This window comes from Eptesicus fuscus, chromosome 20 (genome assembly GCF_027574615.1).
Source record: "Eptesicus fuscus isolate TK198812 chromosome 20, DD_ASM_mEF_20220401, whole genome shotgun sequence".
NCBI lineage: Eukaryota > Metazoa > Chordata > Mammalia > Chiroptera > Vespertilionidae > Eptesicus > Eptesicus fuscus.
The window spans coordinates 36130488-36197276 of NC_072492.1; the positions used below are offsets into that span (position 1 = coordinate 36130488).

Below are 66789 nucleotides of genomic sequence, written 5' to 3' on the forward strand. Positions count from 1 at the left end.
TAAAAAACACTATATATGCAGGACTCCATCAGTTCTTCACTAGTCTTAGGAAAACTTTCCAGAATACTGCTTCACACTGTTCTGCAGCAACAAATACTATGTGTTCTGTGCCAGGTCCTGTGATCCTGTAATGGATCCTGTAATCCAACCTTCGGACCCTTCCAAAGGCTCATCAATTTTATTTTTTTATTGATTTGAGAGAGAAAGAGCGGGTGAAGGAGAGAGAAACATCGATTTGTTGTTCAACTTATTCACGCATTCATTGGTTGCTTCTTGTATGTGCCCTGACTGGAGATGGAACCCGAAACCTTAACATATCTGGATGACATTCTAATCAACTGAGCTATGGGGCCAGGGTTAGCTTATCAATTTTGATCAGAGATCCTGACTCATGATGAATTTGTTTAATCCTCTGACCATAAATTACATAACAGTCTAGCATAGGCAGTAAGTCCCGCTATTGAGATACCAATACGATTGTCAACATGGAGAATTTTTTTTCTGATAAACTGCAAGTTCTGACTCTTTCTTTTCTTTCTTTCTTCCTTTCTTTCTTTCTTTCTTTCTTTCTTTCTTTCTTTCTTTCTTTCTTTTTCTTTTTCTTTCTTTCTCTCTCTCTCTTTCTTCCCCCCTCCCTCCCTCCCTTCCTTCCTCCCTTCCTTCCTTCCTTCCTTCCTTCCTTCCTTCCTTCCTTCCTTCTCTCTCTCTCTCTCTCTCTCTCTCTCTCTCTCTCTTTCTTTCTCTCTTTTTTAATATATTTTTTTTATTGATTTTAGAGAGGAAGGGAGAGGGAGGGAAAGATAGAAACATCAATGATGAGAGAGAACCATTGATCGACTGCCTCCTGCACGCTCAACACTGGGGATCGAGCCCACAACCTGGACAATTACTCTGACTGGGAATCCAACCATGACCTCCTCAATCATATAGGTCGATGCTAACTGCTGAGCCACTGTGCTTTCTTCAATGCAACCAATACTGCACGGGTTTTTTTTATTTCAGACCAACTGTGGTTGACCCTTGTTTGACAGCTTCCATTGCATATTCAATTTGACGAATCCTGCCCTGAGGGCTCCAAACAGTGACATCACTGTCATGCTGGTTGCGAAACATGGAAACAGGGTTTGGATGGGCCTGGCTGTGGGCTCCTGCAAAACTGTGGATCAAGGAGCCTGTGCATGTCTTTTGATGGGAGACTCTGATATAAGAAAAATTATGATCTTTAGGCACTTTACCTATCAGGTTTTCCTCCAATAAGAATGACTCTGGGGGGTGGGGGGGATGGGCTGGGTAGAAAAGGTGAACAGATTAAGCAAAAAAACAAAACAAAACAAAAAAAAACACAACAAAACTCACAGACACAGACAACAGCATAGTGATCACCAGAGGAAAGGGTGTTGGGAGGGAGTAGAAAAGGGTATGGGGGGGATAAATGATGCTAAAAGGAGACTTGACTTGGGGTGGTGAACACACAATATAATATACAGTTGATGGATTATAGAATTGTACACTTGAAAGCTATATAATTTTATTAACCAATGTCACCTCAATAAACTCAATTAAAAATAAATATTAATTAATTAATATTTTTTAAAAAGAATGACTCTGTCAGTGGAATGAGGACAGCATTCCTGGAAAAGCTTGATTGTTGTCTGAGTGCTCTCTTGAAGTTCTTTAATTTTAGCACCTCTGATACCAACAAGTCCTCCTGCCGGAGTCTGATGAATCAACAGTCTCAATTCGAATTTAAAGTCGCTTCCGTTATAGTGTTGGTAACTTAAGCATTCCACAGCCTCAGATTCGAGCGGGAGCTGGCTGGTGGCAGTGGGTGAGGGCAACTGCAGGCCCTCTTCCAAGGTAGGGATGCTTTTTTTTTTTTTTTTAGAATGTCTCCAATTGTTTCAGTATCAGCACTGAAACTCAATATACGCTCGGGACCACTGCTGTCTGGGATCAAAACACTGGCACTGTAGTCTGTACACAGAGCCTTAATAATCTTGCCTCCTTTTTCAATCACTACCCCAGCATTCTTGCTCTCAAGCAGAATTCACAGCTAAAACACCTCATCAGTGTTTTTAGAGCGTCTAAAAGCTTGTTCCGCTTCCGTATCTTCTGCGGGGCGTTTACTAAACTCACCATTGGTTCGAGTGCTGGGGAAGGTTTCCTCTGACTATTCAGTTTCCATTTCCTGTACTATGTGGACACACCAATTGTGCAAGGCTGCTGTCCCTATGCTGCCGTGCCGCCTCAACTGGTCACAACTAGACAGAGACTTGAACCAGACCAGTTGAAAATCGCTGATCTTGGATGTGGAGAGAGCCGAGTGCCTGAAGAATGGCGCCTTTGTGATGAACACATCCAACAGCAACTTGGGCTTCCTCCTCACGGGTGGCAGGATACCCGTGACCTTCCTGTGATATTACGCCCTTTATATATATTAAATAAATAAATAAATAAATAATCACTGATCTAATGCATTAAGGTCTTGGGGGAAAGGACGTGAAAAGCTGTTGTCTGTAGGTGACGCAGGCATGGTCAGAAGAGTTGTACTGAGCGGAGAAGGCTTTCTGTGCCATGAGGAGTCTCGCCCTTCTGGCCACTCTTCCTCATCTCTTCCTCTTTGACTCTGATTTGCAAGTTGGCTACCAGGTGGGCTTCTACCAGGTGGACTTCTATCAGGAGATGAGGTAAAGTGCCAGGCTTCAGCATCAAGAAGACTATGTATCACCCTAACCGGTTTGACTCGGTGGATAGAGCATTGGCCTGCTGACTGAAAGGTCCCAGGTTCGATTCCAGTCAAGGGCATGTACCTTGGTTGCGGGCACATCCCCAGTAGGAGGTGTGCAGGAGGCAGCTGATCGATGTTTCTCTCTCATTGATGTTTCAAACTCTCTATCCCTCTCCCTTCCTCTCTGTAAAAAAAAATAATCAATGAAATATATTTTTTTAAAAAACAAAGAAGACCTATGTATCAATATTAGTTGCATGACTTGGACAAGTAGCTTAACTTTTCGGAGCCTCCGTTTCCTCACCTGTAAAGTGGGTTGCTGTTTAACAGAGTTGTGAGTTTTACATGACACATTTTGTATGAAACATTGAGCATACTGCCCAGCATCCTCAGAGCATCCCCACGTTACACAACATCAAGCTTCCTGGAGTGCTGGGAGGGCATAGAAATGTACCTGGGGATGGTTTCATAGGAGAGTTCAGGAATGACGAAGGGTCACAGCAATCCTGCATCTGACATTTGGTCCTGACTGAAACCATGCGTCAGCCTCCGTGCTGAGGGATCAGCAGTGTTCTCAGCACTGCTGGGCGTGTGCTATGGTCACTTGGCCATGGTCCTCTTCAGTCACATTGAATGTTGTTCTTGTAAATCTGGCCTGGGTTCTTTTCGGAAAAACAGCCTGCACAATGTGATGTCATGGTCCAGCCTGGGTCAGGGAAGGAGGGGGAGCATGTTGTGCGCAGGATCTTATTTCTGGAGGGCTCAATCTGACCTCAGAAGAAACTCTATTCTCCCTTCCTTTCAAGACCCAGTATGGAATCGGTACTCTGATTTTGAATGAGAGGGAAGTAATAAAATCAGGGTTAAGACATGAAACTTAGCATCCAGCAGTTCTGGGTTCGATCAATGGCAGCTACTATGAAGTCCTCAGCAGTTGATGAAGAATAGAACGTGACCATTTTCTATGCTTTTTACAAACCCGAGAACCACAGTTTTCTCTGATAACCATTTTCCCCTCTGAGAGGTGGTTATGCTCCTCATACCGAGTGTGCCATCATTCTGGAGATGAGGAGGCTGGGGAAGAGATGGAGTAATTGTGTCCCTATTCCTTTGTTCTCCCCTCCTTAGCTAGCTGGCTCCCTGGCTGCAGCCCTCCACGTTCTTCTTGCTGCCTCCCTGCCCTCAAAGATGTTTGTCTCTGCTCTCCAGCTCGGGAAGATCGGCACCACCCAGCCAAAACTTCTGGCTTCCTGGGTCCTGTCTCTCCCCCACATTTTCTGCTCTTTTCTTTTTCTTGTGCAGACAGCCGGAGAAGAGGCCAGCATGTGTGAATGTCTCTGCACCAGAGACACTAATTCCAAGATGCTCCGCATCATTTCATTGTGCAGGGGACCCCGGTGTGCTTTTTGCTTCCCCTTACGTTGTTGTTGTTGTTGTTGTTGTTGTTGTTGTTGTTGTTGTGTGTGTGTGTAGGGGGAAGGCTGAGGATTCGAATGGCACTTCTTCTAAGGACGGAGTCATCTCTCCCCCTGCTCCAGGCAGGATGGCCCTTAGCCTGTAAGAAGAAGGGAAACACATATGACAGTAGGATTCTTACCCAGGTCAGAAATCTCAGGTCAAAGTTCGCTTGGACGAGAACCACATTCCTCTCTTCCCAACCATTAGGGATGTATGTGGGGTAGGGACAGAGGAATAAGGGAGTGTATAGGGAACTTAAAGACCAGACTCCATTGGATATAAGAAGAAAAGGGGGGAAAAAAAGACTAAAAACAATACTATGCAACAGTTAAGAGAAAAGTGGCACATATACATATGGCATCATGGAAAGATATCCAAGACATGTTATTAAATTAAAAAAAAAAAAAAAGCCTTGGCCAGGTTTACTCAGTGGTTACAGCGGCCCTCAGACCAAAGGGTTGTGGCTTCAATTCCTGGTCAAGAGCATCCACTTCGGTTTCGGGCTCGATCCCTGGTTAGGTGCATGTGGGAGGCAATCAATGAATGTGTCTCTCTTACATCGATGTTTCTCTCTGTGTGTCTTCCCTCCTCCCTTCCACTCTCTCTAAAAATCAACTAAAATATCCTCAGGTGAGGATTAACAAAAAAAGAAAAAGAAAAAAAAAATACTGAACAACACAAATATTAAATCTTATTTATGCTTTTAAAAAAATATATTTTATTGACTTTTTACAGGGAGGAAGGGAGAGGGAGAGAGAGTCAGAAACATCGATGAGAGAGAAACATCAATCAGCCACCTCCTGCACACCTCTTACTGGGGATGTGCCCGCAACCAAGGCACATGCCCTTGACCTGAATCGAACCTGGGACCTTTCAGTCCGCAGGCTGACGCTCTGTCCACTGAGCCAAACCGGTTTGGGCTGTTTTGTTTTTTTTTAAGTGTAAAATATATGGGGAGGTGAGTGAGAAAGGAATGGGGTTATAAAGTTTTCTGTGTTTAAACATTTTGTAACAGAGACTGAGCTGCAGACAGAATAGGAAACTCTGGCTTCAGTGTGGTCTTGTTTTTCCAGTATCACCTGAACAACAGGGAGGCTGGGTCTATGTCCTAAAGAAGTTTGACCTTACGGGACAACATACTATCTGCGCAGCCCATCCTGCTGGGTTCTCCCAGGCAACAGATACTCGCCACACTGAATCATGTCAAGAAACATTTCAAGCCCTAACCGGTTTGGCTCGGTGGATGGAGCATCGGCCTGCGGACTCAAGGGTCCCAGGATCGATTCCGGCCAAGGGCATGTACCTTGGTTGCGGGCACATCTCCAGTGGGGAGTGTGCAGGAGGCAGCTGATCGATGTTTCTCTCTCATCGATGTATCTAACTCTCTATCCCTCTCCCTTCCTCTATTAAAAAAATCAATAAAATATATTAAAGAAAAGAAAAAGAAACATTTCAAGGTGCTGATGACCCAGAAACCCAGTCCTGTCCTTTGAGGGTCCATTGAATTTGATGTCTCTCCTGTCTCCTGCTACCCCTCTGAAACTTTCCAAAACCAAGCTCTCCAGTCTGTGAGCCTTGAAGCCTTCTTAACCACCAGGCTCTTTGGAATCTGGTGTCACCATTGCCTTTGGTAATGCTTGTGCCAGGCGATCATGGCAGCACCCCCCTAAAGGGACCAAGCTTGAATCTTCTTTTCATATTTTGACTCACTGCCAGGTTATTTAAATGATTTGAAAGAAAAAACTATATTTTGCAACAAGTGTACACTTATGTATTACTTGCAATTAAAAGTCTATTTTTATAGCAAAAATGATACATTTTGAAGCAGAAATGGGCTTAGAAAAGAAAGGTGAGGGATTCCAGGGATGGAAAATGGGACTTCCCGTGAAAGAACCTGTCCCTGATGAAGCTCTGCTCTGTCCCTTTGCTGCAGAACATGGGACTGTCTCCTATGGCAACTTGGAAGATGAAGGTGAGGTCTCCAGTCTCCGTTCAGCCCCAAAGGGCCCTCCTAGCTGGGCCCCAAGTTACCGGGATGCTCCCAGGGGTCAATGAAAACATCCAAACATCTAACTGGTAAGAAAAAGTGGGAAGAGGAAAATCAGGAGGAGAAAAATATTCCCAGACTCTGCAGCGGGAGGGTTTGGACTTCCACATTCGGGAATGACTGCTACACGTTCTCCTCTGGAGGTCTCCAATCCTGACGCAAGCTTAACCCCAACTCGAGGCTGAAAATCACACTTTCTGCCAAGTCACCTGTGTATTCCCTTTGGATTCTCAGGTCATTTTGTATTTGAAAATGTTGAGCTCCAAAGACATGAAATGGCCTTCCCAAGGTTACACAGCGAGACAGAGGCCCTCAGAATCCTAACCAATGTTAGTTTGTTTTTATCCATTATACCATGCTGCCCTATTTAAAACCCAACATTTACTTTTGACAAGTTTAATCTTGACTCCAACTCCAGTTCTAACCACAGTGGACTCAGGTGCTTCTGACCCCGGCCCAGTGGAAATGGCTGGTTTTGCTTTCTGCCCCTCCTTGCTCCCTAATTCCATCGTATCACTCAGAATTTCCCTCTTGACCCTTTCTTTCTTTCTTTCTTCCTTTCTTCCTTCTTTTCTTCCTTCTTTCTTTCTTCTTTTCCTTTCTTTCTTTCTTTCTTTCTTTCTTTCTTTCTTTCTTTCTTTCTTTCTTTCTTCTTTCTTTCTTTCTTTCTTTCTTTCAAGGGCAATCACAGGTGGGAGGGAAGGAATGGATTTTGTCCCTGGCCTGAAGTGGCTCTGAGGTGCCTGGCTTTTTTTCTGCACCTTGCAGAGGATGACCCTCCACAGGAGGGCTTTGGGGTTTATGCCTAGTAGGCCACCTCCCCTCTCCCTCTGAATGTCTTTCTAAAGCAAGCTCTTGACCCCTAGCCCTGGAGGAGAGCCACAGGTTATCAGTGGCCATGACTCAAGAGCCTATGACCCTGAGATGAAGATTTTGAAGACAGATCATGGAAGATAATCTGTGTTAGGCAGGGATGAGTAAATTTGGACAATAGCAGCAGCTGAGTCCAAGGGTCAGCGTCTGGGAGTAATTTAGGAAAGTTCAGTGCTGACAGCTGTGTCTGGAGTCGAACATCACAGCCGAGTCAGCTCCTGGGCTCCTCCACTGCTTCAGGCAAATGAAGCTCTGGCTCGGACGCAGAGACAGCTGTGATGAGGCAGAAAGCAGGGCCCCTGGGGGCCCGGATCACCGTGCTACTTGCCAGCAGTGTGACCTTAGGCAAGTCCTTGGGAAAGGAAACTAGAATCTACTTGAGTGCACGCAATGCCCTTTCCCAGATGTTACGCTCACTACAGCGTAGTGAAGAGGGTGACTTTACCGGGGAGGACATAGGAATCTGTGAAGGTAACTGAAATCATTCCAGGGGAGTGGAGCGACAGAAAGGGGACTCGGGGCTTCTGAACGCCAAGTCCCCTCCAGGTACCCATCTCACGAATGCAGTCACACATCGCAGGTTCTAAACCCCTCCCCTCTCACAACCTGGGTCCTGAAGGGTTGTGGCCCGCTTCTGTCTGGCAGCACAGTCCTCTTACTCTCGCCCCTCTCCCCGGTCCTGTTTGTGGGTCTGGGCCCCAGGAGGTCCCTCGAAGGGAGGGTACTGCGACGCTGGTTTTCCCCTCTATCTCTATTCCCAGCCTTCTACCGACTCCGGAGGGCCGGCTGTCTTCTCCCCGGTGTTGGCAGGCGGGCTGACATCAATGGGGATTCCAAGGAAACTGGAAACAAGAGTCCAGCCCCAGGCGCGCCCTCCCCGGCGGCCCAGGACGGCCCTACGCCGCCAGCCTTAGCCGAGTTCCCGGGCCCCTCCCTCTTCTCCGAGTCCCCGAGGGCAGCTCGCTCCGCACCCCGCCTCGACCCCTGCCCACCTCCCCTCGAAAGAGATGGGACAACCGGAGTCCCGGAGCGGATGCTGGGAGACCCTGGCCAGTCCCGGGCGCCCCGCGGCCGAGAGCAGGAACCGGACCCCGGTCCCGGGGTGACGACGAGGGGAGCTGTCCAGCCCCGCAGGGTGCGCTGGAAGGAAGGGTGGGCCGTCGCCGGCGGGGCGGGGGGAGCGGCAGGCGCCAGGGCCGGGGGAGGCAGCGACTCCCCCTCCAGCCCGCCGGCCCTGGCGTCGCCCCCGCCCCCCACGTGGCCGCCGCTGTCCCTGCCCCTGCGAGGAAGCGGCGCGGCTTCCTGCGACTGGGGCCGGGGATATAGGCGCCCCCGCCCGGGCCCGGCGCAGCGCCGCCGCCCCTCCCCGCCTGCTCGCCGCGCGATGGCCTCGCTCCGGGCAGGGAGTGCCGCCGGCGGCCCGCGGACCCCGGCGACCCGCGCGGGGCGACCCGCAGCCTTCAGCCTCCTCCTCCTGCTGGGGGGTGAGCGCCGCGCCGGGGCGGGGGTGCCAGCGCGGGAGGCCCGGGAGGGGAGGGGGGCTGGACGGCCGCGGCCAGAACGGGCCCGAGGCTGTGGGTGCGGACCGCGCTGCACTTCGGCTGGTCCCTCGCCCCACCTCGGTGAGGGCGCCGTGCAAGCGGCTTCCCGAACCTTGGGGGACGCTGGGGCGGGGGCCCGGCGGAGAGATCGTGGAAGGTCTGGGGCGGCGAGAAGGGAAGGCGTTTGGGATCTGAACGCTGGCGGGAGGGGCTGGTCCTAGGCGCTCTCTTCTGGGCACGGAGGCACCCCGTGGGTGCATCATGCCTCCTTCTCTTCTGAGATGAGCTCCGGCTTCCCCCGGGTCTTTGCCTCCAGCTCACACCCGCCCCCCACGCTCCACTGCCCAGACCCAACGATTCCACCTCCCCCAACCCCCATTTCTGCCCGCAGCCACCCTGAAGCCCCAGGAGTCGGCGGCTCAGCTTCTCACCACCGCAGGCAGCTTGGAGGCAGGTGAGTGGCCAGCGGCGGTGGGAGGCGTCCTGGGGCAAGAGGAGAGGCAAGTCAGTGGGGAGGGCTCCTGGCCCACAAGGCAGGCCCCCACGCTGGCCACCTCACAGGGGGGTGAGCAGACCCCAGGAAAAGGGTATGCGGAAACTCTTGCCAGCCTGGGAAGGGCTGTGCACGTGGAAGGCACGAACATTCTCCCTCAGCCAGAAGCGTCTTGTCTCAAGACAGGGACAGTGACTCATGAATGGAAGCACCTGGACCAGAGGGCTTGGAGGGGAGGGCGGGGTGTGGTCAATGTGCAGTCTTAGTGCCCACAGAGAGAATGGTGATGTACTACGATGAGAGCATTTTATTTTGCTGGGAAGACTATCGGCTTATTATGGACCATATCAAAGAAGACTGGTGCGACTGGGCCATCATTAGCAGGTAGGGGCCGGGCCAGAGGGTGGTTTGGGCCAGGGGTGGGGCCTGCTCCTTGTGGGTGGGCCTTGAGAAAATGCGGGGCACTCCTCTGGGTGGGCCCAATCCCTCCCTCACTCTGGTCCTCTCCTGCCCCCAGGCCTTATAGCGACCTGCAGGAGTGCTTGGAAAGGGAAGCAGAACACTTTGACCTGGGCTTCCCCAACCCCTGGGCGGAACAGATCATCTTTAAGACGCACCAGACCCACTTTGCCAACTGCACCCTTCAGACCGCCTTCTCAGACCCCCCAGAGGATGTGCTCCTGGCCATGATCATAGCCCCCATCTGCCTCATCCCGTTCCTGGTCACCCTGGTGGTGTGGAAGAGTAAAGACAGCGAAGCCCGGTCCTAAGGTGGCAGGAGTTTCTCAGCAGCCACCCCTCCCTTCCCTGCCACCGCCAGGTCTCCCTCCCTGTCTCCCTGCCCCCTCCCCTCACTGCACACGGAGCCCGAGATGGGTGGAACGGAGCTGGGTGGGGTCATGGCACAAGTTCTGTAATTTTCAAAATAAAAGGATTCTTTTGTACACCGTCCTCCTCCCTATCCCAGTGGGGCCCGTGTCCTTCCCAGAACCTGTCACATCCACAGGCCCCCAGCTCTGGGCAACAGGATCTGATAGTCCCACTGTTTTGTTTACTTACCTGCCCCCACAGTCCTCGGCCGGCACCCCCCCCCCCCTCCCCACCACCACCTGAAGGCTACACCCCTACATCCCTCCCTCCCAAGGTGGCGGCCTTTCCTGCCCCTATCCAAACCCAGCTCCAGGAAACGTGCAGGAAAAGACTCCCTTCCGGTCTGGCCAGCCGCTGGGGAGGTGTGGGGGGAGGGGCGAGAGAGGCCTCCGGGCTGTGACTCCTACAAGAAGGAAGGGGGGCCACCCAGGAGTTCTGAATTTTCCGCTTTCATGTTTCAGTTCACTTCTAGAGACTTCGAATAGGAACTCTGATCTGACTAACTGGAGTCCACCCCTAAGGACCTCGGTCAGGATTGAGGGTAAAGGCAGTGGGGGAATCCCTCTGCTACGTTCACCACAGGACTCCCCCCGTCCAGGTCCCTGGCCCTCATCCTACATTGTCCTGGACCCCGGGGGTGTGGCCTACAGCCTGGCTGCACACTGCCCCCTGGTGTCCACTAAGCCAAAAAGCAGAAGATGGATGTGTGGTGGAAGAAGCTCAAAACAGGAGATTGGACCCTGAGGTCAGAGACCTGTCATCTCCATAGCAAAGACTAGTTCTATCGGCTTCTGAATCATACTTGGGCTCCCTTAAGACACTTTCCCATTGTCGACATAAGAAATGTCCAAACCTGTGGAGAATTTTTAAGAGTTTCTTTGAGGGGTGGTGGGGCTGGGTGGAGGTGGGCAAGAGGGGAGAAATGGGGGACATCTGTAATAGTGTGAACAATAAAAATAAAGTTTAGCCCTGGCTGGTTTGGCTCAGTGGATAGAGCGTCAGTCTGCAGACTGAAGGGTCCCGGGTTCTATTCCAGTCAAGGGCACATGGTTGCGGGCTCAATCCCCGGTGGGGGGCGTGCGGGAGGCAGCCGATGGATGATTCTCTCACATCATTGATGTTTCTTTCTCTCCCTCTCTCTTCCTCTCTGAAATCAATAGAAATGTGTTTGAAAGAAAAAAGATAAAATAAAAAAATATATCTAAAAATAAAAATAAAGTTTAATCAAGTTTATTTGAGCCAAAACTGACGGCATATACTAGCAGCAAGCTCTCAAATGCTCTGAAGAATAACAGTTTTACAGTTTCTTTCATGCATTTTATTTTATTTTTTATATATATTTTTATTGATTTTTTACAGAGAGGAAGAGAGAGGGATAAAGAGTCAGAAACATCAATGAGAGAGAAACATCGATCAGCTGCCTCCTGCACACCCCCTACTGGGGATGTGCCCGAAACCAAGGTACATGCCCTTGACCGGAATCGAACCCGGGACCCTTGAGTCCGCAGGCCGACGCTCTATCCACTGAGCCTAACCAGTTTCGGCTCTTTCATGCATTTTAAATTAAGGAGGGGATATAAGGAAGATTATGTGAAGGTGGGAGAAAGCAAGGTGAGGGTGATTACATCTTAGAAGGAGGGGTTTGGAAGGAGGCATTTTCAAAGGTGTGCTAACCTGGATGCACAAAGACAATGGGCCTGGCTTGCTTAGGCTAGAAATTTATATGCCTAGGGTGTGACTACCCACCATGACCTGCTCAGTTAGGAATTTATGATTTATTACAGCATCCCTTTTTTTTTTTTAAATATATTTTATTGATTTTTTACAGAGAGGAAGAGAGAGGGATAGAGAGCCAGAAACATCGATCAGCTGCCTCTTGCACACCCCCTACTGGGGATGTGCCCGCAACCAAGGTACATGCCTTGACCAGAATCGAACCTGGGACCCTTGAGTCCGCAGGCCGACGCTCTATCCACTGAGCCAAACCGGTTTCGGCTACAGCATCCCTTTTTTATCCACACCACTTTCTGGGGGCATATTTAGTCTCTGACTCACCATTTTGGCATATGGACACTCTTGGAGGTTCCCTGGACAGTGAGGCTCAGTTCTCACCAGGGAACCTTCACCTCCAATTTTCCTTGGAACAAACGTGCCAGGTCATCAAAAATACCTAGAGAACAACTTTGTGCTCCATAAAGACACCTGTTTATTCCTTGTGGCACCTAAAGCCTCTTCAGGAACTTCCTTCACTCCTTGTTGAAATATCTGCCTCCCTGAGAATATACATCTCCAGTTCCTAGACATGCCTGTCTATTCCATAGATACATACTTGTATGCTTTCTGGAATGTATCTATTCATTCTCTGAGACACAGTTCTCCTCTCAGGTCGTATTTGTCTCTCTAGAGACACACCTGTTCCCTTGGACATTTTGAGTTTTCACTGATATAAATCTTTGCTGTTTCCATGAATGTATCTTTTCCAAGGATATATCTATGCTTTTCTTGGCCCATATTTGCCTTCATGCATTTTGCTAACATGCATCAAAGGCATGCTGGTGTAAGACACTGTATGGTATATTGTGTTGAAAAAGAAAGTTAGCTGCCCTAACCGATTTGGCTCAGTGAATACAACGTCGGCCTGTGGACTGAAGGGTCCTAGGTTCAATTCCAGTCAAGGGCATGTACCTCAGTTTCGGGCACATTCCCAGTAGGGGGTGTGCAGGAGGCAGATGATCAATGTTTCTCTCTCACTGATGTTTCTAACTCTCTATCCCTCTTCCTTCCTCTCTGTAAAAAAATCAATAAAATATATTTTTTTTAAAAAAGGAAAAAGGAAGTTAGCTAAGACTTGGTTTCTGCCCTCAATGGCTTTTATCTAGTAGGGGAGTTGACATGCTCAAATAAACAAAAACAATGGAGTATGTGATGAGAGTCATGCAAAGAATACAAGCCAAATGTTTGTATGAGTGCAAAGGAAGGAAGGGTCACATCTAACAGAGGTGTGATCACAGGAGTTAAGATCACAGGAGGGTGATTGTAGAGTTGCTACATGAATTAATGGTAGGTGGAGTGCATTCCCCTAGAGGAGAGAGTAGAAAGGGAGATGAATTAGGAAACTATTGTAATAATTCAGGCTTGAGAAAAATAGGACATGGACCAAAAGTGTGGTGAATGGGGAAATGGAAAATAATTAAAAAGTAGGAGAGATGATTAAAAACAGGGGAGGGAATCAACAGGATTTGGATATGAAGTAGGTGACAGACAGAGACTAGAGCTGACTCAGGCTTTGAACCTGAGTTATTTGGACAATGATGGAAGTAAGAATAGAAAACAGCCATTAACAGGAGGAGGTAGCCTGAGGAAAAGGATATGCAATATGAGGTAACAATGGAACAAGCTGTAATATCCCACAGTGAGTTAGAAATGGGAGTGGTGATGGTGGTGGTAGAAAGAGGGTGGAGCTGGAAACACAGGTTTAGGAGAATTCTGCACAGAAATGTCATATACAGCAATGAGAGGTATGAGAGTTTTAAGAGAAGGTGTATTGAAAAGAAGACTGAAGTTAGCTTCTTAGGAAACACCCATAATTAAAGAATAGGGGGAAAAGGAGACAAAGGGAAAGATCAGAGAGACAGTAGCAGACCAAGGATAAAGCATCGCCCTGGAAGCAAAGGAGATGGTGTACTTTGAAAAAACATTATTAATTGCAAAGTTAATTCGTTTATTCAACAAATATTTGTTGGGTACTTCTGTGAACCAGGAATTGTGCACAATGAAGAATGGATTTGGGTGGGGGAGATGTTAGAGATCAGACAAGAAATTGAGAGAGTGGCAAAGTCAAGGACACTACATTTTTTTAAAATTTATTTTTATTGATTTTAGAAAGGAAGGGAGAGAGAGAGAGAGATAGAGAGAGAGAAATATCAATGATAAGAGAGAATCATTGACTGGCTGCCTCCCACACACCCCTTAATAGGGATTGAGCCTGAAACTTGGACATATGCCCTGACTGGGAATTAAACTGTGAGGGCACTTGGGCTGTTTCCAGATATTGGCTCTTGTAAATAACACTGTAATGAACATAAGGGTGCATATATTCTTTCAGATTAGGACACAATATATTTTTAAATAGGGATGACTTCAGCATATTTGTAGACTAGTAGAGAGGAGGCAGGGGAAAGGACACGAGGAAGGATGATGCATAGAGAAGTCCTGGAGGAAGTTGGAAAGGAGAGCAAGAAGATATGCCAAAGGATTGGCCTTGTAAAGAAGAGCAGCATTTCTTCCTTTGAGTCCAAAAGGGAGGAGTAAAAGGGAAGACTTTTTAAAAAATATATTTTTAATGATTTCAGAAAGGAAGACAGGGAGAGAAAGAGAGAGAGAGAGAAACACATCAATGATGAGAGAGAATCATTGATTAGCTGCCTCCTGCATGCCCCCTACTGGGGATTGAGCCCAAAACCCAGGGCCAGGGAAGACTTTTTGAGAGACGAATCAAGTGTGCTGACAGATGGAGAGGGAAAGGTTAATAAGTTCACATTCATGGCTGCAATCTCATAAAATAGAAAGGAAGGACATTCTGCAGAGAGGAGGGAAATGGGGACAGGTGAGATGGCTTGATGAGTGTGGACAACGTTGCAGAGTTACTTGGAGCGAAGTGACAGGGAGTCATTAAAAGACAAAGGGTTGGGAGCATTTGAGAGCTTGTTCCCCACCATATGTTGTCAGTTTGGTTCAAATAAGCTCTTATTTTAAAAAAAGACAACCCTGACCAGCGTGGCTCAGTTGGTTAGACCAGCGTGGCTCAGTTGGTTACACCAAAAGGTGGTGGGTTAGGTTCCTGGTCAGGGCACACACCCAGGTTGCAGGTTCAATCCCTGGTTAGGGTGTATACTGATCGATATTTCTCTCTCAAATCGGTGTTTCTCATTCTCTCTCTCTCCCTCTCTCTCTCCCTCTCTCTCTCTCTCTCTCTCTCTCTCTCTCTCACTCTCTCTCCCCCTCCCTCTCTCTAAAATTTAAAAAAATACAAAGGGCCACTGGGCTGCACTGAGAGTCCAGTTGTGAGGTTGTCACGGAATCTGGGTCTCAGTCAGCATATTCTGGTGATTTTTTTTTCTAATAATACTCCCCTGGCAAGGAGTGACACAAAAGGGGGGGTGTGGGTGGGCAGGGACCAACAATCTGGTTTGGAAACTGACCAGCAGGTAGGTAGACAAGGGGACAGAATTGAGTAGTCTAGTCTAGGTAAGGAGTCACGACCAAAAGGGGTCTGGGACTTGAGACTATGAAGGTGAGAACGGGAGAGAGAAAGAATGGTAGAGTCAAAGGATATAGGAATCGAAGAGATTGGGAAATGTGAGACGTTTAATTTAAATGGCATTTGACACAAATGTTGTTATTGAAAAAAGCCCAGCATAGTGGGCACAATCCTAGGCTGGGGTCTGGAGACCTGGGGTTCTACTTGCAGTTCTGTGAACAAACTATGCTGCTGTGAGGAAGTCACTGCCTGCCCTTCTCTGGGGTTGAGTCAGACTTCTCAGGGACCTTTTGCTCTAACCGGTAAGGATTTTTAGGATAATGGCAAGGGACTGGCAGAAGAGGAAGAACCCTTCCTAGACTGTTCCTCTCTCCCAAGAAGGGGCCGGAACCTTTCTGCTGTGCTTTCTGCCAGGACGTGCGGAAGCGGAGACCGGAAGTCCTTTGCCGGGAGGTTCCGGGTTTCCTGGGCTACTACGATGGCGATGAGTTTCGAGTGGCCGTGGCAGTATCGCTTCCCGCCCTTCTTTACGTGAGGCTCAGACCCCGAGAAGCCCCGCTGTGCCTCCCTTCCCTCCCCTGACCCCGGGCTGAGCCCCGATCCTTCACATGGGGAGGGGGAGAAAGGACTCGGTCGCCACCACGCTCAGCCTCTCATTTCCTCCCCCAAACGCGCCTCCGGCAAGTGCTGCCTCGCTCCCTCTCCCTCCCTGTAATTCTGCACCCCACCCCCCTCACCCGGCAGGTTACAGCCGAACGTGGACACTCGGCAGAAGCAGCTGGCCGCTTGGTGCTCGCTGGTCCTGTCCTTCTGCCGCCTGCACAAACAGGCCAGCATGACGGTGATGGAAGCCCAGGAGAGCCCGCTCTTCAACAACGTGAAGCTACAGCGTATCCTCCCTCAGACTCGTCCACAGCCCCCGCACCTGCACTTCCACACTTTCCCACATGCCCAGACTTCGCTCGCACACCCTTCACCCACAGTAGTCAGGTTCCTATCCAAACTGGCCTTGGGAAAGCGCAAGTATATGGAGCTGGCATCCATTTTAAGCCCAAATCCAAATGCAGCAGCAAACCCTCTTGTCCCAGGCGGCGATGGGTACCCAGCTGTCACTCAGGTCTTAGAACCTCTGCCCTGGAGCCACGTCCCAGGCTTTTCAACCTGAGCCCCTATGACTCTGAATTTCCTGTCCTGGTCATTATGAGGCTCAAATTCAGGTACTACCTTTAGTAATTTTCTCTGCCTACCTTTATTCTCCCAGGAAGTAAGTGTCATTTGTTTTTGCTGCCTGATTCATGCCTAAACTATCTGTGCAGGAAGGAGAGCGGACAGAGGAAGAGGAAATAGTACATTTCATTTTGTAAAGCTCTTCCTTTAAATGGGAATCGTTTGTCTTTATCTTCTTCCCCCCCAGTGTCTAAGAGATGCCCATTTATATCCCATTGGGGAACTGCACATATAAGTATGTGGGAGGGAGAGGTAGGGGCCAGGTGGTTCTCAGCATGTGACTGGCTCTGCGAATTTTTATCTCACCCAGTTTATTCCATTAATGCCAATCCCTTAACCTTAAACCAGGGAAGCTCCCCGTGGAATCAATCCAGATTGTATTAGAGGAGCTGAGGAAGAAAGGTGGGTTCAATTCCCCAAATTTCTTATTTTTCCTCCTAATTGGCTTTTCCTGAGGACAGATAAACACAAGACTTTTAATAGCTTTTTTCTCTCCCCTTGCTTGCAGCCCAGAGTTCTCGGTACAGTAGACAGCCTGATTCTCTAGGTCCCTTCCCCCATTGGTATATAAATGAAAATCTCTTCCTCTGTGTCTTAAGACCTAAAGAGACATAGAAGGAGAACGAGTGACTTGCAGACAGCAATAGTAAAACAAATTTTGAATTTCTCTTTCTGAAAGCTGAGTCTCTTCTACTCTGTTCTACCTTGGTTTTGCCTCTGTCCCTTCTTAGAGCTGATGCTTTCATAAGTATCTGTTTTGCAGGGAACCTGGAGTGGTTGGATAAGAACAAGTCTAGCTTCCTGATCATGTGGCGGAGGCCAGAAGAATGGGGGAAACTCATCTATCAGTGGGTGAGACTATTCTGCTGCAATGACAAATACATGGCAAAGGAGATTTGTGTCTGTGCTCAGCAGATACCTGGTGTTCCCAGACTGGGCAAAGTGGAAGGGGGCAGAAAGAGGAAGTCTAGGTCTTCCAGGCAAGATTCTTTCAGGGACTCAATTTCCATGGCTGCACAGAGGTTCCCTTTCTTTGCCTGTTGGATAGCAGAGGCTACATGAGGCCATGTTTGGAGAATGCAGTACTGGGAACCACGAGTACTATTGTTGGCTGGAGCCTCTGGCCACAGAAGATAAATGGGGAAAGGAAGGGGGAAAAAAAACGCATGGGGCCCCTCCCCCACTGCACCCTTATGGGCTGTCCACAATATGAATTCGATGTTCTGAACCAATGTGGGTGTGGGGACAGACTCTGTCTCCAAAATTCCTAGCCACCACCAGCTCTAAACATTCCCAAGAGAGAAAGGAGGGTAAGAAGCATCAACAACCCAAATATAACAAATACATACCACCCATTCCTGAACAGGAAAACAACCAGAATGAGAGGTCAATCCTCAGACACGTGAAGACCTGTGGTTTAGTGGTTCCAAATGTGTGTGTACACATATAAATATAGCACCTGTATGGTTTGTGGGTTTTAGCCACTTCTCTGCAGAGGTGACAACCCTGGTTTGAGACTGGGTACCATTCCTGGGTCAGAGAGGTGGAGTTCACCTTCTCCCAAGAGATTCCTGGTCCTTATTCAATCCCCATTTTCTGTATCCATAGGTTTCCAGGAGTGGTCAGAACAACTCCGTGTTCACCCTGTATGAACTGACCAATGGGGAAGACACAGAGGATGAGGGTAATGCCTTTCTCTTCCCCTAGTTTTGCCATCTGAATCCTCTCTCCAGTCCTTGTTTAATTGACATTCAGACTCCCCTCTTCTCTGCTTCTGAATTCCAAATACTGCTTAACCCATACCCATTATTTTCATAAACCACCTGAATTCACATACAAAAAAATTCAAATTTTGTTTGTGAGGGGTATGTGTATTTTTCTAGGAATAGAGTCCATATCAGATTTTTCAAGAGCATCTGTGACCCATGAAAAGTTACGAATTAAGGGTGTAGACACCAAATGAGGAACCAGGGCAGGAGATTAAGCTTGAAATCTCATTCCTTGCTGACTCAGGCTTTCTTTCACCCTTTATTCTTCTAGAGGACTCAAGCTTTGTGGGCATTAGCTGAAGGGATTGGGCCAACACCCTCAGCCCTTTTAAATACTTTGTTTTCCAGCCAGGCAATGTTGCATAGTGTTTGATTTTTACATAGCTCTTTCATTTCTGCCTTCATATTCTGATCCCCAGGATCACCCAAAGCTCCCATCTTAGCTGGGGGCAAGGGGATGCTTCTTTCTGCCAGGTCCTGACTGCCCCAACAGAGTTTATAGCTCTTGGCTCTTCCCCCCTGCTCTGCAGGCCTCTGCTTGCTACTCCCACCATCACCTATGACTTCAGTGCTGCAGCCTTGCCCAGCCCACCGCTCAGGCTGGGCAAAGCTGGAGGCTTCCTCAGAAAGCAAGTTTTCTGACTTAAGAGCTGGGCCCCCGCAGGGGATGATGTGTGCAGGCCTGTTAGGGCTTGCCTCCTGCCTCTCACATCTCCCTGCAGTATAATGCCATATCTCCAGACACTCAGCTGGCCCTTGGCTCCCAGTCGTGTTCTTTTTATCTAGGAAATGGTATATATCTGTGCTGGACCTTCATCGTCTCCTGGCCAGATGTATGGCTATACTTCTTTGTGTCAGGACAGGTCCTCATGATGGGTACAGATGCGCAAGCAACTAGGGTCAGTCAGTGACAGGGTCTTGACCTCCCGAGGCTTGATTGGCAAGGCCCCTCTGGCTTGCAAGCAAATGGTGTCACTCTTGCGCATCAGACATATTTGGGGTGTACGTGGGGGTTGAATCTGATAGAAGAATCAAGAGTGGGAAAATTAGCAAAAATACTCATTTTATGCTAACTAAAGCTTTCTTCCACCCCTTACTTTTTTTTTTTAATTAAAAAAATACTGATTTTAGAGAGAGAAACATTGATTTGTTGCTCCACTTAGTTATGCATTCATTAATTGCTTCTTGTATGTACCCTGACTGGAGATCGAAACCCCAACCTTGGCATATCAAGATGACGCTCTAACAGAGATACTGGAGATACCGGGCTCGGGCATTCCACCCCTTACTCTTAAGGTGTACCCAGGAAGGATGGGTGGCAGCTGCAGCAGTATGGATGGCATATGCATATCCTGGTCTTGTAAAGTCTCATCTTCCAGCTAGACTACTCTCCTCAGAGGCCTTGAGCCCCAAGGAGCGGAGTGTCCCTGACTGCCCCTATCTCCCTGTTCCAAGGAGCTGAGTGTCCCTGACTGCCCCTATCTCCCCGTCCAGAGTTCCACGGGCTGGATGAGGCAACCTTACTGCGGGCTCTGCAGGCCCTTCAGCAGGAGCACAAAGCAGAGATCATCACTATCAGCGATGGCCGAGGCGTCAAGTTCTTCTAGCAAGACCTGTCTCCCTTTACGCCTTACCTCCTACCCTTCCAGGGCTTTCAAAAGGAGACAGACCCAGTGTTCCCACAGACTGGATCTGTGCCTCCACCAGACTCAAAGGGCTTCAGTCCACTTACCCCATGTGTCTGTCCCTGGGATAGGGTGAGGCTGAGGCAGAGAAGAGATGTGCTTCTCCTTGCCCACCTTCCATTCTGTCCTAGATTGTCCCTGAGCCGGGGTCTGTAAACCCAGCACTGTACATGTGTTCACATATGTAACTACACACACACACACTCATGCCTATACAAGCTGTCTTTCCCCACTCCCATCCCTGTAGCTGCTGTTGCCTCCCCTCTCAGGCTGGTGCTGGATCCTTCCTAGGGGTTAGTGGAAGCCCTGGCTGCAGGCAGCCTTCCAGGCAATATGAAGATAGGAGGCCCAAGAAGCCATCTGGTAGTGAGAGGCGGGGCCGGACAGTGATTTCTGATATTAAAAAGCTCAACCACACTGCCTGCTTCTGATGTTACTACTGAATGGGCATGGGGAGGGCTGTGAAGTGTTAACCCCTGAGCAAATCCCAGCTTAGAAGAGGGGAGAGAAGGCCTCGGGCCTTTGTAAATGAAAAGATCCTCCAGGGCTGGCGGGCTCCAGTGAGCCTGTGGCTTTACATCTGCGCGGAGGGCTGTGTGGGGGAGTGCCGATGGAACAGCTCAGGGACAGACTGCTTTCTGTGTCTGAACCGGGGTAACTTAATGGCTTCCTTTCCTCACCTCCCCCATGGAAGTCCTGAAGCCCCTCCCTCTGCCCATCTGGTGGGGTGAGGTAGTGGAGGCCAAGGAGACCTGAGGGGGAGTGAACCGGACATGGACTTTGGTTTATTGGAAACTTTGGCAAACAGAAGGGGGAGGAAGGAGAGCCCGCATAGCAAAAACAGCCACTCTAATCGGGGCCAAGCTGCGGTCAAGGTAGGGAGGTGGAAGGGATGGGTGACCCGGTCCTTGGTGTGGAGGTGGGGCTTGTCCTGGGGTGCACACACCCATCCCTGTGCAGCCCGGAGGGATGGTGGCGTCGGAGAAAACCAGACCTTTCCATTGACCTCTGTATTGTCAGCCTAGTGCTACTCTGGACGACTAGGAGGGGTGGCGCTACCTTATCTGGGGCGTGCAGGCCTGTGGTAGCCACCCCCCCTTTCTAGGGCCTGGGAGTTGAGGTCACGTTTCCTCTCCCTATCCAGCGTCATGCCCCCCCTCCCCGCCCCAAACAGGTTTGCGCACTCTGAGTGCGGGAGGACACCCCACGGCCTCGCACCCAGCTCTCAGGAATGAGCCTGAAGGCGGGTGCGCGGGGCGGGGAGGGGTCGGGTGGAGGGGAGAGAGGGATATCGGCCGGGGGGCGGGGCGAAGGCTGGGGTGAAGGGCTGTGCACCAGAATCCACACCGCTGGCGGCTCGGAGGGGGCGGCCCTGGGGGGTAGGGGCGGGGCCGGGGGTGGGGCTCCGGTGCGGGCGAGCCGGGGGCTAGGGCCCCAGTAGCTCAGCGCGAGCGCTGCGCACCCAGCCAGTCCGCCTGAACGGCCGCCTGCTCTCCAGCCGCCCGGCTGACCGCCCTGCGGCGCCCAGCCCTTCTTCATGCTGGCACCCCCGGCCCCAGAGACCGCGGTCCCCATGTCCCAGGCGGAGGCCGACCTGGCCCTGCGGCCCCCGCCCCCTCTCGCTGCCACGGGGCCGCCCCGCCTCGGGCCCCTTCCTCGCCGGGCGCGTCGCTTCTCCGGGAAAGCTGAGCCCCGGCCGCGTTCTTCCCGTCTCAGCCGCCGAAGCTCAGTCGACTTGGGGCTGCTGAGCTCTTGGTCCCAGGCAACCTCGCCCGTTCCGGAGCCTCCCAGTTCTCCGGACTCTGCTGGTCCCGACCCCGCAAGGAACCCACCGCCTCGCTCCGAAGAGCCCCCCGAGGGCACGTGGACTGGGGGAGCCCCGGTGAAGGCTGCAGACTCTGTGCGTCCGGAGCTCACGTGCTCCACTGGGAGCCCGGGGTCCCGGGAACCGCCAAGGGTCCCCGAAGCTGGGGCCCAGGAGCGGCGGCGGGAGCAAGAGGAAAAGGAGGACACAGAGACCCAGGCTGTGGCAACGTCCCCGGACGGCCGATACCTCAAGTTTGACATTGAGATTGGACGTGGCTCGTTCAAGACGGTGTATCGAGGGCTAGACACCGACACCACGGTGGAGGTGGCCTGGTGTGAGCTGCAGGTGCGGCCAGGTGGCACCTCGGGATGGGACCCTTTGGAGGTTTGGGGTTGGGAGACCCAGGGGACAGCAACAAGGGAGGGAGGTATTTTTCCAGTCAAGTGACCAGACACCCCTACTCTCACTTGCTCTGATGATCCATGGATCTGGCTGATTCTGGGCTGCAGAGAGAGAAACTGAGGCAGGTGGTGTAAGTGGCTCCCCTGCGGGTTTGGACATTTTCACTTTAAAGTCCCCATCCTCAGCCCTGAGAGGTGGGAAGTAGGATGGCAAGTTGGGGCGAGAGCCAGTTGAGGTCTGAGAAGGCGGCTGGCCTCACTACTTTCCTCAAGTGGTCCCTCCCTTCCCCTCAGTCCTGGGACCCTCAGCGTGACCCTGGTCCTCCTGTTCCCTCTCCCTGCATCTTTATAGGCAGTTGGGATGATGGATGCCAGAAGGTGGGGCAGGGTCCTCTCCACTTCCAGAAGGTTTCAGCTGTTGTGGCAGGATGGGGCCCTCCCAGGCCCCTTCTGGACCTCCGAGTTGGGGTAGGGAGAGACAAGGAGCTCCAGCTCTGGCCCAAATGCAGTCTGGTTCCTCATCCCATAGCCTGCCTGGGCTCTCCTTGCCAGACCCAAAGGCGCTGAGCCCGTGGGCTTTAAGTTTGGGCCAGCAGCTTTGGATTCAGACTGGGGAACAGAGCCTGGGGGAAGGGTCCTCCGGGAGCTCTGGCACTGGGTATGCCCCTTGCTCCTGCCAGTGCCGCGCCCCAGGCTCTAGGCCAGGCTAGTAGAGGCGGCCAAACTGGGGTGGGGTGGGGGTGAAGGAGGGAGATGAGACGGGGGCGGGACTGCCATGGGGTAGGGAGCCGTCTCCTGGAACCTGGTCCTTGATCCTTACTTTTTTTTAACTGTACTCCTTCTGCAGCCCTCCAACCTCCTGTCTGGTTCTAGCAGTTCGCAGTTTCTGAAGCTAACCCTCTTGCTGGCCCCAATTCCCTGCCCGCCCGTCTGCCTGCCTGCTGCCCGCCTGCTGCCAGCCCCTGGGCACCCCCTCCCGCCCCTTGGCCCGCCCGGGCAGCCACAAAGGCGCTATTGAGCTCAGGGTTCCTGGACGGGGCTGCATAAAGTCGCTTGTGTCCAGCAGGGGGTCCAGGGGGCGGCCCCAGGCCCAGGATGGGCGTGTCCTCGGAGCAGCTTGAGGGGGTGGACCTGGAATTTGGGGTCTGCAAGCGGTTAGGCCAGCAATTCCACTTCCCACGGATCCCACCGACCCAGCCCCATTCCACAGCTTCAACCCTTCCCCTTCCTCCCCAGCCCCGCCCCCGTGTCCCACCCCACCCCTTCTCCGTAGGGGTCCCGGGCCAGATTTGACCTTGACCCCCACCCCCTACCCCACAGACTCGGAAACTGTCTCGAGCCGAGCGGCAGCGATTCTCCGAGGAGGTGGAGATGCTCAAGGGGCTACAGCACCCCAACATCGTCCGCTTCTATGACTCATGGAAGTCAGTGCTGAGGGGCCAGGTTTGCATCGTGCTGGTCACGGAACTCATGACGTCCGGCACGCTAAAGACGTGAGCTCTGTGGCCTGGTGGTAGTGCTTGGTGGGAGGGCTGGTGGTGGGTGGTCCCACTGCTTCTGGAACTTCTCCCAGGCTCCTCAAACTCTACATCCAGGTCCAGCACCAGGCTCACTATCTCTCACCCACCCCTCCTTTGTTTCTGCCGTGGGGAATGGCAAGGTCCACTCAGCACTATAGCCAAAACGTGGGTGCCTCCACAGATGCCTCCTCTCAGACCACCCAGTGCATCCCCTCCCCCCATCAGTCTGTCTTCAAGGTTTCCCTCCTATCTCCCATCTACACTCCCACCTCACTGCCACTTACCTCACTGGTCTGGAGACCTGCAGTCCCCTCAAAGGGCCTTCCCCCTCTCTGCCCCTCTTCTCTCCACTCTGCCCCTCTCTTCACCAAGCTATCCTATCTTCCTGCAGTCTGGGGTTATCTCTCCATTGCAAATCTGACCTTATCACTCCCATTCTTAAAAACCCTTCAAGGCCTCCCACAGCTCTCAGGATATAAAACCCACAATTCATAACCTGCTCACAGTCCTTAGGATCCAGCCCCATCTTCAACCTAAACTCCAGACAAACCAAATCCCCAGCACCTCCTCCCGCCCTGCTCTGTGGCTTGCTGTCTCCGTGCCTTTGAGCACAGTGTCCCCTCTGCCTGGAAAGTCTCCATCCCTCCCCCTTTTCACCCTTGAACTCCTACTCATCCTTCAGATGCAACACAGTTATTTCCTTCTGTGGAGCCCGCCCCCGTGCAGCAGCAGTTAGTCATCCCTTCCGGTGCTTCCACAGCACCTTGGCCTCAGCCCTATAACCTCATGTCTACTTCCCACACCTCCTGGCTCAGTTTCTCCCTGGATCCCTGTGCAGACAGACCTAGGCTAGGAGAATGCTGGCAGAAGATGCAGACAGTGGTGCGGGTAGGGCTGGGGAGCTTCCCAGGGAGGGCTCCCTCCCCCACCACAACCCTGGCTGCACGCCCTCCGCCTCCGCAGATACCTGAGGCGGTTCCGTGAGATGAAGCCCCGAGTCCTTCAGCGCTGGAGCCGCCAAATCCTGCGGGGCCTTCATTTCCTACACTCCCGGGTACCCCCTATCCTGCACCGAGATCTCAAGTGTGACAACGTCTTTATCACTGGCCCTACGGGCTCCGTCAAGATCGGGGACCTGGGCCTGGCCACACTCAAGCGTGCCTCTTTTGCCAAGAGTGTCATTGGTGAGTCCCTCCGGGAGTCCTTGTCATTCCTACCTCCCCCACGCCAGAGGAGAGCCTGGGGTCTCCCTTTCCCCCAGCTGGGTCCTTCAAGCTCCTCAGAGTAAGAAAACCATGGGGAAAATGGGGAAACCTGTGGCATCCCCTCTTCAGCTGCCTGGGGGTGAGGGGGGTGGGGGGGTGGGGAAGAGAAGGGTTGCAACTTGTGCTCCAGAACTGGAGAGCTGCCTAGCCTGTGTACTTGGAGCGACAAAGCCAGAAAGGAGGCCCTGCAGCCCGATGCCTGCTGTGAACCCTACAGGGACCCCGGAGTTCATGGCCCCGGAGATGTACGAGGAAAAGTACGATGAGGCCGTGGACGTGTACGCGTTTGGCATGTGCATGCTGGAGATGGCTACCTCTGAGTACCCCTACTCGGAGTGCCAGAATGCCGCGCAAATCTACCGCAAGGTCACCTCGGTGAGAGAAGGGGTGTGGGGAATTCCAGGGCCCCTCCCATTTTCCTGTCTCTACCAGCCCCTGGTCAGTGCCCTTTCCCTTCATGAAAACAGGCTGGACACAAAGATGCCCTGGTTCACACTGAAGGATAGTGGATGCACACACGCCCCCCCTTCAGAATAAGCTGTTTAGAATAACGATGTGTGCGTAGCACTCCCCAGAGTTTACAAACGATTCCATTTCCAATCTCTCATCGGCTCCTTCCAGCTGCAGGGCAGATATTCCGCCCGCTCTTTTACAAATGAGGAAACTGGCGGAGGCCGACTTGTTTAAGGTCACATTGTCGATACAGGGGGGACTGGGATTCGAAACCAAATCTCCCTGCAGCAGTCGCTGTGCTTTTGCGACTGCACGGGGCGTGTGTGGGTGGAGTGTGTGGAGGGGGGCACGTGTCAAACCGAGAACTGGGGCGCAGAGAGCCTGAGGCTAAGGTAACCCCTTCTTCAGGGCACAAAGCCCAACAGCTTCTACAAGGTGAAGATGCCCGAGGTGAAGGAGATCATCGAAGGCTGCATCCGCACAGATAAGAATGAGAGGTGGGGTGGGGTGCGGGGGCAGGAGGCTGCGGAGAGGGGAGGTGGGGTGGGGGTGGGGGAGGGGGTTGGAGGGCTCGCTTCATTGCTGCTGCGCCTCTCAGGTTCACCATCCAGGACCTTCTGGCTCACGCCTTCTTTCGCGAGGAGCGTGGTGTGCACGTGGAGCTGGCAGAGGAGGACGACGGTGAGAAGCCCGACCTCAAGCTCTGGCTGCGCATGGAGGATGCGCGGCGCGGAGGGCGCCCGCGGGACAACCAGGCCATCGAGTTCCTGTTCCAGCTGGGTCGGGATGCTGCTGAGGAGGTGGCGCAGGAGATGGTGAGTGGAGGACAGACTGCCCTGCAGTGCGGATGCGAGGGAAGCCCGGGGTGGTGGGAAAGGGGCCCAACCTACTCTTCTAGGCATCTCCTGCCAGTGTCTTCCTGCTCCGTTCTTCTTCACACACACACACACACACACACACACACACACACACACACACACACACACGTCCTGTGTTCAATAGGTGAAGATTTTATTTTCCAGATCAGACCCGAGTCCTCCAACCTCCCTACTTTACGTCAACTTTCCTGCTGATTCAGAGTTTCTGGAATGCCTTTCTGTCTAATTTATCGTCTTATTTATTTTTTCGTATCTCTCCCCCCCCACCCCCCCATATTTCCCCTCATCTTTTGTTTTTAGGTTTATTTATTTCTCTTTCTTCCTCCAGGCTCAGAACTGTCCATTTCAGGAAGCCTCTCCCTCTAGAGTCAAAATTAAGTGCTGCTTTTCACTTCCGCAGGTCCTCAGTTCCAGGACCCACCACCATGGGACTTGTTTTCCACCAGGATGCATTTCTAGCTTTTTCCTCTACTAGACTGTACGCTCCTTGAGGGCAGGGACTGGGTTGTATTGATTTTTCTGTCCCTGACAGTGCTTGACACGTGGCAGGCGCTCATTAATAGCCCACGTGTGTACACAGCTTGGAGCACTTTCACATGCCCTCGATCATTGTTACAACCCTGACATGGAATGATTTTATCCTGATTTGTTGATGAGGAAATGAAAGCTCAGAGAGGTTGAATAACTTGTCCGAGGTGCCAGAGTGGCAAAGCTGGATCTAAACTCGGGTTGTTCAGCCTTTAAGTCAGACCCTGCCCAACCTCCTTTATGTGCCCGGCAAAGCTTGTTGAAATGAATAAAGAGATGATGCACAGAAACTGGGAGACCAGGAGAGAGGTGTACATGGGAGGTAGAAGATGTGGGGGAAGAAGAATGGGGGGCTGGTTTAGGAAGGCCTTAGGGGGACAGGAAGAGAATATAAGATTCTCAATAGAAAAATAGAAGTTGAAAGGATGGGGCTCATCCATGTGGGTCTGTCTGGGTCAAGAATCCGAGAAAGTGTTTGAAATGTGGCCTAAGAACAGGTCTTCACAGCCCTGTCCTGAGATCAAATCCTGACCCATTACTTAGAGGAGTTCTTGACCTTGACACTACTGACATCTTTGTTTGGGGGACTGTCTCGTGCATTGTAGGATGTTGAGAAGAATCCCTGGCTTCTACTTACTAGATGCCAGTAGCACCTACCCCCCTACCCACCAGTTACGGCAACTATAAAGTCTCCAAATATTTTTAAATATATTTTTATTGATTTCAGAGAGGAAGGGAGTGGGAGAGATAGAAACATCAATAATGAGAGAGAATCATTGATCAGCTGCCTCCTGCATGCCCCTGACTGGACATGTGCCCTGAATGGGAATCGAACCGTGAACGATTTTAGGTTGATGCTCAGCCACTGAGCCAGCCGGCCTCGCAAGTCTCCAAATAGTGCCAAATGTACACCCCCCAAAAAAGGAAAGGAACTGACTTACTGTATAACCATGAACTGGTCACTTGTTTCTAAAAATGGGGTTGATAAGACCTACCTCAGGAGGTTATTGGGAGGATTTAACCTTGATAATACAAGGAGCTGCCGGTTAATAGATATAGTCGGTAATCAATAAATGTTGGTTCCCTTACTCCCATATCCTGGAGGCCACAAGAAAGTGTTCTGATGGATCTTTGAGGGGGGGTCCCAAACTGTGTTCCTCACCCTTCCTATTCCAGGTGGCCCTGGGCTTAGTCTGCGAAGCTGATTACCAGCCAGTGGCCCGTGCAGTACGTGAACGGGTGGCTGCTATCCAACGAAAGCGTGAGAAGCTGCGCAAAGCTAGGGAGCTGGAGGCCCTCCCCCCTGAGCCAGAACCCCCGCCAGCAACAGTCCCCATGACTCCTGGTCTCCCCAGTTCCTTCCCCCCTGAGCCTGAGGAGCCAGAGGCAGACCAACACCAGCCGTTCCTCTTCCGCCATGCCAGCTACTCCTCTACCACCTGTAAGTCACCTCTGATCTTAGGACCTAGGTCCCAGAACCCTTGGCCTCTGCCTCCCACCCAGAAGTTCAACCCAGCAGCACTGTCACTTACCCTGCCTTCCACACCTAGACCTGGAAGCTCCTTCTGGACAACTCCAGGCCCCTCCTTATCAGGCAAGCCCCCTCCTCTGCCACCACTCTCCTTTATTTCCCCTTTTTTGATCCCCTCCCCCACCAGCGGATTGCGAGACTGATGGCTACCTCAGCTCCTCCGGCTTCCTGGATGCCTCAGACCCTGCCCTTCAGCCCCCTAGTGGGGTGCCATCCAGCCCCGCTGAGTCCCATCTCTGCCTGCCCTCGGTGAGAGGGGGTCACTTGGGGGGCTCCCAGCCATTCCAAGCCTATGACCTATTTCCCTCTGTGTGAAATCCAACCCTATAACTTTGCCCCCTGGCCCTGGAAATACACCACTCTTGTCCTCATCTTCCTTAATTCCATCTCCCTAGTACCTCAGCATCCTTGAAACCATCTCCCTGGATCCCAATAATGATCTTTCTCTGATCTCAACAACCCATATCCTATTTCAGACTTTTGCCCTATCTATTCCCCGTTCTGGCCCTGGCAGTGACTTTTCCCCTGGAGACAGGTATGTTTTGGTATGAGTTGGGGTGCTAGGGTGAGACATATGGAGCTCTGGGGTCCCAGTGTCCACTCTGACACACCTTCTGTCTTCTTTCCTTTTTGTAGCTATGCCTCAGATGCAGCATCAGGCCTTAGCGACATGGGTGAAGGGATGGGACGGATGAGGAGACCGCTAGGGAGAAATCTCCGGCGAAGACCCCGATCCCGTCTTCGGGTCACTAGTGTAAGGAAGGCATAGGAGATGGGGAACAACCTTCAGGGCCAGGAGGGAACTTTCAGGAAGATGGGGGAGGTTAGCCAGAAAAGGGGAGTAGCAGTGTGTGACTGGTACCCAAGTGGCAGCCAGTTTCTAATACCAGATTTGGGGAGCAGGGTCTGCTTCTCTTCAGTTCCAATCCAGCCACAACACTTGGTTGGAGTAGGGTGGGGATCCCTGATAAGGACAGAGGGCTTGACCTCCTCCCTTCTGCTGAATTTAAATCTGAAGGTCTCAGACCAGAATGACAGAGTGGTTGAGTGCCAGCTACAGACACACAACAGCAAGATGGTGACCTTCCGATTTGATCTGGATGGGGACAGCCCAGAAGAGATTGCAGCTGCCATGGTGAGGGGGAGCAAGATGAGGATTGAGTCTTTGGGTTTGGGACAACAGTCTCCCTCCTGATGTTCCCTGGTGCTGAACTCCCCCTCCCTCCATCTAACAGCAAAAGTGTTTTTAAAGCACTTGATGGCACTCAGCATAGTGTCACTGAAGACATCTTGTTTTGGGAGAGATTTGTTTATCTAGTGAGGTTTGGATTCTCAGCTGGAGCAATTTGAGACTAACATAGAGTATATACAAGAGCTACAGTGAAGTACATGCCAGACATGTGATACTGTGACTGTAAGTAAAGGATGGACTGTGGGCAGGAAAGGGAAGAAATAGGACTTATGCAATCTCTGACAGATGCATAAGAATAGCAGTGAAGCCCTAGCTGGTTTGGCTCAGTGGATAGAGTGTCGGCCTGCGGACTAAAGGGTCCTGGGTTCGATTCCGGTCAAGGGCCCATGCCCGGGTTGTGGGCTCAATCCCCATTAGGGGGTGTGCAAGAGGCAGACAATCAATGATTCTCTCTCATCATTGATGTTTCTCTCTCTCTCTCTCTCTCTCTCTCTCTCTCTCTCTCTCTCCCTGCCTTCCTTTCTGAAATCAATAAAAATATATTTAAAAAAAAAAAAAGAATAGCAGTGAAGGGTGGAAAAGGCATGTCTAGTTGGGGTACAGCATGAGCAAAGGCATAGAAATAGATAGTGTCTTAGAATATGGCATTGGGAGGGCTTCATGAGGAGACGCTAGAATTAAGGGTTCCAGTAGCCCTTCTGGAAGTGAGGTTGGGCATGTAGAGTGGGCCTGGATTATAGGTGGTTCTGAGAGTTAGATAGAGCGTAACATGGTGAGAATAGGTTTTAAGAAGACCAATCTGCCATGGGATATGGGAGCAGGTTGGGGGTAGGGGATCCAGTTGGCAGGTGGGTACAAGGAGCCAGGTGTGGACTGGAAAGAATAGATCATCTGGGAGGGAGGAGGGGTTTCAGGAAAATAAATTACTCTGTAATATAGTAATTTATTGACATAGTACAATACACATAGTAGATGCTCAATAAATATTTGCTGAGTTGATATGGGAGAGGGGATATCAAGGGTGACTTGTAGCTTGGAGGAACTATTGGAAGTAGACCATCAAAGGAGAGGGAAAGTTGGAAATGAAAGTGGGCTTTTTTTAGGGGTCATGATGAATTGAAGAACGGACAGGCAACATAAGATTCTCCATAGAAGCAGGATATGGGTCAGGCAGGGCTAGAGAGAGAGGTGGATTTAGGAGTCATCAGTGTAGAACTGAGAGTGAAGGGAGATGGGCCTGCAAAACCAGAGGCATAGAAGATCTGAGAGTGTGTCTCCATGGATACCCCCAGTTCTAGAATGGGAGAGAGGATAGGTCATCAAAAGACACAGAGGTGGAACCTGAGAAGTAGGAGGAGCCCAGAAAGATGTTAGTAAAAACTGAGCGAGGAGTTTCATGGAGGTGGCATAGGGTGAAGTCTAAGGCAAGATCACACTGGCATTTGTCAGGAGAAGGTCTTTGTGGGAAATCAGTTTCGGTGGAGTAGGGGTGGTGGCTGTCAGCCTCTGGGGTGAAAGAGGAAAGGGAATGGGAGAAATGTCAGGGTTCCGGCACTCCCTCCTAAAAAGCTTATCCTCTATCATGTCATTCACTCTGTGTCCAGGACAAAGACAAAATATCACTTGGCATGCAAGCTTATCACCTCCCATCAAGCTACTTGACCCTTCCAGGCTCTTTCCTCCAGTCACCCTGGTTTCTAAATAGTCCTCTGAAGAGGCTGGATGCTTTTCTGCTTTTGCCTCCATCTGCTCAGGGGGTCTCTCATCTCTTGCCTGAGAAACTTCTCTACTGAGCTTTCAAGCCCACGCAGATCCACACTGCCACCGAGACCCCATCCCCTGAACCCAGCATCCATTGCTCTCTCTTCTCTCCTTACCAGGCCACCCTCTACTTCTCTGCAGCAGAATTCTCTTGAGATTAAATCTGATATTCTGGAACATGTCTTTAAAATTCACAGCAGTTTCAGCTGTGCTTACGTCTCCACTATTTTGTGAATGTGCCATGCCTCTTCTTGCCTCAGAGCTATTACTCATGCTGTTCTCTCTGCCTACACTGCCCCTCTCTTCATGATGAGCACCGTGGAACAGAGAAAAGGGTGGGATTCCACATAAGACCTGAGTTCAAGTTTCACTGTAATTTACTAAAATCTGGGGCAAGTTTCATAACCTTTCTGAACCTCAGTTGCTCATCAATAAAATGTAGGTGATAGCACCTATTTTGCAAAAATGTTCTATGAAATATGATATAATACATATGAGAAGGGAAATGATATAATGTACGAGAAGTATCTACACATGGTAGGTCTTCAAAAAAGGGATTTTTAAAATTCATCCTTCGAGGTTCAGCTCTGTGACACCATCCCAACTCCCCCAGCTCGACTCGGGGTAGAATGACCTGCTCTCTCTCATTGGAATAGCATTTTTAAAAATTGTGGTTAAAAAACACATAAAATGCGAGGCAATAGTGGAAAGAACTCAGATTTTGGGTTTGGACAGATCTGGTGCAAATCCAGTAAATTTGGGCAGACTGAACTTAATCTCTTTGAGCATTGGTTATCTTAACTCTAATGGGGGTGTTAATAAAGATCCCAGAAAGCTGTTGTTGGTGTTAAATGTGGTAAGATATATAAAGTCTCTGGTATGTACATGCATCCTGTGAATGTTAGCTACTTTCCTCTAAGCTATAGAGAAAAGTAGCTAACAGAACACAGTGCTTGACACACAGTAGATATTTATTAAATACTTGTTTTAGGTTGGTGGTTGGCAGAAGCGGTAGGGTGAAAGGCTGGCTTTTACAGATCGGAGCGGGGGGGGGGGGGGGAGAGAGATGAGTGGGATAACTGAACCCTCCCTCCCCTTCCTGCTGATCTTTGCCAGGTATATAATGAGTTCATTCTGCCTTCGGAGCGAGCTGGATTCTTGAGCAGGATTCGGGAGATTATCCATCGAGTGGAGACCCTGTTGAAGAGAGATACTGGCCCCGTGGAGGCTGCTGAAGAGCCCCTGGGCCCTCAGGTCAGACTCCTTGGGCACCTCCAGGGGGAAACTGATTCCCTGCTCAAGGCTTCATTATTCTCTGCCTCACTAGTGGCCTTGGATCTAACTCTTCTTCATCTCTGAAAACCTAAAACAGTGGCTCTTAGCCTCTGATGAAAGCCTTGTTCTAGAAAAATATGTTCAATACACACTTTTCTTTTAACTTATTATTTTGAAATAATTTCAGACTTACAGAAAGAAGTTGCAAGAATTGTACAAAGAACTAGATACTCTTAGCCTAGATTTGCTAATTGTTTTTGTTATATTAGCTTTTTCTTTTCCCCTCTGTGTGTATATATTTTTTTCTGAATCACTCAAGTTGTAGACATCATGCCCTTTACCTCTAAATATTTAAGCAAATACATTTCTGAATTCCTGAAATCCATCTATGGACTCCTAGAGGTCCATGAGTCCTGGCTTAGGAACCCTCATCTGAAACCAAGACTAGGCTCTTCCCCACTGTGACCGTGGGCCCCCTTCTCTCCCTCAGGAGGAGCCTGCACCACTGCCTGTTCTCCCAGGTCCCCTCCCCAACCCATCCAGTGGTATGTACTGAGTTCTGTCCCTACTCTCCCCAAACCTTGGGTTGCTCCTGGGAAAGGTGCAGGGAATGGAGGATTGGAATCTCAACACACCCTCCTCCCTAGCAGAGTTCCAGAGTGGTACCTCCCTGGAGCATAGCAGCTGGGCAGCCTTCTCCACTTCCCCATCTTCTTCTGGAACCCCCTTGTCTCCTGGAAACCCATTTTCTCCTGGAACCCCTGTTTTCCCAAGTCCCATCTTCCCCATCACTTCTCCTCCCCCATATCCCAGCCCCTCCCCATTTTCTCCCATTTCTTCCCAGATTTCAAATCTCTCTCCACACCCCCCCAGCTCTCCACTCCCATTCTCCCCCAGTGCATCCCAGTTTCCAATCCCAGCCTCTCAGTTTCCACAGAGTTCTCTCCTCCCCAGTTCTCCACCTCCCTTCTCTCCCAGTTGTTCCCAGGTCACTCTTGTGCCTCATTCCTTTCCTCCATGCTCCTCCTCCTCTTCTCCTCTCCCCTCCACCACAGCAGCCCCTCTCCTCTCTCTGGCTAGTGCCTTCTCACTGGCTGTGATGACTGTGGCCCAGTCCTTACTGTCCCCCTCACCAGGGCTCCTTTCCCAGTCTCCTCCAGCTCCTCCTGGTCCCTTATCGAGCCTACCCTCTCCCCCTCCCCTTGATCCCTGTGGCCAGGAGAGGCCTTCACCTTTGACAGCTGAATTGGAGAGTGAGGTGAGTAGAAAACCAAGGGGGATAATTAAGGGGGCTCGATTCTGGATAATTTCTCTCCTCATGGACCACACTTTGTAGGCCTCCCCAAATCCTGCTCGGCCACTCCTGGGTGAAGCCAGACTGGCACCCATCTCTGAAGGTGAGGCCTCTGACCACTTATCTTCCCCTGCCCGTTATCCTCAGCCCATTTTATATTCTGCCACTGATTACTCTCCCTCCTTCCATGACTCCTTCCTTGTCTCTCCACAGAGGGAAAGCCCCAGCTTGTTGGGCGTTTCCAAGTGACTTCATCCAAAGAACCAGCTGAGCCTCTTTCCCTGCAACCAACATCCCCAACTCTCTCTGATTCCCTGAAGCCTCCAACCCCTCAGCTAACCTCAGAAAGCTCAGACACAGAGGATAATGCTGGAGACGAGCCAGAGGCCAGGGAGGCTCTGGCCGAGAGTGACCGTGCAGCCGAGGGCTTGGGAGCTGGAGTGGAGGAGGAAAGGGACAGTGGGAAGGAACCCCAAGTGGGGGACAGCTCCCCACTCCTGAGCCATCCCAGCCCAGTGTGGATAAACTACTCCTATAGCAGCCTGTGTCTGAGCAGTGAGGAATCAGAGAGCAGTGGGGAGGATGAGGAATTCTGGGCTGAGCTGCAGAGTCTTCGGCAGAAGTGAGTCTGGGGAGGATGGAGGACAGGAAGTGAACTTGGGAGAGCCAAGTGTGTGGCTAGCTCCCTCATGCCCCTGGTGCATCCTCAGGCACTTGTCAGAGGTGGAGGCACTACAAACACTACAGAAGAAAGAAATTGAGGACTTGTACAGCAGGCTTGGGAAGCAGCCCCCACCGGGTATCGTGGCCCCTGCTGCTATGCTGTCCAGCCGCCAGCGCCGCCTCTCCAAGGGTAGCTTCCCCACCTCCCGACGCAACAGCCTGCAGCGTTCCGAGCCCCCAGGCCCTGGTGAGACTGCAGTTGCCAGATTCCCACCTTTCCAGTCCTCTTCCCTAGTGATGCAGCTTTCTTTCAGGCCCTGGGGGTCTGCCCTTGGTTTGGGGGGACTAGCCCCCTTCTCCCCGTGGCCCCCTTCCCTCACTTAGTGCTCTCCCTCCCCATCCTACACCCAGGCATCATACGAAGGAACTCCCTGAGTGGCAGCAGCACCGGCTCCCAGGAGCAGCGGGCAAGCAAGGGGGTGACATTCGCCGGGGATGTTGGCAGGATGGTGAGGGCGGGCCCAAGGGAGGGAGAGTCCAGGGAATGGTATCTGGCTGTAGCTTCAGTCTCCTCCCATCCCGGAGGTTTCTTCAGTGCTTTTTCTTTTCCCTCCAGTGAATTCAGAATAGAAGCCATGTGTCTCCCCCACACCAGGACCCACCATGGAGCTTGTGCTCTCAGAATCTGCGAATCAGTACAACTCTTCCAGGAAGACCTCAGCACTGAGGGAGTAGAAGGACAAAGGGGCGTGGAGAGTGCTGTTTCATTACAGGGAAAAGCCAAGCATGTGAGAACTATTTGCTGTGTGTAGAAAGAAGACATTCTGCAGCCTGCTACCGCCCCAGCCAAGAGCCAGCCACTAAGCAATCCCACCCAAACGCAGATGCTTTCACAGGGCACACTCCCAGCTGGGCAAGTGGACACCAGAATTAGCAGCAGCCAATAAAAACGCTGGAAACTCAGACTCCAGATGTGTATCTGTCAGGCCTTAAGAACTGGGGGCAAAGGCCGATGGGGTGAGGAAGGGGAGGACTTAGAAGGGACTCTCCTCTCACAATAGGAGGCAGGGGTAGAAGCTGCCCAGCCTTCTGGCTTCCTGCCAGCAGTGCATGAGGAAACTGCAAAGTCAATGATCCGCCTCACCATCTAGATCCCACCTCAGGCCTGCACAGGCAGGCCCCAATGGAAGTTTAAAAAAATGAAAGCTGTTTGTCCCTCACCCTTCGTCTACCTTTCTCTCTAGGGGTGGGAAAGGCAATAAAGTTGGAGGGTGTTGTAGGGTAAAGGACAGAGTGACCTTTCTTCCCCCAAGATGTGGTTCAGTCTCAAACAGCCCAGGGACCCACCATGAGCGCTCCCTTAAATCAGGTGGAAAGATCTCACGGAAAAAGTAATTCTAGTTAAACATTTACGGCTCCCTGGGGCCATGCCACTGTGCTGCAGCTGCTGCCCGTGGAGCTTTCCAGCGTGAAGTGTCAGCCCCAACACACGCACCTGACTCCAAGAGAGATGACTCAGTTTATTCTCAATCTGACCCCATCTTTCCTATAAGCTCCAACACTGCACAGAGCTGCCAGGCCCACTCCCACAACAGCCCACCTCTTGTCCTCCTTCCTCCTGGCCCCTGGGAAGTGAAGGGGATAAACCACAAAGTCAGAAAAATTGGGAAAAGCCAAAGTTAGATAACTTGCAAAAAAACAAAAACAAAAAACAAACTATAGGAAGGGTTCAACTACCACAAACAGTGAGTGTGAGGTGGGCAATGTTACTTTGACGATGGCCCTGGCTTCTTGGGGCTGATCATTGTCCAAGGTTAATAAGGTGGCCAGCAGTGCTGTGAGCAGGCTTCAGCTTCTACAGGTCATGGGCATCATCCATCATGTGAAGGGGCTCCAGCAGGTTAATGTGCAATGCCCATCTGGATCAGGAGCCTGATGCCCTTGCCGCAGCTCGGGCTCGAGCAGCTTTGGCCTCATCCTCCAGCTCATCTAGGAACCGCTCCTGGGACACTGAGTAGAAGGTGTAACCATCTGGGGAGGTTGGTTAGGGAAACCACTTGGAACATGCACATTGCCTTTTCCTGGTTAATCTCTCATCCTCCTAAATCTGTAGCCCTTTGTTCTTCCAAGCCCTGACCCATTCTTCTTTTTTTCAAAGAGGAAGGGAAAGGGAGAAGCATCCAGAGAGAATCATTGATTGGCTGCCTCCTGCACGCCCCCCAACCGGGGATCTAGCCCACAACCTAGGCATGTGCCCTGACCTCCTGCTTTATAGGTCAACACTAAACAACTGAGCCAAGCTGGTGGCTGACCCGTTATTTGTTTATTTTTTCAGAGAGGGAGAGGGAGAAATGGGAACATCAATGATGAGAATCACTGATTGGTTGCCACCTGCATGCCTCCTACTGGGGATAGAGCCCGAAACCCAGGCATGTAACCAGGGACCCTTGTCCGCAGGCCGACGTTCTGTCCACTAAGCCAAACTGGCTAGGGCGGACCCGTTATTCTTAATTAGTTACAATAAAATAGAACCTTAAAATGACAGAGTAAGGTAAATTAAACGCTTGGCTCCGCGGTTAGACTTTCACAGACCAGGCTCTTTCTACCACCCCCATACTGCCCTCCTACACGTCACTGCTCCCCTTCTCTTCCCCCCACATGCGGTCTCCCTGAGTCTACAGTCCAGGCGGATACAAATAGCTAACACGAGGGCCCCGATGCTCAGGCCGGTCACGATGTTCCGGGTCCGCCGCTGCGGCAGAGTCTTCTGCCACTGGGCGAGCTGCGCCTGCCGCATGAACTGTAGCTGCGCAGGAGTCAGCTTCTCCCGAGTCGGGTCAATGCGCTGGGCCAGAGGGGCCTCTCCACTCTTCGCATTAAGGGGGTCACCAGCTCCCGGCGCCGCCATATTGCCGCTCCGCCCTTCGCAGTCCGGGGGCGCGGGGTTTGCTGGGAATAGCAGCCCTTCGCTTCCGCAGGGGACGCTGGGAGCTGTAGTCCGCGTTTTCTTTCACCAACTGAGTGCGGCTCCTTAGGGAAAGGGCGGGGGAGACGTGAAACGGACGTGCTTTCTGATTGGCTGAGAAGTCCACGGCCGTTGTGGCGGGAAAAGGCTGTGGAGGGCTCGAGGCTGTGGTGGGAACTGAGTTTTCCTCGGACTTGCGGCGAGGACAAGCACACAGAAGAGGAAAAAGAACCCAGTGTGGCGGAAGGCCCTGGAGTGAAGCTAAGGAGATCGGTTTATGGATCCAGCGAGCCGTCCGGGTGTCCACAAAGGCTTCTGAAAATGGACGGACGCGTGAGGCCAAGACTGGCCCCTGTTAGCGAGTTTCAGTTTGGAGCTGTTGCCACAGAGACCATCGAAGACGCTCTGCTCCACTTGGCCCAGCAGAATGAGCAAGCAGTGCAGGAGTCTGCGGGCTGGATGGGCAGCTTCAGGGAGACCCGAATCGTGGGTGTGGACGCAGGGCCGGGAGCTGGGTTTTCGGGGGGGGGGGGGAATGGGGGGGGGATGGGCAGGGGCATCTGTCTTTAAGGCACCAATTTTGAGGTTCAGTGTAGTTTATTAATTCAAAGAAGTTGCTGCATGCCAGGTTCTGGGGATATAGCGATGAATAAGGCACACCAGCACCCTACCCTTGGTGTCCAAATGTACATTTATTATCCCTGCTGCCTGGGATAGAAAGATGAAATATAGTCCCTGCTTTCAAACCATGAATGTAATCCTTGGAGAATATTAGGACAAATCTGCAAATGCTTAGGTACAAGTATGGTTAAATAAGTGACACACTAGGTAAAAAACAAGCTTCTAGGGGGACTGAAATGAGTGAGGGGGTGAGGTAGGGGTAGGAAGGATGAAAGGAGTCCTCAGGCACCATGGCATTGGAGGTAGGCCTTGAAGGAAAGGGGACATTCCATTGGGAAAGATAGTAAAGGGGTCGTCTGAGTAAAGCCATGGAAACAGGGACGCTCAGGGTAAGTGCGAGCACAGCTAGTCCAGGTTGGCCGGAGCATGTGGAAAAGTAGTTGAAATCAAGACCAGAAAGGTAGTTTGGGGACATTCCATGGGGGACTTTGAGCGCCAAGGCGAGGAGTTTATACCTGGCTTGGTAGGAAAGCAAGAAGGCATGGGAGGTGTTTTAATATTGGGTGTGATGTGACGGGAACCTTGGCCTTAGAAAAAAATATCTTGGCTGTGATGGGAAAGATGGATTGGAGTAGTCGGTGCTCGTAGTTTAGGTGACAGGGCCAAGGGAGTGACAAGGAAGGGTGAATTAAAGACATTTCAGAGGTAAAATACGGGGTTCCACAATGGATGAACTTAAGAAGTGAAGAAGGCAAGGATGACTGTGCCACAGAGTTGAGCCCAGGAGACTGGGAATGTAGGGGCGCCATCAAGGGAAACACACACATGCACGAAACAACACAACAAAACGGGAGGGAGTGTGACTTTTGTTTGGGAAGGATAATGACTTTGGTTTTGAACCTACTGAGTTTCAGGTGCTTGTAGAAAGGTTTCTAGCAGGCGGTTTAAAAAGTAAGAGAAGTCAGAACCGGAGATAAATGTTTGGGCATTGTCGCCATAATGAGACTGCAGGGGCAGAGGATGAGCTACGAGAAGGAGAAAAGAGAAGGTCGAGGACAGCTCCTTGGGAAACATTTTGTGTTCAGGAAATTGGAGTCTGGAGCAAAGTCATGAAGGAAGTGAAAGGAGTGGTTTGGAAGATAGGGACAGAACCAAGAGATCCTTGGGAGCAAGAGAGTTTCCAGAAGGATGACAACGGTTTCAGATGCCTCACGGATGTGAACAACAGGAATGAGGGTGGCAAAAGGGCCACGATGCTTGACAACTTGGACATATTTGCTGGCCTCGGAGGCCACCATTTCAGCAAGCTGGGAAAAGTAGAAGCCAAATGGCAGAACTTAGGAAGTGAATGACGAGGTGGAAGCAGCAGGCGTAAACCAGGCTTTCAAGAAATTAGATAAAGTCCTTGCTTAAGAGAATAGAAGGGGAGGGTTTTTCTGTTAATAGTCGATCTGAGTATGTTTGTAAGGCAGGAGGTGGAGCCAGCAGCAAGGGCGGGGTGTAACCCTCATCCATTCCACCTAACCCAAGCTCAGTTTTCTTGGCAAATTAAAATGGAAAATAGAAACAATTGCCCAGATAACTCAGACCAAAACCAAACAACTACACACACACACACACACACACACACACACACACAAGAAAAACCTCAACTCCATTAAATAATAGGACCGGCTAATAACACACAATTATTCTAGAGTATTTTGCTTAATTGCTGAAACTAAACAATTCTCTTCATTGGACACTGGTAGCAGAGCTTTAGTCTCTGTAATGATAAGGTTTTGTACATACACCTATGTCTGTCGTGTGTTGAGTAGTTTGTTAAATTATCTTGTGCTACCTTGACTTTTATAGGTTTCTTTTCCCCTAAGAAAGTCAAATTTTCTCTGAAGACATATGGTAATTTGATTGTAGGTACTTCTTTACCGATCAGTGCCAAAAGTTCCCAGTTCTGCAGCTTTCTTTATTGAGAACTAACATTTACCCTTGTTTCCGCCCTCTAATGATATTGCAAACTAAATAAAATTCTATCTGGGGCGGTTCTTTCAAAGAGAAACAGGCAGCCTTAAATCTTGCCAAGGTATCTTGCCCTTCTCACCTTCCCAGTGACTCCCCCACCTCCCAAATTGGGCTCTGTTCCCTGATTTGGAGGATGTTTCTTCAAAACAAGCCACTCCACCTTAACAAACTTGCTCCTGGGAGAGGCTCAGCCACCACAGATTTACCCAACAAACTGGTGGTGGAGAGATGGTGTCCAGCTGTAAGGTGAAACGTGTTTGTAAAGCAATGGGAGTTCTCCAGAGGGTGGTTACTAAACAAACAGTATTATAAAGAATATTGTAGCTCCGGGAGGGACCTTTCTGTTCCTGTCAACATTCCACTGCAAACAGAATATAAGGGTTAGGATTTGTATCCATCCAAGAATCACCCTTGAAGCTGGGGGTTCCCAGCATGGCGCAGAGGCCAATTAGACCAGCTGGTATGATTGCGTGTAGCTGGCTAAGCCTTTTATCAGCTGAGACCCACAAGAAGGCTCCAGGGTCACTGAGGGGGCTTGGTAAGCCCTTGTCTTTGGCACTCAGTCAGCCTCCTTTTCATGCCTCTGATCTGCCTATTGGCAGCAAAAGGAACTAATCTCAGCTTGGGTTGTTTCAGTCTCATCTTTCTCACCTCCCGACCCCCTTCCCTTGGCCCCATCATGGCTTTTACACAACGCCAAGAGTTCACAGAGTGGTTTTGGTTGCACCTTGTGAATTAGGCTCTTCTTTTCTGTTTTGGCAGAGTTTGTTTTTCTCCTGTCTGAACAATGGTGTCTGGAGAAATCTGTGAGCTACCAGGCTGTAGAAATCCTAGAAAGGTAAAGCCCTGAGCATAAGGCCTTTGTAGTGGTACCTCTCAGAATGACTAATATATCCAAATCTTTAAAAAAAAAAAAATACACACCCAAAATAGTACTAGTTTCCCCTTGCCATGAGACCTGGTTTTGCACCCTCTAGTGCAAATGCAAATTTCTTAGCCAGCGATTGGTATTGGCGAGGATGAGATGTAGCACAATTTGAAGCAGAAACACCCTTCAGTTTGAGTGTGGGTTATTTACTCTCCCCTTCCTTTCTTTTTAGGTTTATGGTTAAGCAGGCAGAGAATATCTGCAGGCAAGCCACAATCCAACTAAGGGATAAGACAATGCCTCAGAACTGGAGGGCTCTGAAAGAGCAGCTTTTCAACAAATTTATCCTGCGTCTTGTGTCATGTGTTCAGCTGGCAAGCAAACTTTCTTTCCACTACAAAGTAAGGAGCTGGGATTGCTCATGGGCACCTGAGTGTTAGAAAGAAACCGGCTCATTCAAAGGTGACTGTGAGAAACCTACTCCTAGGCTAGGTGATACTACTCATGTGGAAATTCCAGAATGTGATTATGCTTCCTAAGCATACCACACACACACACACACACACACACACAGAGTCACACACACACACAGTCACATAGAGGGAGTTATTAAATAGCCTGAAGTTCTGTTCCCAAAGTATAATTGCTGGACAGAGGCCATTGTTCATACAGGTCACCTTTTTTCCCCTTGGACTCAAGGACAGTTTGCATAAAATGTCTGAATTGCCAACATATCAGCATTAAAGGTAAACTATTATGTTTAAAAAGGATAAAATTTTTTTCCACATTACTACCCAATGTGTATATAACAAAGTATCATTCATTCAACAAATATTTATTGTCTTCTATGGCCAGATGCTGCACTAGGTGCCATGGCTGCAACAGTAAAAATATTGTCTGGGCTCTGAAGGAACTTATCCAATGAGAGAAGACACACAAGCAAATAATGTGTTCTGATTAGTGTCAATACAGAGGGCTATGAATGTACCTCGTTAGCCTTGGAGAGTCAAGGAAGTGTATTTAGAGAAAATGACTTCTGGAAAGGGGAGGGGTTGTGGAAGATGGGTGGATCCTAAGGGAAGAGGGAGAGGAGTTAAGAAAAGCAGGAAGAGAGAAGGGGGAGGAAAGGAGGTCCAGATACAGGAAACAGCATTGTAGAGGCTTGGGGAGCTTGGTGGGTTTGAGAGCTGCAAGTTCTATATGACGAGCATTGAGTGTAATAGGGAATACCAAGGGAAAAGGCAAGATGAAGGCATGGGCTGGATTGTGAAGGGCTTTGTACACTATGCCAAGATGTATGACCTTTATTCTGACAGCCTTTCCTCTCCCTCACCGTTTTTCCTTGCTCAGATAATCAGCAACATTACAGTCCTGAATTTCCTCCAGGCTCTAGGATATCTACACACTAAAGAAGAACTGCTGGAGTCAGAGCTTGATATTTTGAAGTCCCTGAACTTCCAAATCAACCTGCCTACTCCCCTGGCATATGTGGAGATGCTCCTGGAGGTTCTAGGTAATTTATTAAGTGTGCCAGGGACTGTGCATTGGAGCCTTCCATAGAAGGCAATAAGAATGATGTACCCAAGGGTTTGGGAGCAGTGGGCAGAACCCACCAATGAGGAACAGCAGGAAGCCTGGGCTGATGGAGGGAAGTGCTCTCTTTGGTTCTTGTCAGGAAAAGAAACTTAGGTCTCAGCACCTGGCTTCTGTTTGGACTCATGAGGTACTCTCTTACTGCAGGACCAAAGAGTTGATTTTATAGAGAGGCATGAGATAAGAGGGGAACAAACAAATATACTCGAACTGTATACGGAGATTTCTCTACCTTTCCCTTTGTCCTTTAAAATTGACCTCCAGCTGAAGAGGTTTCTTTTCTTTTTTTTTTTTTATGATTCTGCAGTTGCTTTTATTTTTTATTTTTTTAAAATTTATTTATTGATTAAGGTATCACATATTTGTCCTCATCCCCCCATTCCCATCCCAAACCCCTCCCCACGCATGTGAAGAGGTTTCTTACAGTAAAGCAAAACAACCAGGAAGCACATTAGCAGCTCAACAGTTTTACGTTGCATAACAACCGTGATTATGATCAGAAAAGACCCGAATAATGCCCTTTACCATGCCCATACTCCATCTAGGATATAATGGCTGTTTGGTCCCAGCCACGCAGCTGCATGCAACCTGCCTAACCCTGCTCGACCTAGTCTATCTTCTGCATGAACCCATATATGAGAGCCTGCTGAGGGCTTCAATTGAGAACTCCACGCCCAGTCAGCTACAAGGGTAAGGCAACCCCTTTAGCATAGGCTCCTTCCAGAAACAGAGTCCAGAATGTAGCATGAGAACTTGGGGAATGGAATTTACCTAGCGAGGCATCCAATCCACAGATAACCTGCACAGGTTATCTGGTTCAAATTAACGTCCGGTATGTTGTCTGGATGCAGATGACTGAGCCCAATCAGCAAAACCCTAAATGTTTTCACTTTTAAATTTAAATGACTTCAAGTAATTATTTCCTAGTTCTTTCTTTATAGCTGTTTATAATTTGAGATTACCTGACTGCTTTTATAGTCACTTGGGGAATAAAAGCCAGTCACAAGGTTGCAACTTGGACAAAAGTGTTTGATTACTGTAAAGTCAGAATAGTAAAAAGCCTCACAATTACATTTGTTAGGGAGACAGATGGAACAACAAAAGGCCTATAAACCAGACAGGAGGCTCATGTTTAAATCCCAGTTGATTTGGGGGAGGCTGGGAGAAGGTCAATTAACTATTTGTTGACCATTTCCTTCCATGTCTAAAAAATCCACGATGATCAACATCAACAATTGAAGTTCCATGACCCTAAGATTTGGAAGATCAAATTTCAGCTCCAAAATTAATAATGGTTTTAATCACTCAGGGAAAAGTTTGTTTCAGTGAAGGAAGACTTCATGCTATTGGCAGTAGGAATCATTGCAGCAAGTGCATTCATCCAAAACCATGTGTGTTGGAGCCAGGTATGCATCACTGAGCAGGACCAGCATGGTCAGAATTCATTTAATAGAAAGCATGCTCCCATTTAGTTAAAGGAAAACAGAAGACTATAAAAGGTAAGTGCCAAGACCCAGGGTTAAGATGAATGAGCAGGATTTGGGAGAGGAAAAACTAGGTTAGGACTGAAAAGTGTCCTCTAGTTTTCCTCTTATGAAATTAGAAATGGAGGTCCAAGTTCAGCTTGTTCTCTTTATGAGGATAATCTGTTATCATGTTAAAGTCTAATAAATATATCCTCCCAAACAGAGAAAATGTCAAGGCCCAAATATCCCTCTCACCTTTCACAAAACTTATCTCCAGCCCAGTGAAATGTCTAGTAGAAACTTTCCACACTAACACCATCAGGGCAAATGTGTCCTAATGTAATTTGGCTATTGGCAAACACTGGGGTCTGGATTTAATCTTCTCTGTAAATACAGAGAAACAAACAAAAAAAATTTATATTTGGCTTGAGAGACCAGCCCAAGCAATTTGTGTACTAAAACATGTTGAGATGATTTAGTAATAAAAAATCTGTCTCTATTTCTGAAGGTTGTGGGGCACTTGCAGAGCATCACGGGTATTGCCTTGGAGAGCATTGCTGCATTCTCTTATGCAATCCTGATGCACAGCGTGGGAGCCAACACTCCGGGGCGACAGCAGCCTATTCCTCCCCACCTGGCAGCCAGAGCTCTGAGGGCTGCTGCTTCCTCCAACACATGAAGCAGACAGAATCTGCCAAATAGAAACAGCCTTCCGTCACTGCACTCACCCCTCCCTTTGTTTACTTTATACTCAGGGTACAAAAGTTTCAAGTATCTTTTGAACTGTGTTTTGTATTCCAACTTGATGCTTATTTTCCTGCATCAGAGAAAGAGTTAAGGTGGACAAGCATGTCCTTTTTGCCATATCAGAATGAAAATGTAAGAAGTTAAGAGAGACAGAATATTAGTGAAGTTGGTTCATTTTTGTTTAACAAGATATTTATGGCTTTTCTTTTAATTGTTCCTTTCATTGAGAGAATATCAGACATGGAGATTAGTATTCACCAAGGGCTCAAAAACTGAGACCATCTGGGTGACCTTGACTGAGCACGAAGGCAGCCTGTATTTCTCCTTCAAGTTAAACATCTGTTCTGTTAAGATCTAAAAAAATAAGGTTTTCTTTATAGCTATTTTCACTAGTCTTCTTAAAAAGTAATACTAACCCATCTCTAGACATGTTTCTACAGAATTTCCACATATCTGCACTTGAACTCAAATTCTCCCAGAATACAAACTAACTCTATTTTAAAGAAAAATCGAACAGTGTAACATGGGCAGTTATCAGACTGCAGCAAATCTTTTATTACAAATAATTCTCTCCATAATGTCTCTAGGAGTATCAAACACCATTTCATATCTCTAACACAGAGCAGACAGGCAATCAGTACTAGAACCAAGTGAGAAGTGTTAAATTTCAAGCTTCTGATCACATCACATGGTGACCAAAGCTTATATGTCATTTTCTCACATTATCCAAAACTGTGCGTCTCATACATCTCATCGTCTCAGTGGAGACAAAAGTTTCTATTTAATATTGTTAAGTGCAGGAAGTTGAGAGAGATAAATTACAGTGAAAACACATCGATCTCAATTCAACTCAGTTACAAACAAAAACAGAAGCAAATTTAAATTAGTTGTTTTAAGGGGAGAGAGGGAAAGGAAGGCTTGGGGTTAAGAGTCAAAACTATAACAAGGCTGGTAGCTATACATGGCATGTGTAGCTCTGGGAACTATTTGCCATGTGATATTTTACAATAAAGTGGCTTTTGTAGATTTTTTTCTCTTTTTGGTATTGTAAACATGTGTTTAATAGTACCCAAACTTAATTTAAAACTTTTCAAACAAAACAAAATTTAAAGCCTTTAAGGCAAACATCCCGCTAAGGAAAACAAAGTCATTTATTATAAAACTGTGAGGACACCCAAGCAAGACCCCACTTAAGATTCGTCAGCATGAACTTGAGAGCTTTTGTCCACTGTTCCTCAGAGTTAAACTGGGTTTTGATGGAATAGGAGCCGCCGCTGCCTCCTGTGTCTTCAATCTTGCCTTTTTCCACATCCATCCTGCAGATGGACACAGCAGAGCTCATTAGTAACCGAGATCTGATTTAAGTCAGTTCAGGCAAATGGGCAGGGACTTAATCATGGGACCATTCACGTCATTTTATCTATTAAAGAACTTGGCAAGAAACGGTAGTGTATTTTGGATTTACTTGAAAGCCAAAAGTCAAGAAGGCTGTCACAAGAGCCTCATTGTCATTTGGAGTACAGGGACAGGACACACACCCAAACAGATGACAAGCCTGGAGTGGAGGGAAAGTGAGGGTTACAGTACTCCTCACTGTTTTCCTAGGCATCCCTGAACTCATGGGAGGGAAGGGAGCAGAAGAAAAGAAACGCTTTGTTTTGGGGTGACAGAAGCAGCTCAGCTTTACTCTCTTGAACTAAGGTCTCTATCCATCACCGGGCTCCTACACAATTTGACCAAAGGGAGCATTCCTGAGTATTTCCAGGGCCTTAAGGAAAAACACTCCTGAAATTGGAGACTTGGCATGAGCTCCATAGCAAGAAAATCCCCCAAACTACCTAAGACAGCATTCTTTTTTCTCCAGGAGTCAGGTGGTCACATTCTGTCCTACTTGCAGCATTAGATCACTCTTTGCCCATCAGTGTCATGTGATTTTGTACCATTTCTGCTTTCCCACCATTCATACTATGTTTTGCTTCCATTCTTACTGTCCCTTCAATTCTGCTCAATTTGGTCCTACTCTAGATTCACTCAGCATTGGGGGATACTGACCTGTAAGGAAGACAAAATCGTGTCTCGCCTTTCTCAACCTCTTCTTTGAACTGCTGCACACAGTCCAGGAAAGCCACCATTGCATGATCAAACTTGTTGTCCCAGAAAAACCGCAACCCCCCAGAACAGTATAACGGCAGCTCCTGCCCAAGAAGAGAGAACTGGCTATGGGTATGGCACCAGGACGGGCTATCAGAGATTTTTCCCAATCCTACCAATCTCTCAAGTCATGTTCTTTCTGTGTTCCCCTGAAAACAGTAACCCTGGGAAAATAACAATGCACCTAGAACTTCTTTATCATCAATGGAAATGTATTAAACAGCTACCTCACAGTGATTCCTTCCCCACCCTATAGCACACATTCTCCTCTGATCTGCCCATATCCCTTCCCAACAGACTGTAAAAAAACCTCATTTTCTCTCTAGGCCTCAAAGAGCTAATCCTGAACTGGACAAGACATTGGCTCTTCATGAGATATATGTCTAGGAAGGAAACTGAATAATGTCATTATCAAGAATAAACTTTTGGTTTTTTTTAGGAGGTATAAAAATTCTGTATTCCAGTGAAAATGGAGCTTCCCAGAGTACCTTAGATTTGTCTGTCAGAGACTCCAGGTATGAATGGTTTCCATAGGGAACAAGTCGATACCTAAAAAGGAGATGCATAGAGATGGATATAGGGCTCCTCCAAAAGTGATTATTGGGATGTTAGAATCCAATGATTTTCAGACTTCATCCTACCTGTTTTATTATTTCCACCCTCTCCCTCACCTCCCTATAGGCTCCATGTTTAAGATTTTGCTTACTGGACAAAGTACATATATAATCGTCTGGGGGGGGGGGGCCTTTTGTGGATGAACGTATGTTTTGGTTTAGATTTAAAAACAAAAACTGAAAATAGCTTGAGGAACACTAAAGTTCTGGAGATACTGGTGGGCTGGGGACCACTGCAGCTTGAGGACTGCTTGATCAATAGAAAGATCCCTATGGTGAGCGGAAAACCAGAAACAGACAGAAAACTCCCAGGCTACTGGGAGTAAGGGTTCTTGCCATAGCGGACAGCAGTACCAGTATGGAGATACAAATATCAAAGACATACCGTACCCCAAGAAAGGGCTACATATCTTACCTCTGAAATTTCAGACCCATCTTATTGGCCAGGGCATGGAGCAGCAACACTGTCTGACCCCAAGCAGCATTAATCTCATTCCATTCCACAGGAACACTGGGCAAGCGACCCAGCCTGAAGTTATTAATTGTGCCAAACTGTCCACTATGCCTATAGAAGAAGGCAAAAGGACAGGGAAAAATACAGGGAGAACTTAAAACTTAGCAACTTCTAAGACTTCCTCCTCTTACCTAAAACCTAACATAAATCTCCCTTCTTATCTTGATTCATATAGCCAAGTTCTTCTTGGTACTTTAAATACATGTCTAAAATGTGAGTCATCTTTCCACCTGCTGCTCAGATGCCAAAGCAGAAATTAGGGCATTATCCTTGAACGCTCTCTCAGCTCTCTCCCTTCAAGAAAGCATTCAAACTCTGTTGATTTTACTTCCCAAATCTCTTCAATCTGTCCACTTCTCTCCAAACTCAATGCCATTACTTTCTTTTTCTATTTAGATTCCTACTAACAAGTTTCCTTACCAAAAATAGTACCTTCTTCCCTCAAGTCATTTCTCACATTGCAGGTAAAGTTATCACAAATGCAAATGTAATTATGTCACTTCCCTGCCTCAAATGCTTCAATGGCTCCCACTGCCTTTAAAAAAAAAAAATAAAAAAAAAAAAAAAAAAATATATATATATATATATATATATATATATATATATATATTTTATTGATTTCAGTGAGGAAGGGAGAGGGAGAGACAGACAGAAATATCAATGATGAGAGAGAATTATTGATCGGCTGGCTCCTGCACGCCTCACACTGGGGGTCAAGCCCACAACTCAGGCATGTGCCCTGACTGGGAATCGAACCGTAACTTCCTGGTTCATAGGTTGATGCTCAACCACTGAGCTACACCAGCTGGGCTACCACTGCCTTTTAGATAAAGTCCAAATCCCTTCATGATACCTACAAGGTACTTTAGGAACTGGTAACTCTCCAGTTTCATATCCTGTCATTCTCCCCTTTACACTCTGGTCACAATAAGCTTCTTTCAGTTCTTTGAATTCACCACTCCCACTTTCCTGTTTCTTTGCACATGATGTTCTCTCTGACAGGAACAACCCCCTCTCCTGCAGACTTCTATTCACATCTCAGCTTAAACATCAACCTCCTCTGAGGGAAACTTTCCATGTGACCTCACTTTGGGTAAAGTGTCCTTATGTGTTCCCACAGCACCCTAGGTTAACCATTATCAATCTGTATTATAAGTGCCTATTACTTATTCATCTCTTCCACTAGATTATAAACAACTAGAAGGTAGAATGCATATAGTTTGCTGTTGCATCCTAGTGCTTAGAAGAGTGCCTACCACACAGTAGATGCTCAATAGATACTAGTTAAATGGATAAAACATCAAGTAAATTAATACATGAATGACCCTACAGGTAAGAAATCAGCTCCAGGCAGAGGACCAGAATTTCATGTGGCTGGAGGGGCTCAGATCTGTCCCTTTCCTTGGAAGAGTGGATGGCACCAAGCTCTAGAATTCCAATCCCCTGATTGTGCCTACCCCATCACAAGGAATGGGAAAAAAACCTAGAAGGGATGAAAATGATATACAGCCCTATTTTGTGGGAGGTGGGCACCCTGGCTTAGTGGTCAACAGCTAAGGTCCAGATATGTAGTGCTTTCCAGACACTCCTCACCCTCCAGCCCTCATTACCAAATGTGGAAGGTTGCATTAAAGACGTTGGTTTTCTTCAGCTTGTCCAGCTGCATCTGGGCATAACGCATCTGGTTTTCTACACTCTTCAGCTCATCATCCAGCTCCAGCTGTTGTCGTTTAAACTCACTGTATTCCCTCTGATACCTGTGAGCAGCCAAAGTGGCCATTGAAGGCTGTTAGTTTTGGGGCTAAAATTTCTCAGTTATCTTTTTGTGATCATGGTTACATCTAGTTACAGCATCATTTAGATTTGTCACAGATCCCACTCAAAGAAACATACTTGCCCCAGTTGTTTTGCCTGGGAGGGACAGGAATGTCTCAAATTCCAGCTGCCCATATGCAAAAAGGGGAGGAAGAAAGGACTCTTCCAAACCAGGCCTAACACCTTTTGGATGTCTGACCTTTTCCAGAATCAAGGTGAAATGTGTCAAGACTGGTTTCTTCATGGCTTGGCCATAACTGAACTCCTATAACTTCACCTCTACATTCTTGTTGTCCTTTAAACAGTAAACACCATTTCCAATGAAACTTGTTACACTGCTCTGTGAAAAATTAACTTTTTGTTCTGTCCTTCACTTCCCCTATTTCAGTTAATGTGGACACTATGTCTCCTCCAATAGACAGAGGGTACTCTCAGGTCAAGAGCACCAATGAAATTTTTGAGCTGAGAAGGAATGAATGTGGGCCAATATGCTCATCTCTCCAGAGCAGGATGCCGGGTGCAGAGGCTGACTTACCCAAATGAGCCCTGTTCCCTACAGCACAGAGCTGTGACTACAGCCCTGGCTCTCCACTCTCTATTTAATCAACATGCTTTTTTTACTTAGTCATGCTGACCCTTCGTACATAACTCTTCAAACAAATCTCTAGAAACAGGGCCTGGGAACAATATGCAGGATCCAGAGCAGACATGCTGCAGAATGACAGCTGAATGCAGCTTATAAACTAATCAGACACATTCAGCTGGAAGCCATTTCCCTTCCTGGAGCTTTCAGGGCAGGAAATTAGAAGAATAGGGTGATCACTTACTGAGCCTCCTCCTGATCCAGTCTCTCAGCTTCAGCCTGGACCTTTTCGAGATTTTCTGCCACTAATTTACGGTTCTTTTCCACATCTTCCAGCTCCTGAATCAGCCTCTCCTCCTCTAATGCCAGCTCCTTTAGCTCCATCTGTAGCTGTTCACTGTCATCCTCATTCATTTGCTCTAAGATCTCCAAACAGCGCCTGCCAAGGACAGAGTATGCTTGCAGAAGGAACCTGTTATTCTGTTTACCTGAGCTGAGCATAGCTCTTGGGTAAGAACCAGGCAGTCTCAGAGCAGTGACGGCTCTAAGACCCAGATGTCAGTTTCCAGGCCCTGGCTCTGGAGGCACTCACTTGTAGTTCTGACACTCATTTTCAGTGACGTTGAGCTGAGTGTCCAGCTGGTCTAAAAGAGTATCTGTGCATTCCTCACACAGTGGGTGATCCACATCTGTCTGGCCTGACATGATGTCAAAAAGGTCCCCAGTGACCTGGAAGTACGGGAGAGTCAGGGTAGGGCCTGCCCCATGCTACCTGCCCATACAACCCCCTCTACCAGCCATGCCCACTGCTTGATGCTGGAATGAGGCCGACTTGCCTTCAGTCTTCGGCTGAGGTTCTCCATGGTTCCGCCATCAGATGCCTCCCCAATCAGAGTGAAGCTGTTGGCACTTTCTGTAGACATCATCCTGCAGACAGCCCCCCGCCCATGGGCCACATGAGGGAGCAGAGAGGCCTCCTCCACCTACTGTGGTGCCAGTGGCAGAGACTCTCAAGCATCAGCTGAGGGGCCTCCTAGCCCGACTGACCTCCCAAGGGTACCTCTCTCCCAAGGGAAGGCCATGCTGGTCTTCCACAGGGGCACTCAGCACGAAGGTTGGCCTGGACAGACTAAGGAGGGAGAGGGGGCATCAAAAACTGATGCATGTGTGTGTCTATAATAGAAAAGGAAGGAGAATCTGGAAAGACCATTTTTAACATTACTCCCCTCGACAGCCACCTTCACATACATCAACAACTAAGAACCTGAACATCTAACATCGGAGATTAGCTATTCTTAAACTTTTCAAGAGCCCATCTCTTTTATTATTGACTTTTCTCACTTCTTTATCATGAGAGCTATTGTCTCTTTCCACGTGTAAATGGCTACAGGAAAAACTCAATTAGTATTGGAAGACGATGGGCCAAGTATAGGGGAATACATCGTTTGTGGAGGAGCCAAAAGGCTGGGTGATGCTACATCTCTATCACCTGGCTCCAGGTCTCAATGTGGGTTAAGTTAAAATTCTACTAGTCTTTGGCAAGGAGCAGGGGGCTGAAGAGTAGTAGGCACCTGGCTGGGGGGATGAATCTGCGAGAGACACCATCCTGACGAGTTTCAATAAATGGCTCCTGGGAACGAAATAAGAGGACATTAGAATTTTGGCAGCTTAGAACTATTTGGCTTTACCCTTGATCTACAACCACAAGACAATAAACCAGAGACTTAACTGGGTATTACCTAGCCAATCCTTAAATACTAAGACACACCCCAAGTCCCATTTGATATTTTTATGGGGAATAACATTCTCTATGTTATATTCAATTATAATTAAATATGCATTTTCTCAACACTTACTAGTCAGGGATAAGGGTGAGATGCCCTAAATATCATGGCACAAGGAAAAAGCCAGATCAGCCTACAATGAAGTTTGGCATGGCAAAGAAAAAAGTAGGTAATTTATATGTTTTAAATACATTGATGTAATTTATATGTGATCAAAAACTTATATCTGTCTTGGGCAATGAAAATGATCACTGAAGTGATCACAGTTTAAAAATGACAGGTTATCAAAAAGAAAAAAAAAAAAGACATGTTCTTTAATGACAATCCCCCCCTGGCTAGGGTAATCATATAATTTGTTGCCGAAACCAAGATACTTTTGAGAATGGAGAGGAGTGGATATTAATAATTAGCTAGGACAACAGATGTAAACCAGTATGCCCTGAGATGACCTTGGATATATAGGTCATCCCATCTCTCACCTATAATGGCTTGTAATTCTGCATGAAATAAAGAAGAACCTCTCTCCATGTTTTTAAATGGATGACTCTTTCAGTAACCCTGTAACCTCAATACAATGATCCACAGTGGCTTGATCATGTAGAATGTCTGGTTAACCACAGATCCCAAAAGTCTGTGGGCTCTAGAAGCACCAAGCACCCTGCAGAAACCCGGTTTGCATTCCAGTGTTTCCTACCTCTCCTGAGTTACCCTCTTCCTCCTGGGTCTCTCCTGATTTCACCTGGGCTGTGGCAAGTAATGGAGCTAAGGGCAAGGAAAATATTGAGTCAGAAAGAACCTTATCAAAGGAGTGGGTATAAAAGTATAGAAAAAAGCCCTAGTGGTTAGAGCATCAGCACGCACATCAAGGGCATGAACCTGGGTTGCAGGTCCGATCCCCTGTCCCAGAAGGCAACCAATCGATGTGTCTCTCTCACATCGATGTTTCTCTGTCTCTCTCCCTGCCTTCCACTCTCTCTGGAAATCAATGGGAAAAAATATCCTTGGGTGAGGATTAACAATAACAACAAAAAAGTATAGAAAAAGAACTGGAATTATACTCATAACCACCCCCACCTATACCTTTTTCTTAAAGTACCATTTACACAAAGAAGAATCTTTACCCCCATTAAATGAGATTAAGGAGTTGTTAAATTTTTTCCAGTATAATCTATATATGTAAAAGGGCAGAGGGTGGAGTGGGAACCGGGTGGAGGGGAGCTATGGGGGGAAAAAAGGAGAAACAATTGTAATAATCTGAACAATAAAGATTTATTAAATTAAAAAGAAAAGAAACTCAAACCTAAAATTCTAAAATAAAAAAAATTAAAAAAGGTTAATATGCTAAGTATCCTTCTCTCCGTCCAGGTAATGATGTTAAGTAGCAACACCTGGCTTCCTCTCCCTAGTGACGACTAGCCTCCTTGCAGTTTCTTCATAGCTAGTGCAAACATTTCACACTTTAACCAAATGTCTGTGAAGTGTTTTCCCGTGCCTCATCTCATTTTACCCTCACAGAAGTCCTGGAGTAGGTAGGTAGGAGACTTGGTGGAATCCTATTTTCTTTTCATTAACCGGAAAACAGAGATTTAGAAAGCTTAGAAACTTGACCTGACAGAAAAGGCTCTGTCCTTAGCGCTGCCGTGGTTTTCTCACTGCACAGAATATAGTCAAACATGGCTGCAGCTAAATCTTTTACCCTTTGTTCTCCCTGCGTGATCTACAGTAATAATCTGCTTTGGCTGATATTTACTGCTGTGTTGCTGACAATTACCTGAAAGAGAAGTTGGTGTGCTTCACTGGGATGGGAAAAGTTTAGCTACATCAGAAAGCAGGTCTAATTAAGCAAGTTTATTCTATATCTATAAAAGGCTAAGGTGACTCGTGATACATATAAAGCTCTTGCTGGCGCCAATAGCAGGTGTGTGTTTCGATCTGTCATTGTCGACGGTGAATTTGTTTTTTTTTTTTTTTTTTTAAATGATCACCCAATTTTATTTTATTTTTTATATATATATTTTATTGAGTTTTTACAGAGAGGTAGAGAGAGGGAAAGAGAGTTAGAAACATTGATCAGCTGCCTCCTGCACACCCCCCACTGGGGATGTGCCCGCAACCAAGGTACATGCCCCTGACCGGAATCGAACCCGGGACCCTTCAGTCCGCAGGCTGATGCTCTATCCACTGAGCCAAACCGGCTTCGGCATCGACGGTGAATTTGGTTGACACTTCTATTATAGAGAAAGGGCGAATAGCGATATTAAAATATTTCATCTAATTAATTTCCTTCCAATGTGCATGAATCCGTGCACCAGGCCACTAGTGATATCATGGTTGTTTTTAAAGACGCCTTATCTTTCAAAAATAGTTACAAAATATTAACTGTATTTATGTTTGGGATTTACTTCAAAATAATTTGGGCCCTGGCCGGTGCTCAGTGGTTAGAGCATCAGCCCACAGACTGAAGGGTTGGTCAAGGGCATGCACTTGGTTGCAAGCTTGATCCCCTGCCCCAGTCGGGGTGTGTGCAGGAGGCAACCAATTGATGTGTCTCTCTCACATTGATGTTTCTCTCTCTCTTTCCCCTCTTTCCTCCTCCCTTCCATTCTCTGAAAATCAATGGAAAAATATCCTCCCCTAAAAAAAAAAAAAAAAAAAATCTATATACATAAAAGCCTAAGTGACCATTATGACAGAATGGCTGGTACAACTGGTTGCTATGATGTGCACTGACCACCAGGAGGCAGACGCTCAACACAGGAGCTGCCCCCAGGCCCCCACTGCTAATGGGGCCTGCCGGGCAACCCCTCAGGTCCCTCCCCCCGGCTGGCAGGTCCCCATCGCCCGATTGGGGCTGGACCCCGGGGCTGGAACGGGGAACTGGGGTTGGGTGGCAGTGGATGGGGCCCCTTTCCCAGGGGGGCCAAGGGCCAGCTCCCTCTTCGTGGCTGGCAGCCAACCTCCCACGTCTCTCCCCCTTTCTTTCCCTCTGAATAGGGAACTGGGGGTGGGTGGAGAGGAAAGGAGGCAGCAGGGAACCTGATCGGCCCTGATCACCGGCCAGGCCTAGGGACCTGACCTGTGCATGAATTTCGTGCACCAAGCCTCTAGTCCTATATAATAAAACTCTAACATGCAAATCAACTGAACAGTGGAATGACCGGTCACTATGATGTGCACTGACCACCAGAGGGAGTGCCACTCAGCCAGAAGTCAGGCTCACGGCTGGCTAGCGAGCACAGCAGCGGTGGCGGGAGCCTCTCCCACCTCTGTGGCAGCGCTAAGGACTGAGCCTAAGCCTGCAGTTAGTAGGACATCCCCTGAGGGGTCCTAGACTGCGAGAGGGTGCAGGCTGGGCTGAGGGACACCCCCCTACCAGTGCATGAATGTTGTGCACCGGGCCTCTAGTATATATCTATAATAATAATAATAATAAAAGTGTAATATGCTAATTAGACCAGACATCCTTCCGGACAACCTTCCGGATGAAACCAGGGCTGGGGCTGTGAGGGAAGCCTGGGTCCCGGGTGCTAGAGGGAAGCCGGTGCCGGCAGCCGGGGGAAGGCAGGCCTGCTCTTGCATGAATTTCGTGCATCGGGCCTCTAATATATATATCCTCCAACGAGGATTAAAAAAAAAAAAAGAATGTTAAAAATAATTTGGGCCCTGGTTGATCTGGCTCAGTGGACAGAGCATCAGCCTGCAGACTGAAGGGTCCTGGGTTCGATTCTGGTCGGGGGCACGTGACTGGGTTTTGGGCTCAGTCCCCAGTGGGAGGCGTGCAGGAGGCGGCCAGTCAATGATTCTCTCTCATTATTGATGTTTCTATCTCTCTCCCTCTACCTTCCTCTCTGGAATCAATAAATATATATTTTAAAAAAATAAAATTAAAAAAAAATAATTTGGGGTGGGAGGAGAATAGATGGGACTAAATGAAACATTATTAAATATGCATTAATAATTGTTGAAGGTAGGTGTTTTTAACAAAGTAAAAAAACAAATTAAGTGAGTGGGAATGGGAGGTGAGTGAAGATACAGAGAACACAAGAATGCGAGAATGTAGCTAGTTGTTGAAACTGGGTGATTGATACAAGGGAGTACATTATGCTATTCTCTTGGCTATATATTTAAAATTTTTCCATAATAATAAGTTTAAAATATATTAAAGAGTTAATTCTCAAAGAGAGAAATCAGGTAGCAACATTTACTGAGTATTATTTGCCCAGCATATTCCTAAGTATTTATGTTCTTTGTCATATATGATTCTTAAAACAACCTTGAGATTGTTTTATGTTTTCCTGATAAAGAAACCAGGACCTAGAGAGGTGATGTAACTTGCAAAAAGTCATCCAGCTAGTAAATGACAGCCAGGATTTAAATCCAAGCAGGCTGACTCCAGATCCTTGAGCTTATTTTTAATGTTTTTTTTTTAACTGACTTTTAGAGAGACAGTAAGGGAGATAGAATGATAGAAACACTGACAAGAGAGGGACATCATCTGACTATTACTGAACCCCAAGACCTCTTGACGCTCAACCGCAGAGCCACACGGGCCTGGCTCCTTGAGCTTACTTTAACTGCTTATTCAGTTTTCTCTTTTAAAAACTACATCTCTCTTCCTGGGTCTATGAGAATTGTTCCTCCATTTACTAGCTGTTGAACGGTGGGTAAGTCACTTAAGTTTTCTGAGCCTCAACTCATTTGTAAAATGATCCCTAGGGGTTGTTGCAGGGACTAAACTGAGTAATGCATGTAATGCACTTGGTACACGGTAAGTCCTCAAAATGTGCCCTTTATTATTACATATACATATTCCTTTACTCTGAAAGAGTAGGAGTAAAAAAACTAAGGACGTTTCCTTGCTATAGAAAGCTCTCCGAGGCGCACTGAGTCAGAAGTCCTTTATGTTCCGGATAAGAAAACAGGGAGCCAGAGAGAGTAAGTGACTTTCCTAGGCTTACACGGGAGTCTGCGGCAGACTGCACGGATAGACACCTTAAGACCTACATCTCCAAAGCTGCCCACTTTCAACGATTTTGACCACCCTCTTTGCAAGGGTCTCGCTGACCTGTGAGCTCCTGGATGGTGACACGGTCCAGGATCTTGAAGCTCGTGTCCAGTTTTAGGGGCTGGCTGCAGCGCTGGCACACGAAGCTCACCTGCATGGTGCTGCTGGACGTCTTAGATCCCTCCATCCCTGCGGCGATGGAGAGGAGGCGACGTTAGGGGGAATCGGCGCCCTGGAATCCCCGGGGTGGGGCTACTGAAGGGGGGAAATCCCGCTCGCGCCGTTCTCTCTAGGGACCGTACGACAGCAAGTGGACCTGCTTCCGGGGCAGCCCCGGCAAAAACAGTTTACAGCCCAGTCAGGGAGGGGAGGCAACAGGCGCCGTCAGGGCTCCCAGGCTCCCTTCTAAGGTCGCGGCTCAGCCCTCGACGCTCTGCACCTCGGAATCCGGAGCCCGCCACCCTGCTCCGGTCTACCGCGGGGGCACTACGGCCTCCGGGCTGCCCTGGAGGGAGGCCTCCAGAACTGCCATCATCCAGTCTTCAGCTACTTCCCGGTGGGCCGGCGGAGGACTTCCGCCATGACCGGATGTGACGCCACGACGGCGGCAGCTGCAGGAGGAGCCAGTAGGTCGGTCCAGGTCCACCCGCTTTCGAGCCGGGCCGCGGCCCCTAGAGGCTGAGCTGGGAAACGCGGCCGGCGTCGGCGGGTGAGCGTAGGTTGCCTGGGGGTGGAAGGATGGAGGAGTCTCTGCCATCCTCTAATTCAGTGACTTTTCTTTAGATTTGTCACTTCTGAGCGGAGCCACTTTAGTTCTGCAGTATCAGTTTTATTTTTATTTATTTATTTATTTTAGTATTTTTTTTGTTGATTTCAGAGAGGAAGGGAGATGGAGAGATAGAAACATCAATGATGAGAGAGAATCATCCATCGGCTGCCTCCTGCCGACCCCCACTGGGTTTGGAGCCCACAACCGGAGCATGTGCTCCTGACCGGAATCGAACCTGGGACCCTTCAGTCGCAGGCCGATGCTCTATCCACTGAGCCAAACCAGCTAGGGCGGCAGTATCAATTTTAAAAGTTTCTCCTTGGGAGAGCTGGGCTTTCTTTCAAACGCCCCCGAGAGAGTGTCTACACTTGGAGGGGAGGTAAATTTTGTTTTATATTATAAAATTTCAATTATTAATTAAAGTCGAGCACTTCAGATATTGAAACATATAAAGATGTTATAAAATATAAAACTAAAACATTTTTGTCTTTATGCAGGAATAGAGAGATCAATGAAACAGAATAGAGTTCAAAAATAGACCAAGGATACAGGGGGATTTAGTATGAGATAAAGCTAGTCTTTCAAATCAGTGAGGAAATGATCTACTTAATAAGTGATGAGTGGGGCCTAAGAGCCTTGTAGATAGTAGTGAGCTGAATCTACTTCACTACTTACACCAAAAGAGGTTTATAGTTATTCACAAATTTAAGCATAAAAAATATGATGATTAAAAGTACTAGATGAGCCCTAACTGGTTTGGCTCAGTGGATAGAGCGTCGGCCTGCGGACTATTCATGTCAAGGGCATGTACTTGGTTGCGGGCATATCCCCAGTGGGGGGTGTGCAGGAGGCAGCTGATTGATGTTTCTCTCTCATCGATATTTCTAACTCTCTATTCCTCTCCCTTCTTCTCTGTAAAAAATCAATAAAATATTTTTTAAAAAAGTACTAGATGGAAAGCATATGTGAATATTTTTAATAATCTTGGAGTGGAGAAGGTCTAAGCAGGACATGAAAATCAGAAGCCAAAAAAGGGGAATATTGAATTTTACTCCTTAGAAATGAAAACTTTTAGAACTGGAAAAAAATTACAAAAAAAAAAAAAAAGTGGAAAAAAGTTGCAGCCCATAAAATAGAAGGCAAATTTCCTTTATATGCATAATTCTATACAATCAATAAAAATACCAATAGGCCAGTATGAAATGGGCAAAGCATATGAAAAAGCAGATCACAAAAACAAATGGTTGATAAAGAAATAAAAAGACTTTACTTAGGGCATCCATAGACCTTCAAAGGACCTTTTCTTTAGGTCATACCCCTCAGAGAGTCTCCCCCCACCCGCAGCCTTTATTCTTAAAGAATATTTTTAAAGCTTAAATTTGTATATTAATTTAGGACTTTATTTAGAAGTATAGGCTATCTTTGGTGGCAGCAGTATATTCTGAAATGTTTCATAGATATTTATATTTTTGAATAAAGATGGTGTTGTTGAATGACACACAAAAAAAGAAATAAAAAGATGTTTAATTTCATTTGTAATTAACTCAATTGAAATTACACTTCAGGGAGGCATTCCTCATTTATGAGATTGGTAAAGGCTGAACCAGTTAATAACATCCACTGTTGATGAGCATTTGGGGGACTCTAGAATACTGATGGCTGGGAAAATTATGGTATTATTGCTTAAAAAATTATGGTATTATTCATTAGCAGGATACTATGCAACTATTAAAAAGAATGAAATTAACTTGTTTTTTACTTGATTCAGTTGACTACTTTGCCAGTAGTCTGAAGGGCAAGTGTGGAAGCAGGAAAACCAGTTACTAGGTTTTTGCAGGAATTGAGGCAAGAGATGAATGTCAATTGAAATAAGAAAAGTTATAGGCAGTATATGTGATATGATTCCATTTGTACATAACATACTATATATGGTGTATGATATGACATTATATTTGATATGCTCAAGCAGTGTCTTTCACTGGACATTGGACAGAGACTTTACTTCACAGTTTGTATTGTTAGATTTTTTTTAATACAATATGCCTATGGTTAATTTACAGCAAAATTAAACTTTTACAGAAATATAATATTAACAATACAGGAAGTTAGGGGGATAATGTCATGAAATTACCCATAATCTCACCACACTATAACTTTTGTTTTCCATTAAAATGTTCTTCCTATGTATTTTAACACGGTTGTATTTGTATTTATAATTTACATGCAATTTTTGTATCCTGCTTTTAAATTTAGCAGTACATACTGAATAATTTTCCATGATGCTTACAGTTTAGGTAATTGTCATCGCTGCATCACAGCACAAGTGCACTAACAATGTATTTCTTCGTTGCTGGAAACTTCCATTGCTTCCAGTTTTGGTAATTACAGTAATGTTGCAATGAAGAGCTGACTGCTTTTTTATGATAAAGCCTCACTATTGGAATTACTGATGAAAAGAGTATGGCTATCTCATGTCTCTTGATTAACATTAGCAATTGTTTTCCAGAGCAGTTGCACACAATCATATTCTGCCTCCAGTAATGTACGAGAGAGCCTCTTTCACGATGCCTTGGCCAGTATTAGGTATCATATATTTGAGGAATGGGGGGGGGGGGGGCGCGGAGAGAAAGGCACGTCCCTGTTATTTTCATTGGCATATGTGGTATAGATTGGGTTGGTGTTCTCCTTTTGTGAATTTTCTGTTTGCATCCTTTGCCCATTTATTTAGGTAATATTTTGCTTAATATTTTTCATTGATTTGCATAACTGGTCTGTTAATGTATTTCCCAGATGTGCAAGTTTTAAATTCTTATGAGGTCAAATCTGCCTTTTTTTTTTCTTGGTGACTTACATTTCTTTTTTTAAAATATATTTTTATTGATTTCAGAGAGGAAGGGAGAGGGAGAGATAGAAACATCAATGATGAGAGACAATCATTGATGGGCTGTCTCCTGCACACCCCTAACTGGGGATAGAGCCCACAACCCAGGCATGTGCCCTGGACTGGAATCGAACCCGGGACCCTTCAGTCCACAGGCTGACGCTCTATCCACTGAGCCAAACCGGCCAGGGCATTGGTGCCTTATATTTCTTAGAAAGTTTTTCTCACTTCTAGAAATGACTTTCTTATTATTTTGAATGTAGGTGATCCTCCTATAATTAGATGTATTATAGGAACTAGATTTATTTTCTCCTGGTATTGCTAATTAGATAATCTTTACATTATCCTTGTCCTCTGTTTGGCACTAGAGCTTCTTCTTCCTCTTGGATCTTTCAGCATGAGACTCCCTCTAGGGGAGGCCTGCTGTGGGGGGTTCATAGCCCTACATTTCTTCCTGCTTAGCTGCCACTAATACCATCTCAGAAAGGCATAGAGACGTAATGGGCTTCTAGGGGTAGAGTGCATAGAGATTACAACTGAGGTTGAAAGTCTAGACTGAGTTCAAACCTATTTTTATCATTCACCAACACTGAACTTGAGCAAGCTATTCAAATACTCCGTGCCTTGTTTTCTTGTTTCTGAAGTGAGCATAATAGTGTATGTCACATAGGGTAGTGTGATGATTAAATGATCTAACATGAGGTACAAAGAGCAAGGCCTGGCACATAGTAAACTCTGTGTGCCCTGCTGCTTGGAGAACATATGACAGTCAGTATGTATAGTGCCCAAGGGATTGTGAATACTCAACAACATAACCCAAGTCATTAATTCAACAAATATTTATTGAGGACCTACTATGTACCAATCACTCTGCTAGGTTTGGGAGGATACATTGGTGAACTGCTCTCATAGCTTATATTCTAGAGAGAATTTGACAACTGTAAACAAATGAATGATTTCAGATAATGGTAGGTGTTACAGGTTAAATTTTGTACCCCCAAAAGATGTTGAAGTCCTAATCCCAGCACCTGTGATGTGACCTTATTTGGAAATAGTGTCTTTGAAGATGATCAATTTAATGAAGTCCTTGACTGGTGTTCTTATAAAAAGGGGTAATTTGGCCCTGGCCGGTATGGCTCAGTTGGTTGAGTGACATTCCATGCACCGAGAGGTCACTGGTTTGATTCTTGGTCAGGACACATACAAGAATCAACCAATGAAAAAAAAAAAAAAGAATCAACCAATGAATGCATTAATAAGTGGAACAAAAAATGGATATTCTCTTGCTTTCTAAAAGTCAATTTAAAAAAAATTTTAAAGGGGCAATTTAGACACAAAGATAGTCATAGGGATGACAGTTGGTTGGGTGTCATCCAGTACACAGAAAGGCTTCTGGTTCGATTCCCTGACAGGGCACATACCTAGGTTGTAGGTTCAGTCCTCGGTGGGGGTGCATACAGGAGGCAACCGATCCATGTTTCTCTCACAAATGGACGTCTCCCCCACTTCCTATCTCTATAAAACCAGTAAAACATAACTCGGGTGAGGATTAAAAATAAAAGAAAACAGAAGAAAAAGGGAGAAACAGATGTTAATGAGCAAGATGGGTAGTATGGGCTATGTTGTACGTAGTCTTGAATAATGGAAAAGGACTTTTTTTGAGTCTGAAAGCAGGGATGTTAATTACATAGTTTAAAGAATAACCTTTTCATGCTAAACATTAACAGGTAGCTTATCTGACAATAGCTACTATATATGTAGTGCCTGCCTTGTGTCCAGGTTCTTTTAAATATATATGATTTCCAATACTCACAACCCTACAGAATTACATATATTTATTAATAGTGGTTAAAATAAAACTTGACAGATGAGGGAATTGAGACTCAGCATTTCAGTAATTTTATCAAGATAGCAGTTAGTAAAGAGCTGAGGTGGGATTTGAAGCCAGGTCTCTCCCTGATTCCAAAGGCCATAGTCAGTTGCACTTCATTTAACTGCATATACCCATTTCCCTTGCACTTAGCACAGAGGCCTGACCAGAATAAATGTTTAGCAATAGTAGTGACCCTAAAATATAAATCAGATGACCTGCTTTTGCACTTAATCCAATTTGTTTCCTAACAACCCTCTCCCCCCACCCCCTGTCTTTCAATGTCTTCAATAAAACCCATGCTATTCTCTTTATCAGTTATTTGTTTCCTAACATTTATTAAATTTTGTCATATTTTCAGTTTACTTTCTGGTGTCTTTCCCCAGTATTAATCCCCAGGAGATCAGAGAATTTGAGTTTTGTTTACCTTTGATATCCCAGAGCTGTGCTGTTCAATACAGGAGCCACTAGTCACTTGTGGCTATTCAGTACTGCAAATGTGGCTCCTCTGAATTGAGATGTTCAGTGAGTGTAAAACTCATACTGGATTTTGAAGACTTGGTATGAGAAAAAAACGTATATGATCTTATTAATATTTTTAAATATTACGTGTTTAAATAACATTTGGCGAAACTAGGTTAAATATATAATTAAAATGAACTTCACCGGTTTTACTTTTTAATGTAAAATTTTTAATGTGGCTACTAGAAGATTTTAACTTACATTAAGTGACTCACATTATATTTCTAGGCTCTGAGGCAGTGTTGTCCCAGAGCCTAGCCCAGTGTCCTGACTCATTTTATTTAGCGAAATAACCAGTGTTAACAGACAAACTGAAAAAAGAATAAAGAAAAAAAGGGTGAGTGGAGACATGATATTTGCCTTCCATTAGGAAAATGGATACAGCATTGTCCTAGAAGTCAGGAGATCTGGGTTCTGTTCCAGGATTTACTGGCATCACTGTGTAGCCTACCTCACTCTGGGGGTCAATCTGCCCATCAGGCAGTGGATCTCCAATGTCTGAGAGTGCATGAGTAAGTGACGGAGAAAGGTGAGGAATCCTGGTACAACAGACCTTGTCCTCTGTTTGGCACTAGAGCTTCTTCGGCCAACAGGAGGAGGCAGCAGGAATCCTAGACTACATTCCTGAACTCCGAGCCGGGACCGCCAGCTTCCTCGGTCTGACGTCACTTGGGGTGCGACGCCGTCGTCGGTCCGGTCCTCCAAACTGCAGGGCTCCTTAGGTTCCTTCGGTGAAGGCTAGTGCCGACGAGCTAGCAGAGAGCCAAACAGCTCCCGAGTCTCTCTGGGGCTCAGTTCTCAGTAAACCAGCCCCCGCCACCCTCCCTCTAACTCTCCTCTTACCCAGCACCGCAACTCGGGAGATACGAACCTGGAAGGAGAGCCGAGAACCAAACCTCAGTGCGGCTGCGCAGAGCACGTGCCCGTCCACGCCGGAGTCCCGGCGCCTGGCTGTGACGTAACTTCCGGCGTGAGCGGCGAAAGCCGGGAGGGCAAGCGATAGTGCAAGCAGGCATCCAGCAGCAGGCAGCAGGCAGGCGGGCGGGCAGGCGGCACAGAGGGAGGGAGCGAGCGAGCAAGTGAGCAGCCTGTGAGCCAGCGAGGGCAGCCGCGTCCCGAGAGAAGCCGAATTAACTCCCGTCCCTCTGACCCCCTCCCCGGAGCCCACAGCGCCTCCGGTCTCCAGCGGAGCGAACACGGCCCTGCCCGGCCATGGCCTCGTTGCTGAAGGTGGATCAGGAAGTGAAGCTCAAGGTAGCGACACCGGTCAGGGCTTCCTTACCCCTCGCTTCGATCTCGGAGCACTCTGACCGGCTCCCTACTCCCCATGGCGTCTTTGTCTCCCTGGGGACACCAGCTCTGAGCTTCCGCTCAGCCCAGCCCCCCCACTTCCCGGAGACCGCATCAAGGGAGAGGATGATATAGGGTGGCTTTCTGTGCCTTGTCTGGTGATGGAGAGCCCGCGGACACGTGGTGGATTCAGTGCTTGAGGCTAGTGACAGCTGGAAGTTCCCCAGCCCCGCCTCCGGACGCTGCCGCTGTCCTTGGAGTCAGGCCTGCCTTGTATCTTAGGTCTGAAAGGGAGCTGGCACGTTTGTGAGCTCACACCTCCCCTATCTACCTGCTCACAAATTCAGACCGCCTCACACACAGGGAGGGAGAGAGGGAAGACAGGTGAGTGCTGCCCTCAAGCCCTGCTTCCCTCTCCTGAGATGGAGAAATGGGTCCTCAAAAAAATAAAGTACTTGCAGTCTGGGGGCCTCTCAGCTTCTCACTACAATTACAAGGTGAGGGAAAGACAGCTAGATTTGGGTTTCCCTATCCTGCCCTAACCTCTGTTGCCAGGTACTGACTTGCTCTTACTGAATTGCTCTTTGTTAATTTTAGGTTGATTCTTTCAGGGAGCGGATCACAAGTGAGGTGAGTGAAATAAATAGCAAAATGAGTGTTGGTTAATAATTGGGAGTTTCCCAAAGGGGAGATAACTGCTGAGAGATACCATCCCACAATTTTAATGCATTTCTTCTCACCTTTAGGCAGAAGACTTGGTGGCAAATTTTTTCCCAAAGAAGTTGTTAGAACTTGATAGTTTTTTGAAGGTGAGAGACCCTTTTCCTCAGATTTCCCAATTTTGGGGGGGCCCTGATCTTTCCGTCAAATGGGACAAATCATGTGTTGGTTCCATTTTGTTTTGTACTGTAAAGCACTCTCATATCTTGCCCTTCACATGAAATATTTATTTGTTCATCTTGAAAAGACTAATGTTGGGGGGTGGGCGTCTCTTTTTCAGGAACCAATCCTAAACATTCATGACCTAACTCAGATCCACTCAGACATGAATCTCCCTGTCCCTGACCCCATTCTTCTCACCAATAGCCACGATGGACTGGATGGTGTAAGTGTCCTATATTTATCTTTGTCTTCTGTAGCAATAGGTTCTCTGTCCTCTATTCCCTGGTCAGTTTGAACATGTACAAAGGAGACAGTAGGATTTGGATCTGGGAATGAGGGCTCTTACAGACATGATGACTCCAGTACACACCCTTTAGGTCCTGATTTTCACTTATAGCACGAGGTGAATTTGCTAATGCTACTCTGTGTGAGAGTGAGTGTTAATAGCTACAGGGTTATCTGGTCTGTTTCCATGGCTCTAAGCAAGACTTTTTCTTATCTGTTCCATGTTTCAATGTCTTGAGTCTTATTGAATGAGCAGTCCTTCTTGATATATAACTGTAGTCCCTGTCTTTGCTGGGCATCTTTACTACCTAGTCCTTATCTATTAATGTTCACATTCTGTAACACTGATGACACTGCATTGTTCTTTGTCTGCATTATTGTCTCCTTGTTAAAACTTGTTAGTTCTGGAAAGCAGAAACTGTCTTAATCATCTTTGTATTCCAGCACCTAGCATTGTTTCTGGTACATAACAGGTGCTAAGTATGTGCTTGTTGATTGAATATTGTGTTTCTTTGTGGAACCAGCAGATTTATATATATTCCCTTAATTATCTTTACCCTCCACTGAAAGGTTCTTTTTTCCTATTGTTTATAGTAGCCAGTTTCAACTGATGTACTGTAAGAATTTTTAAAACATGCAATTCCTGACTATTTAGTCAGGAGCACTGACCTCTTTCCCCTTAGACTGGCAAATTAAAAAAATGACACAGCCAACACAACAATGGCATCCAGTGTGAATGAATCAAAATTATGCCTTGTTTTGGGTCAGATAGGCAAAAAATATATTTTTGGTGTGCCACAGAATTTTAGTAATTAGTTTTTGTGTGCCAGGAGATGGAAAAGATTGAAAATTGCTGGCTATGCCTCTCGTTGCTTAATGTGTTATATTTCTTGAAAGGTTGGTTTTACAACTAGAGAACCTTTTCTTAAAGCCTTTTATGTACTTAGTAACTTGCATAAATTAATAAGACTAGAGGCCCAGTGCGCCCTCTCACAGTCTGGGAGCCCTCGGGGTATGTCCTAAGCC

The 66789-nt window shown here is 47.8% G+C and overlaps 7 protein-coding genes, 1 long non-coding RNA gene, 1 other non-coding gene and 1 pseudogene across 10 annotated transcripts in view; 6 read left to right on the forward strand and 4 right to left on the reverse strand.

Moving 5' to 3' along the window:
- Positions 1–1163: 1163 nt before the first annotated feature.
- On the reverse strand, positions 1164–2185 carry LOC103293232 (heterogeneous nuclear ribonucleoprotein K-like; annotated as a pseudogene).
- A 119-nt stretch (positions 2186–2304) lies between these two features.
- Positions 2305–2434, forward strand: LOC114234441 (small nucleolar RNA SNORA11). The gene has a single exon (XR_003620642.2). It is a non-coding gene; the product is annotated as a small nucleolar RNA SNORA11 (small nucleolar RNA).
- Positions 2435–8070: 5636 nt separating this feature from the next.
- RAMP2 (receptor activity modifying protein 2) lies at positions 8071–10091 on the forward strand. Its single transcript, XM_054709631.1, has 4 exons — positions 8071–8590; positions 9039–9101; positions 9407–9524; positions 9658–10091. The coding sequence occupies exons 1-4, from the start codon at positions 8140–8142 to the stop codon at positions 9908–9910; spliced, it is 885 nt and encodes a 294-aa protein (XP_054565606.1). The 5' UTR covers positions 8071–8139; the 3' UTR covers positions 9911–10091.
- A 5600-nt stretch (positions 10092–15691) lies between these two features.
- Positions 15692–20362, forward strand: VPS25 (vacuolar protein sorting 25 homolog). Its single transcript, XM_008149335.3, has 6 exons — positions 15692–15801; positions 16015–16160; positions 16846–16899; positions 17261–17349; positions 18106–18181; positions 19761–20362. The coding sequence occupies exons 1-6, from the start codon at positions 15749–15751 to the stop codon at positions 19871–19873; spliced, it is 531 nt and encodes a 176-aa protein (XP_008147557.1). The 5' UTR covers positions 15692–15748; the 3' UTR covers positions 19874–20362.
- Positions 20363–21488: 1126 nt separating this feature from the next.
- WNK4 (WNK lysine deficient protein kinase 4) lies at positions 21489–35484 on the forward strand. The gene is made up of 19 exons (XM_008149334.3): positions 21489–22103; positions 23480–23652; positions 24643–24863; positions 25162–25319; positions 25806–25894; positions 25996–26212; positions 27980–28244; positions 28462–28583; positions 28811–28869; positions 28971–29088; positions 29353–29469; positions 32404–32541; positions 33053–33107; positions 33210–33820; positions 33899–33959; positions 34070–34478; positions 34567–34766; positions 34931–35028; positions 35136–35484. The coding sequence occupies exons 1-19, from the start codon at positions 21489–21491 to the stop codon at positions 35136–35138; spliced, it is 3729 nt and encodes a 1242-aa protein (XP_008147556.2). The 3' UTR covers positions 35139–35484.
- A 752-nt stretch (positions 35485–36236) lies between these two features.
- On the reverse strand, positions 36237–37472 carry LOC103293075 (cytochrome c oxidase assembly factor 3 homolog, mitochondrial). The gene is made up of 2 exons (XM_008149333.3): positions 37214–37472; positions 36237–36550 (listed from the first exon to the last, which is right to left on the reverse strand). Exons 1-2 carry the CDS (start codon positions 37425–37427, stop codon positions 36444–36446), a joined length of 321 nt encoding a protein of 106 aa, XP_008147555.1. The 5' UTR covers positions 37428–37472; the 3' UTR covers positions 36237–36443.
- A 308-nt stretch (positions 37473–37780) lies between these two features.
- On the forward strand, positions 37781–44825 carry CNTD1 (cyclin N-terminal domain containing 1). Its single transcript, XM_008149331.3, has 7 exons — positions 37781–37974; positions 40887–40962; positions 41225–41393; positions 42343–42505; positions 43131–43275; positions 43895–43991; positions 44560–44825. Exons 1-7 carry the CDS (start codon positions 37806–37808, stop codon positions 44728–44730), a joined length of 990 nt encoding a protein of 329 aa, XP_008147553.1. The 5' UTR covers positions 37781–37805; the 3' UTR covers positions 44731–44825.
- Positions 44826–45317: 492 nt separating this feature from the next.
- Positions 45318–57453, reverse strand: BECN1 (beclin 1). The gene is made up of 12 exons (XM_028157224.2): positions 57325–57453; positions 52954–53021; positions 52047–52105; positions 51536–51604; positions 51312–51402; positions 51068–51204; positions 50720–50914; positions 49688–49834; positions 47979–48128; positions 47438–47498; positions 46851–46993; positions 45318–46114 (listed from the first exon to the last, which is right to left on the reverse strand). The coding sequence occupies exons 1-12, from the start codon at positions 57449–57451 to the stop codon at positions 45946–45948; spliced, it is 1416 nt and encodes a 471-aa protein (XP_028013025.1). The 5' UTR covers positions 57452–57453; the 3' UTR covers positions 45318–45945.
- Positions 57454–63644: 6191 nt separating this feature from the next.
- LOC129147329 (uncharacterized) lies at positions 63645–64273 on the reverse strand. Its single transcript, XR_008554698.1, has 2 exons — positions 64178–64273; positions 63645–64058 (listed from the first exon to the last, which is right to left on the reverse strand). It is a non-coding gene; the product is annotated as an uncharacterized LOC129147329 (long non-coding RNA).
- Positions 64274–64366: 93 nt separating this feature from the next.
- PSME3 (proteasome activator subunit 3) overlaps positions 64367–66789 on the forward strand; it is a 5210-nt gene continuing 2787 nt past the window's right edge. Inside the window, exons 1-4 of one of the 2 annotated variants that reach the window (XM_008149326.3) lie at positions 64367–64560; positions 65194–65226; positions 65343–65405; positions 65597–65701. In XM_008149326.3, coding sequence (XP_008147548.1) covers positions 64519–64560; positions 65194–65226; positions 65343–65405; positions 65597–65701 — 243 coding nt within the window. In that variant the 5' untranslated portion in view covers positions 64367–64518. Of the gene's footprint in view, positions 64561–64953; positions 65094–65193; positions 65227–65342; positions 65406–65596; positions 65702–66789 lie in introns of those variants that run through there. The other variant, XM_008149325.3, reaches the window with a different exon arrangement.

Excerpts from the sequence above, each read along its gene's own strand:
- CNTD1 (XM_008149331.3), top strand. The coding sequence starts at position 37,806 with ATGGACGGACGCGTGAGGCCAAGACTGGCCCCTGTTAGCGAGTTTCAG. Across the intron at positions 37,975-40,886 it reads CAGGGAGACCCGAATCGTGG|AGTTTGTTTTTCTCCTGTCT; the intron begins GTGTGGACGCAG and ends CTGTTTTGGCAG. Across the intron at positions 40,963-41,224 it reads GCTGTAGAAATCCTAGAAAG|GTTTATGGTTAAGCAGGCAG; the intron begins GTAAAGCCCTGA and ends CTTTCTTTTTAG.
- LOC103293075 (XM_008149333.3), bottom strand. The coding sequence starts at position 37,427 with ATGGCGGCGCCGGGAGCTGGTGACCCCCTTAATGCGAAGAGTGGAGAG. Across the intron at positions 36,551-37,213 it reads GGCCCTCGTGTTAGCTATTT|ATGGTTACACCTTCTACTCA; the intron begins GTATCCGCCTGG and ends CAACCTCCCCAG.
- RAMP2 (XM_054709631.1), top strand. The coding sequence starts at position 8,140 with ATGCTGGGAGACCCTGGCCAGTCCCGGGCGCCCCGCGGCCGAGAGCAG. Across the intron at positions 8,591-9,038 it reads CCTCCTCCTCCTGCTGGGGG|CCACCCTGAAGCCCCAGGAG; the intron begins GTGAGCGCCGCG and ends TTCTGCCCGCAG. Across the intron at positions 9,102-9,406 it reads CGCAGGCAGCTTGGAGGCAG|TGCCCACAGAGAGAATGGTG; the intron begins GTGAGTGGCCAG and ends GTGCAGTCTTAG.
- WNK4 (XM_008149334.3), top strand. The coding sequence starts at position 21,489 with ATGCTGGCACCCCCGGCCCCAGAGACCGCGGTCCCCATGTCCCAGGCG. Across the intron at positions 24,864-25,161 it reads TTTTGCCAAGAGTGTCATTG|GGACCCCGGAGTTCATGGCC; the intron begins GTGAGTCCCTCC and ends TGAACCCTACAG. Across the intron at positions 34,767-34,930 it reads TTCCGAGCCCCCAGGCCCTG|GCATCATACGAAGGAACTCC; the intron begins GTGAGACTGCAG and ends TCCTACACCCAG.
- VPS25 (XM_008149335.3), top strand. The coding sequence starts at position 15,749 with ATGGCGATGAGTTTCGAGTGGCCGTGGCAGTATCGCTTCCCGCCCTTC. Across the intron at positions 16,161-16,845 it reads CAACAACGTGAAGCTACAGC|GGAAGCTCCCCGTGGAATCA; the intron begins GTATCCTCCCTC and ends ACCTTAAACCAG. Across the intron at positions 18,182-19,760 it reads GGAAGACACAGAGGATGAGG|AGTTCCACGGGCTGGATGAG; the intron begins GTAATGCCTTTC and ends CTCCCCGTCCAG.
- BECN1 (XM_028157224.2), bottom strand. The coding sequence starts at position 57,451 with ATGGAGGGATCTAAGACGTCCAGCAGCACCATGCAGGTGAGCTTCGTG. Across the intron at positions 46,994-47,437 it reads CTCTGACAGACAAATCTAAG|GAGCTGCCGTTATACTGTTC; the intron begins GTACTCTGGGAA and ends CTTCTTGGGCAG. Across the intron at positions 46,115-46,850 it reads CGATTTTGTCTTCCTTACAG|GATGGATGTGGAAAAAGGCA; the intron begins GTCAGTATCCCC and ends GTCCATCTGCAG.